The sequence below is a fragment of the Mobula hypostoma genome, chromosome 8 (genome assembly GCF_963921235.1).
Source record: "Mobula hypostoma chromosome 8, sMobHyp1.1, whole genome shotgun sequence".
Taxonomy (NCBI): Eukaryota; Metazoa; Chordata; class Chondrichthyes; order Myliobatiformes; family Myliobatidae; genus Mobula; species Mobula hypostoma.
The window spans coordinates 118077524-118149612 of NC_086104.1; the positions used below are offsets into that span (position 1 = coordinate 118077524).

At 44.0% G+C, this 72089-nt stretch overlaps 1 protein-coding gene across 1 annotated transcript; it reads right to left on the bottom strand.

Moving 5' to 3' along the window:
* Positions 1-21914: 21914 nt before the first annotated feature.
* LOC134350216 (Schwann cell myelin protein-like) lies at positions 21915-46496 on the bottom strand. The gene is made up of 6 exons (XM_063055216.1): positions 46274-46496; positions 44840-45208; positions 39511-39735; positions 37808-38095; positions 28727-28817; positions 21915-22959 (listed from the first exon to the last, which is right to left on the bottom strand). The coding sequence occupies exons 1-6, from the start codon at positions 46314-46316 to the stop codon at positions 22920-22922; spliced, it is 1056 nt and encodes a 351-aa protein (XP_062911286.1). The 5' UTR covers positions 46317-46496; the 3' UTR covers positions 21915-22919.
* Positions 46497-72089: the final 25593 nt, after the last annotated feature.

Here is a 72089-nt window from a genome sequence, read left to right on the forward strand (position 1 = left end):
AGCCAGCACCGATGCTTGGATCCGCAACTCTTTCAGAGAATTAAAAGCCTTCTCACACTTTGCATCGCAACTCTGTCGGGTTGAAATATTCCCCAGTCTCCCCATCTCCTTTTCCATTTATTCGTCCTCCCGAAAGAAGGGTAACCACGCAGATCTAGTTCAAGGAGTGACTTACTTTGGCGTACACTTCACGAATCTCAGATAATAACCACAGAACCCCAAGAACGAGCGCAGAGCGCCTACAGTCTGGGGCCTCCACCACGTGGTCACTGCTTCTAACTTCGCCGAGTGTCTAACTACTCCATCCCGCGAGATTATGTGCCCAACGTAGCTACGGGACGTCTGGCAGAAATGTCACTTGTCCAGGGAAAGTTTTAACCCTTCCTCCTTCAGTCGGATTAGCACCTTCAGTGATCTCGCTTCGTGTTCTTGCAACGTGGATACAAATACTAACAAGACATCCAAATACACCAACACTTCAAGCAAATTCATATCCCATACCGTTTTCTCCATGATCCTCTGGAAGGTGGCAGCGGCTCCTGATATGCCTTGGGGCATACTTTCAAACTGGAAAATTTCCAGAGGGCATATAAATGCCGTCTTCTCCTTGTCGGCCTCACTCAACTGCATCTGGTAATATCCACTACTCTGATCCAGCACACTAAACAACTTCGCTCCACTCAAACAGGCCAGCGCGTCTTCGACCCTCAGGACAGTATACTGGTCAGGGATGGTGCGCCGGTTCAGGGTCCTATAGTCCACACACATTCGTACCTTTCCTTTCCTCTACCAGGCCATTACTATTTGGAACGCATAAAGGCTTCAGGATTCGGAGATGATACCAGCTTCCTTTAACTTACGCAAATGCTGCCACACATCTTCCACATCTGCAGTGGCCAGCCGCCGTGACCTCTCTCGAAATGGGGTGTCTTCAGTCACTTGGATGCTGTGGTGAGTGGTCTTGGAACAACCCACATCAAACTCGCCAAGTGAAAACACATCTTCCAACTTCAACATCTTCTTCACCAGCCTTTGCTTCTAACCCGGAGGCACAGGAGACTCCCCAAAATTAGACCTTCCCCTGATTTCCAATGGTTTCTCCCCAGCGGGCCTTACGGGGGCGCTAGATATTACCGTCACCGGACACAAATGCGCCAGGGGCATCACTCTCTTAAAGGTGATTTCTCTCCTCGTAGTGTTCCTGACAATCACAGCCATCCTGCTCGCCTATACCACCGAGGGCCTCTGCACTTCGGGGCTCACTAGCAACGCAGCCGGAAATCGTGACTCCCCCTCGAGGTCTTCCGGGGCGTGCAGTAAAACAGCCTCGCCATCAGGCACTCGGGAAATCTGGGGGTTCTCATCACTCTCGCTACTATCCCGGGCATTGTTGCCTTAGGCTTCGGCTGGGTGCACCACATAGTCCCTCGTTTAAATTCAGAATCCGGCCCAGGGCGGCTCCGCACTTCCTCAAAAGCAGCTTGCAACACGGGGAGCACAGCCAGGGTCCCCAAAAAGTTCTTACCCGCTCTCTCCTTACAGGCCCCCATGAGCCTCAGCACCAAATGTGTGTTGGTCCCACCAGAATTGTAGCACTGCCCGTCTCAACCGGGTCCGGGCAAACCAGCATTAACGTCTCCTGAACTTCATACACTACCACAGCGGCTTCTTAAAACTCCAGTCGCACTGACAAGTACCCGTCATACGGATAGTCACCAGCACTGACACCTCAAAACTCCAGCGCACTGAATGGAGTCAAGGGCAAATGCCTTAAATACTGGTTGTAAAACATAGAACATAGAACATAGAATAATACAGCACAGTACAGGCCCTTCAGCCCACAATGTTGTGCCAACACTTAAAACCTGCCTCCCATATAACCCCCTCACCTTAAAGTTCTCCATATACCTGTCCAGTACTCTCTTAAATTTCTCGAGTGTATCTGCCTCCACCACTGACTCATGCAGTGCATTCCATGTACCAACAATTCTCTGAGTAAAAAACCTTCCTCTGATATCCCCCTTGAACTTACCACCCCTTACTTTAAAGCCATGTCTCCTTGTATTGAGCAGCAGTGCTCTGGAGAAGAGGCGCTGGCTGTCGACTTTATCTATTCCTCTTAATATATTTTATACCTTGTAAACGAACGGTATAGTAAAGTAACCTGCGACCCGATGTCGATTATGGCTTTAGCATAGATTCCCTCTATCCGTAGCGGCCCGCTGGTGCAGGGTCCTACTAATCCTTCTGGAATCCGGTATTTTGCTTTCGGTAGTTCATTGGTACATTGCTGGGAACGTGACCCACAGAGGCAGCAGGCCGTTTCCTCACTGGGTCTCCTCTAATTTTCCCGACAGCTCTCCCTGCTTGGATGGCCGGCCAATCGCCCTCCGAGGGGCGCCCTGTCGCTCACATTGCCGCCTGAAGTGTCTCTCTTCCCCACAATTATAGCACACTCCCTGCCGCTCACATTCTTTCCGGAAGTGTCCCTCTTTCGCACAGTTATAGCACACGCTACCGGCCATCCCTCTTCTCACGGACACCCCGCCACTGTCAGTCTTCTGTGTTGTCCGTTCCCTGAGGGATCCCTTCCTACCGACCCCTCAGTTCTTAGCTCGGCCACCACCTCCTTTATCAATTTCCGGGTAGAGCCACCAGGGGCTACAACTGAAGATTTCACCATACGGACACAGTCATCCCGCGACCTCAACGCGTTCTCATACCACCCCCCGCCCCCTCACGTCTCGGATCACCTGAACGAACGTCGGAGGACGGCGCGTTTCATAGGACTGCCGGAGAGTCCAAGCAATCCTGTCCTCAGCCTGGGCACCTCTAGTTACCTCATCCATCCTTAACTGTTCCACCTCCTCCGCCCGAATGATCAGCCAACTACCACCCCCCGGCGCCTCAGCCCATTTAGCCGTCCGTCTACCCGAAAAAGGTACGCAGAGAGCTTCTCAGCCTTCTCCTGACGCATGTTTTGAAATTCACCGAGGAGCCCAAGGAGCTCCTGGTCAAACCAAACGCACTTTCCAAGGCCTCCAGGTAGTCACCCACAGTGGTCGATGGCTGGTTAACCTTCACACCTCGCACTACCCCAGCCGCCCCTCCTGGCAAACTTTCAAATAATCTCTGTCGCTTTTTGTCATCCGAGCACGGTCACTCACTTAACAACTGCGACGTTTGCTCTATCCATGTCTCAGAATCCTCTTACCCTTCTGGAGTTGGTGTTATCGCAGAGATTTTTTTTTTCGTCTTCTGGCGGGGTCCTTCTGCCTTTCTCGCCAGGGACGTAATGGCAGATGCCAACTCCGAACTCTCGCCGTTCACTGGGGGACAGGAACTAACCAAATATTACAAATCTGACCACTCTTTCGCGATATGATTTCCTCTTTGCCAATCACTTTAACCATACTCAAACCTCGAAGTAACATTTCATCCGTGTGCACCCCCTCAACACTTTTTAACTCTTTTGATGGTGAGGTTGGTAGAAATAAATAAAACGAAAGCCCATTCAGCAAATTTATCAGGTCTGTGCACAAATAATTCGTTGAAGCTCACGAAGTCAGATATCCTTTCCACCTATCGATCTCCTCCGAACTCCGTCGACCCTCGGCTGGGACCACTCCCGGTGGACTACCAGAGAGCTCGACCGCTTCTGACCTCTTCTCTCTTCCTCCCCGAAAAAAAGTCCACAAACTCTCTCCCAGTCCCACCACACAGGACAGCATAACATGTCATCATTGGTTAGCTCCCTGCTATCTGTAACTTTAACCCAAACATCGCAGCCACAGAGAAACATTAACTCATCATGTAACATTATAGAGAAACCATTTCATATTACACTACAGAGAAGCTATTTTATTATAGCACTACAGAGAAGCCATTTCATTAGCCTTAGCAGTTAACATTACTGAGAACCCTACATCAACATAAGAAAATGTGCAATACAGCTAGTAGAATATAAAACAAAGCAGCAGACATTATATGGATGAAAATGAATCATATCAGGAATATAAGCAAGCAAAGCAAATGTATTACAGTGTGATAATATGAATATTGTCAACAGCAATTTCTTAAAAATCTCTGAAAAAAATGCCAAATAGAGGTGAGAATCAGAATCAGAATCGCGTTCAATATCACCGACATATGTGTTGTTTCTGCAGCAGCAGTGAATTGTAATACATAATAATAAAAACGGTCTGCTCAGAAATCTGAGAGTAGAACGAAATCGTCCCTTATTCTTTGCGTGTGAGCCTTCAGGCTCCCGTACTTCCATCCTGCTGCTAATAATGAGAAGAGAGCGTCTCCTGGGCGATGTGGGTCCCTCAGGATGAATGCTGTATTTTTAAATCATCACTCTTTGAAAATGTCTTGGATGCACCGAGGCTAGTGTCCATGACGGAACCGAATGTTCACAATTTTCTGCAGCTTCTTTCGCTCCTGTGCGGCGTCTGACCTCGCCACCACCCCACCCCCCCACACCCCCCGCACCGTACCACACATTGATACGACCAGTTACAATACTGTCCAAAGTACATCTGTAGAAATTCTGTTGACATACAAAATCTCATCAAACTCCAAATGACATATAGCCGCTGTAGTGCCTTCTCTATAACTCCACTGACATATAGGGCCCAAGAGAGATCTTAGAGATGTTGACATCAAGGAACTTAAAATTGCTACCCTTTCCACTTCTGATCGATCCATTAGGACTGCTGAATGTTCCCCCGTCTTACCCTTAATGATGGCTACAATCTTCGGTCTTACTGACGTTGAGTGCAAAGTAGTAAAGCATAACAAAGGCTCTATCCATAGTAACACATTGTTTTGGTATTATTTCTTGATCAGAAAACGATATGGAAAAGGGTAGGATTCACTCTTAGGGATACTCAGCAATATTTATGTAAATAATCAAAAAGCTAAAATACTGAACTCCATTAGAATAATCTGAATTTCTTAGCAAATGAAAAATGAGTGTGTGTGGCGAAAAGGTACATCAGGTATTACTGGATTGAGCTGAGAAGAAAATAATTATAGTAATAAAGGAAACAAACTTCATCAAGAGTTACATAGTAATATCTATGAAAATTTTCAAAATGTCCCAATGACAGACAGCAATAGAATAGTTCGATAGTTCACAGCAATTAGCCAATGAGCCTGCTTCACTAGGCACATATCTCAGGTTTTACCAGCTTGACCTGAGGAAAAACATAAATAATCATCATCATCATCATCATCATCATCATCATCATCATCATCCTCATCATATGGAACAGGCAGCAGCACCGGAAACAGTGTACGGGACGAGATGACAGCACCAGCCTCTAGCAGCGAGAGGCAGAATTTGGCGAAAACACAAGACGGTGAGCCGCTCAGCTGCATAGGTTCTGAGGACAAACGAGGAGCCAGGGCTTGGATTCGGGCTCTTCAGTGCGGTCTGCGATCTGGGGCATCGGGTGCATGAGAACAGATCCGGTGTAACATCAGCCGCGGCCACTCCGTTCTGAAACAGATCCAGACAGATTTTTATGCAGATTGGACGGTGCTCTGCTCTTCGACTGTTCTCCATGTTTGAAGCGGCTGAAAGTGAAACCTGGATGTAGGTATAAAATGAATACCGTTTCACTTTAGAAATGGAGAGGTGTCTCTGGAATACAGTGATACGGTAGCTGCCTGGAGATCGACAGGGCGTGACTGGAGCTAGCGCAAGTCATGACAGTAAGCGAACCACGAGTGGTGCCCAGTTGACTAGGCGAGCAGACACCAGGAAAGCCGAAAAATACTCAAAGAAGCCCATCAACACGACAGGATACAACCGCTGCAAATGTTTCTCAGCAGAGCAGTCCACTTACAACTAAGAACTTTCAAGCAGGTAAGAGAAGAAAGACACGCACGAAATAGTCATTTGAGATATACGCATTAACTTGAGACTAATATGACAACATATAGGCAGACACTTGAGCAACAGTTTGGAGCACAATGTCGCTCCATGCAAATGAAAAGAACTATCAATTTGGAGTGACAGTAAAATTAAAATAACTTAATCTCTGCAAAACACGAAATTGCACAAGAGCACGAAGGAAACCAACCTTAAGGCAACGACAATAATATGTAAGAAAATAATGAAGATGCAACCCACAGTAGCAATGATGAAAATAAAGTTATTTCAGCTGCTTTACAATCAGATATAAACAGCAACAACGCATTTCCAGAGCCTCTGCAGAACGCTGATGACGAAGCCGAGCTTACAGGCTAATTTATCCTGATATTTTAAAACAACTCTGAAAGAATGTACGGGCATTAACAGAACAACTTTACATACCAAAACAAAATACGTCCCCAAACTTCGCAAACATTGTTAATACTCTCGATAATATTATATTACCACAATATTTAGGAAAACTCGTAACACTTGACAAACTAGAAACAATACTATACTGTGAGCATTAACAGCAGTGTAATAGCTCCACATAGAGGCAGTTATCAGAAATTCAAAACTGAGTACCAAAATTAGAACACAGAAGTGGCAAAAGTGTTTGAAGAAGTTAAATAAAATGAAACTTTAAAAGCAGAAGTAGCCAGCCTAATGGAATATATAAAGGATAACCGGAGCTAGAATATTCAGAGGAAGGCTAATGAAATGCTAAGGAAATATAAAGTCCATACAATATTGCAATTTCCTAACAAAAGCAGGGCAGAGTTTATAGACACACTTAAGCAAAAGCTTGGTGCATACAAAGCCAGGCTAAGTAGATACATGCAATGCAGCAGCTGAAGAAAGCAGAATTATCAGTTCAGAAACAATGAAAAACGTTTATATAGGGCATTGAGACTAAATCTGAAGCACCGAGATGTCACCAGGCCCAGCACAGAATATCAACAAACCCAGAGAAAATAAACTTTTATTTTAATATCTGTTTAAACAAGGTCAAGCGCTATCAAGTAGCAAGCAGATTAGGGAAGCAAAGTAACGTACACACACGATTGAAGCAAGTTACAGTGGATATGCTGAAAGTAGTTATAAAAATACCTACAACTGAAAAGGTACCGGAAGTAATCGGTTTCACATTTTTGGTATAAATACTTCTTTGCCTTCATCCTTACGGATTAATGGATATCAACATTGTGTCCTAAAAATCATGAATAAGTGTCTTAATTTTTGAAGGAAGGTAAAACATAATGTTATCTGAAGGGGAAATCTGAAAAGATCAATCAAAGTCTTTCCCTAATACTTGCTTGCAAATTATAAATACAATTACAACATCATGTATTCCGCAATCAAGCACCACTCACTTAGATAACCGCAATATACTTACAGAAGAGCAGAAAGGATGCTATATTGATTGACAGTATGTAATTAATAACTGATGATAGATACCGCAATTCTGAATCTAAAGATATTAGAAATCTTCCCTACCCTCCGATAAACTTCTAAGAGTATACATTCATCAACGACAACAAGAATCAACACTTCACGCAAACATATGCAGTACCGATAAGAGTAAACACAACGAAACATAAATGAGACCACAACCAAGGATAATGAAGACAATATCACTATTGAAGAAAAGGTTAATCAATGGAAGAATATACCCTCCATGGAAGCGTCAAACTCCTGGCTCAGAGGTGGAAACCTCTTGTCAATAACAGAAAGGTTCCTTGTCGCAATACAGGAGCAGGTGGTGAACAGAACAAAAATCAAAATACATAATAAAAGAACAACAATTTCAAGATGATAAATGTAGAATAACGCTGAGAAAAAAAAACAGTAACAATCGATCACATTAGAGTATCCTGTAACAATGTAACACAAATTGATGTGTTACACAGGCTGAATCAAGTGGCAAAAAGTATTCATCGGAATGTTACATTAACATACAAGATCATAAATGAGATCACACCTTACTATAAATACAAACCTAATCCAGTTCATTGAGTCCGATTATCACAAATTATATTGTGACAGATCAGTTATTAAAAATAGCACAATCAATAATAACAGTCGGGATATACGAATAAAGGATAAACATGCAAAAACAACTTAATTTATAGATGTATCTATTATAAACACACACGACGTAGAGAAATCAATAAGGGAAAAACTCTAGAAATGTGAAGAAGAAGAAGAAAGAGAAGAAGAAGAAGAAGAAGAAGAAGAAGAAGAAGAAGAAGAAGAAGAAGAAGAAGAAGAAGAAGAAGAAGAAGAAGAAGAAGAAGAAGAAGAAGAAGAAGAAGAAGAAGAAGAAGAAGAAGAAGAAGAAGAAGAAGAAGAAGAAGAAGAAGAAGAAGAAGAAGAAGAAGAAGAAGAAGAAGAAGAAGAAGAAGAAGAAGAAGAAGAAGAAATTGAAATACTTTGGAAAACGAACAAGGTATACATTGTCCGGATAGTAATATATACAGCTGGCCGTCATTCTAAAGACGCTTTAGATTATGAGAACACTCAGTCCTCTATTATTGTTATTTTAAAATGCATACATGCATTAAGAAATGATAAAATGTTAATCCGGCGTGATATCACAGAAAACAAGATAGACCAAAGACTAACACTGACAAAACCACATAATTATACCATATAGCTACAGCAGTGCAAACCAATACCATAATTTGATGCAGAACAGTCCAGAGGCACAGTAAAAAAAAAGTCTCAAAGTCCAGCACCGTAAACTTGCCGATACCTTGGAAGCAGCCGACCACAACCTACCCTGAGTCCATCCGTTCGAAAACTCCGAGCTTTCGAGCAGTCTCTCCCATGCAGCCTCCCGAGGTCCTTAGACCTTTCCCCGGCCGCTGAAACCGCAAAGACGAGGATTCCGAGGCCTAAAGCTCCAGAGATTCCGGTTACCACACAGTAGCAGCGGTAGCAAAGCAGACATTTCAGAAGTTTTCCAGATGGCCGCTATGCACTCACGTCTGTCTCCATCAAATCAGGAATGCTGCACGGTCCCCTACTTGCCAGATAACAGATATTCATCACTGGAGAGGCCGAGCGCTCTGTCGATCTTGCCGCCATCTTCTTTTGTATTACTGGTTACTTGTTACATATCCCGTGAGTATGCTATTGAAATTATGTAATTGTCTTGCGATAGTGGGGTGATGTGATGTCACGTGGTGGCATGTTTCAATTAGTATAAAATGGGAAATCGCAGTTGTTGCGCAGTTCGTTTTAGAAATTACCGCCGCCATCGGAGAAGAAGAAATAGTGAGAGTGAAGAATCCCCAGCTCCGAACAAACCCTAAAAGGATTTGAGGTTAACCAGCGGCATTCGCCACATTACGGGTGTGACTACATATGGAATCGACCCTACGTGGCACGCAAGTTTTATTAAGCCTGACACGTTTGCGTTGTGCGATGATCACGTATTCTCCGTCATAACTTCGGACAACCATTTCGGCTCGGAGCTGCGTCAGCAGTGATGTCTTTACTTCGGAGACTGTTTGAAAGCTAGTTTGGGAAGTCTCTTATCGCGAATATTTGCAGGATTCATCCGGACTTATTAAATTACCACCTTAAGACTTAAGTGCTTTGACAAGATCTGTTAAGAATTGTCTTTAAGTTCGACTGTTTGATCACAATAGACGCATAACGCTGTTACTCTCCGTTTAAGATAATCGTTCGGTTACTGTTCCATGTTTTTGATTTAAATCTAAGTAAAGGAAGTTAAAGGGGTTCCTCCACTTTATGGGGCAGATGTTGATAGATACTTCCAGCATATTTAGAAGGTTTTTCTGAGTGCACCGTGAAAGACAGAGCGTTGGCTTGTCCTGTTACAATGTATATTTAAAGGTAAAGCACAACAAGTTTATACGGCTTTAACCAGTGAACAGGCAGCGGATTATGAAACTGTGCAGCAGGATATACTTAAAGCTTATGAACTGATTCCGGAAGCTTATATACAGAGATTTAGAAGTCTGACAAAACATGTAAACCAGACTTATGTGGAATTTGCCTATGACAAATCTGTGTGTTTTGAGCGCTGGTGTACCTCTGAAAATGTGAATGAGGATTATGACACTTTAAAAGAGCTGATTTTGATTGAGGAATTTAAAAGGTGCGTCGTTGATGGCATAAATGACTATTTCAATGAAAAGCACCCTGCCACGTTGCCAGAATCTTCTAAATTATCAGATGAGCATGCTTTAATCCATCAGAGTAAGTTTACTCCGAGTACAACTTTCCAAAAAGGTAGTGTGGATAGTCATGGTAAACCAGAAATGAAATCGCAAGCTCGTGAAAACGGTAAGAATGAAGGGAAACAAGTGAAGAAAAGCAGTTTGGTCTTTTTGTTATCATTGCAAGAAACTAATCATGTTGTGGCTAACTGTTTCTGTCTGAAGAGGCTGGAAAAGGAGGCAAGTACAGATGCCTGCGTGCAACATTCTGAAACTCCCATAAAGCCATAGGGTTCGGGTCATCCAAAGGAAGCTTCGTCAAGGTCTCACCAGGTTAAGAAAGGAACGATCCTTTTATATCAAAGGGATTTGTTTTGGTGAATGCAAGGGCCACTCAAGTACCAATAAAGATTCTTCGGGATGCTGGTGCTTCTCAGTCACTAATGTTAGAAAGTGTTCTAGAGTTTAATGATGAGACTAACACCAGTGAGTTAAATATTATACGAGGTATTGAGGTCAACGTCATGTCTGTACCTCTGCGCAAACTAGTTTTAAAGTCAGGGTTAGTTTCAGGAACTGCTAAAGTAGGACTACGACCCCGTTTAACTGTGGTCGGTGTTTCATTATTGTTAGGAAATGCCCTAGTAGGAGGTAACGTTGTTCCTGCAGTGCAGATGACAACTAAGTCAATCGTTGATGATCCAAAGATGGATTCTCACGACAATTCAAATCAGGATTCAGATTTTCATGATTTGCCAGTAACTTTTCTACCTTCATTATTTGATCAGGAACCTTGTAATATTTCTGACCTTAAAGACTCGTCCTTGTCTAGTTAGGAGATAATACTGGAGCAAAGCAGAGACCCCGAGATTGCCACCTTAAGAGAACAAGCTCTCTCAGATAATGAGATTTCAAAGGTGCCTCTAGTGTTTTATTTCAAGAGTGGAGTATTAATGAGGAGGTGGAGACCACCTAAGATTCCTGCAAGCGAGGATTATGCAGCTTTTCACCAGGCAGTGGTTCCTAACGTTTACTGGAATGAAATTTTTAATTTGGCCCATAATATACGCTCGGGTGGATATTTTGGTGTGAAGAAAACTGTGAGCAAGGATTTAAACATTTTTTCTTTTATCGGCATGGGTTGAGGAAAGATGTGACGACATTTCGCCGAACTTGTCACACTTGTCAGCTTGTGGGGAAACCTAATAAAGTCACCCCAGTGGCCACATTACAACCTATTCCTGCATTTGGTGAGCCGTTTTCAAAAGTTATTGCAGATAGTTTTGGCCCATTGCCAAAAACTAAAGCTGGCCACCAGTATTTCCTGACCATCATGTGTACCGCATCTAGGCTTCCAGAAGCGATACCTCTTAGGAATATAAAGGCCAAAACTGTAACAAAGGCTCTCATAAAGTTGCTTAATTTATTTGGGTTACCTAAAGAAATCCAGTCTGATCAAGGAAGTTTTTTTTTGTCTGGATTGATCCAACAGATAGTTTATAAACTGGGAGACAAGCAGGTTACATCGTCTGCATATTATCCCGAATAACAAGGGGCCTTAGAAAGGTTCGGTTCTACTCTTAAAACCATGATTAGGACGTTTTGAGTTGAAAATGGGGAAGATTGGGATGAGGGAGTTCAATTGCTTTTGTTTGCAGTACAGGAGTCAGTGCAGGAGTCACTGGGCTTTAGTCCCATTGAACATGTGTTTGAGCACAGTATCCGAGAACCTTTGGCATTGTTAAAAGAACAGTGGGTTAATAAGGACGTACATACTAAGTTATTGGATTATGTCTTAATGTTTACAGAGAGATTGCAAAAAGCTTGCAGCTTAGCAGGTGAAAAGTTAAAATCTGCTCAGGATAGAATGAAAACCTGGTATGACAAGGAAACTAGAACAAAGTTATTTAAGCCGGGAGATAAGATGCTGGTTCCTTTCCCTGTGTAAACGAACTCTTTACAATCAAGATTTCATGGTCCTTACGAGATCATATCTGAAGTTAATTAATGTGGACTATGTGGTAACAACACCAGGTCGACGATGGCCAACGCAATTTTGTCATGTAAACATGATAAATGTTTATTGTGGGAAACAGCCCGCAGCTCTGACTGGTGTTGTCAGTGACAATAAGTCTGACCTTGCAGGAAGCATGGTAGCTGATCCATCTGAGGATTATTTTAATCAAATGAAGCAGTTAATGTTGGAAAATATGGATTTATTCCCAGACGTTCCTAAAAGAGCCACAGTAGCCTCACAAGATGTAGATGCTGGAAATGCCAAACCTATAAAGCAACATCCATATCGAATGAATACGAAAAAAATGTGCACTTGCCGAACAAAAAAATAAGTATATGTTAGACAACAATATTATTAGACCCTCTAGTTCAGATTGGAGTTTACCTTGTGCCATGGTGCCTAAACAAGGTGGTAGTAGTCTGTTTTGTGCGGATTACAGGGTGGTGAATGCTGTAACAAAAACTGATGCATATCCAATCCCTAGGGTAGACGATTGTGTAGACAAAGTTGGAAAAGGGGAATTTCTTACAAAGATTGATTTGTTGAAAGGGTATTGGTGTGTTCCATTAACGAACACAGGTAGAGAAATTTCTGCATTGGTGACGCCATCTGGGCTATATGAGTAAAATGTCCTGCCATTTGGAATGAAGAATGCTCTAAGAACCTTCCGGAGAATGATTAATTCTGTAATTCGAGGGTTAAAACTTACAGATGCCAATATTGATTATTTAGTCACAGGGAATGACACTTGGGAGGCACATGCTTCTGCCGTGGAAAAACTGTTTGACAGAAGTTCAAAAGCTAACTTAAATGTTAACTTAGCTAAAACTGATTTTGGGCATGCCACTGTGACCTACCTTGGTTACGTTGTGAGTCATGGCAGATTGGTTCCTGTTCAGGTAATTTCGGAGGTTCCCACTCCAACTGGTACAAATGCTCTCAGAGGTTTCCTGGGAATGGTAGGGTATTCTCGTAAGTTATATAAGAACTTTGCCGAGATTGCTGTTCCATTAACTAAAGTCCTGAAGAAAGGTGAGAAGCTTGTTTGGACAGAACCTTGTCAGGATACATTTGATAAATTGAAAGCTAACTTATGTTGTCAACCTGTGCTCAAATAACCTGATTTTGAGAAGGCATTTTCCTTAGCTGTAGATGCCAGTGATGAAGCTGCAGGAACAGTGTTACTACAAAGCGATAATGATGATGATATCGACTACCCCGTGGCCTATTTTTTTTCCAAGAAATTGAATGGGTATCGAAAAAAAAAATTCAACCATAGCATCTTTTATTTTGGCTCTACAAAATCTTGATGTGTATGTTGGCACAACTCAGAAAACACTCGTGGTTTAAATCGATCATAATCCATTGGTAATTCTGAGTAAAATGAAAAACAAAAGCAGAAGGTTATTGAACTGGAGTTTACTTTTCCAAGAATATAATCTATTAATAACCCATATTAAAGGCAAAAATAACGTAATTGACGACTTTTTGTCTTTATATTGAACTTGCAATGCAATTCAGATATTTGGTTACACTCCTGCCATATGTTATATTAGCACTGTATGATTATTGGTTGTGTATGGTGCATTTTGTAAAATTTTAAACGTTTGCAGGTTTTGTTAATTGTAGTTAAAATTTTAACCTGATAGTTCAATATTCTCTTTTCTTGGAGGGAGGTGTTACATATCCAGTGAGTATGCCACTGATATCATGTAATTGTCTTATGCTATTGGAATGACGTAATTGTCTTCTGATAGTGGGGTGATGTGAGGTCACGGGGCGGAATGTTTCAAATAATATAAAAGGGGAAATAGCAGATGTTGTGTAGTTCGTTTTGGAAATTACCGCCACCATCGGAGAAGAATAAAGAGTGAAAGTGAAGAATTCCCAGCTCCAAACGAACCCTAAAAGGATTTGGGGTTAACCGGCGGCATTCAGTGCATTACGGGTGTGACTGACATTTGGAATCGTTTGTACGTGGCACGCATGGTTTGTTAAGCGGGATACGGTTTGGGCCGTGCGATGATCAGCTTGTTGAAATGTCAGTCACTTTGAGAAATCGTATTTTACGTCATAACTTAGGACAAGGCATTTCGGCTGGGAGCTGCGTCAGCGGTGACGTCTTTACTTCGGGGACTTTTCGAGAGCTAGTTTGGAAAGTCTCTCCTCTAGAATATTTGAAGGAATCATCCAGTCTTATTAAATTACCACCTTAAGACTAAAGTGCTTTCATAAGATCTGTTAAGAATTGTCTTTAATTTCGACTGTTTGATCACAATCGACGCATAACGCTGTTACTATCCGTTTAAGATAATCATTCGTTTACTGTTCCATGTTTTTGAGTAGAGCTTAATAAATGTCGGTGTTTATTTTATAAATACTCGACTCAAGTTCATCTTCATTGTTGCTGGTTATAACACACTACACAAAAGCATTACACAGTTAGGTCAACACAGCGCTAAATGTATGTGAATCTTCAGAAAGCACCAATACTAAACAGCACCAGAATAGTCCAAAATTTCCTTGCAATTGTTAAATGAGGATGGTTGCTAAGCTATGTTCCCAGATTTTACCAGCTTCGACTGAGAAAAAAAATAAAGAAAAATGACAATAATCACCATAATCATAATCACCATAATATCCGGAAAAAATGTAAGAACTGGAATGACAAATATCAGAAAACATTGCATACGCTAGGCGGTGCTTGAATTAACACTGTTTGGTACGGCCGGAAAAAAAAAGAGGGAAAACTTACATTAAAGATCTGCGCAAATGAGATAAAATTGCAAAGAATATATTACCAGCCAAAACAGGGTTCAACATTTCACACAAACATATGCAATTCCGACAAGGGGTACACGTCACTAAATATAAATGAGAGTACAATTCAGACAAATTGGGACATTATCACTATTGAAGGACAGGTTAACAAATTGAAGAACATAACCTTCTATGGAAGATATCCTCACGAACTGAGCAAACCAGCTGTCGACAAGGAATATCTGGTTCAGAGTTAGAGACCTCTTCCCAGAAAACAGAAGCAGGACATATAGGGCAATCCAGAAAACTGACCGGATATAATAATACAGGATAAACAAACAAGAACACCTTACTTATTAGATGTAGACATTCCACGCCCGCATACCTTACATAAATCAGCAAGTGAAAAACAGCAGAAATGTGCTGAATTAAAAGAAGAAACTAAATGTCTTTGGAACATGAACAGGGTATACATTGTCCCAAGAGTAATATATACAAATGGCAACATCCCATGGGCACTACGCAATAGCATTAAACAATTAAGGTGACACAGCCATATCGATGTAAATATTCAGAAAGCCGCAATACGGTGGTGTTATCGATAGACAACAACAATATGCGTGTAGATTACCTGTGCATATATACCAGGATTGTGTCACGAGACAATGAAATGGCATTTGCTGTGGACCTGTTGCTGCGTTAGGGAAATCGAACCGGATCTAAGTAGGAGTTGTTATATTCTCCATCTGAAAGTCCACATACATCTTCATCCCTATCAATGCAGCTGCTACGGGAAGATAATTTTGAGATAGGTCACCATGTTCTTCTTGAGTACAGGTAAAATTGAAGCCTGGTTGAAGCAAGTGGGTCCACTTACTGCTAAAGATACAGGCTAAAGTTCTCAATAAACAGTGAAGCCAATTGATCCGCACGCATCTTTAGTACTTTACTTGATACATATACAGGGCAATCTGATATTCGGGGTTCACCCTCCTGAAGGATGTTTGCATCTCGCCCCCACCGAAATTATGAGATCACCGAAGATCGGCCCATCTTTTGAGAGGAAAATAGATAACAGTGTAATGAAGGGAAAACTTCCAAAAATTACTTCCAGGCTCAAGAAATTCTAATAAACAGAGCTGTCTAGTAAAAAAAAATATACAAAGACAATAAACATTTCAGGTATACCATATTAATATATTCTTTCGGCATAATGTTTTGGTACAAAAGCGATCTGGAAAATTTATAAAGGAAAATAAAAACTGAAATAGCAGAATTTAGAAAACAATATTTACACACGAACGCACTTAGTTTATCGTTATCTATTGCAGAAGGAGGAACAGGAAAAAAAATGACATGACAAAATTACACGAAAATCTACACGATAGTCAGATTAAACTTCTATGGGTGTATTTTCATCAGCGAAAAACAAGGTTCAACCTTGTACGCGAGCATATGCATATGCACACCCAAACGTTAAAGACCTCACAGCCCAAAAAAACTGAAGAAATTATCACTATCGAAGGAATAGTTAACAAATGGAATTGCATGGCCCTCCATGGAAGACATCCGAATAATATGAGCAGGCGAGATGTCAACAAGTAAGCCTGCATCGCCTGGTTCTGAGTTAGAGTCCACTTCCCAAAAACAGTAGAATTCCTTGAGGCAACTGATGATCAGATAGTTAACACAAAGAACTATCAAAATACATAATAAAAGACTAACAAATTCAGGAGATAGATGTAAAAAAATAAAAATGGCAAAAAAACCCAGAAACAATCCAACGCATTACAGAATCCAGTTTGAGTCAATCCATTTATGTATATAGGCACAATAAAGCACAATATTGTTTTATATTACAAAACTCAAGGAAACCATAAATCCCAATAAATATGAATCTCATCATGTTTTAGAGTCATTGTCCCACAAATTATATTCTGACCAATCGATATAATTGGTGGAACAATGCATAACAATCGGCCCGATAGAATAATACAGGACAAACAAGTAAGAAGAACTTACTTAAAACATAGGGCCGTTTCACAGAAGCATAATTAACAAAATCAAAATGTCAAACACACCAGAAATATTCTGAATTAACAAAGGAAACTTAAAAACTATGAGATGTGAACGGGGTTTGTTTACATTGTCCCAAAAGTAATATCTACAACTGGTATCATCTCAAAGTCATTACACAGCAGCATTAAACAATTAGGCCTACACAGCAATTAATATGTAAATCACCCTATCTATTAACAAACCGAAAAAAAAAAGAAAACAACAAGCGTTATCAAAATAAACAAAACATTTACCAGGGGCTCTCGCTAAACCCAGTCTGGTTCTGTGCTCTTTTCATCCCGCTCTCTAATGGAGGAATCGGGCAAAAATAGAACACCAAATCAGAGACAACCAAAAAAATTACACGTTGCTACATGTTCTCTACTTGGACAAATTCAAATTGCATGCAAGTTCATTAGTGAAGCTAGACAATTAATTGTAATAGACGAAGTATTTCCTAATGTTTCAAACATGACCTTTGGACTAGATAAGTGCTGAAGATAAAGCATAAAGCAAGATGCACTGAAGCAAGTATTATGTAAAACAGTAAAACACGATACAATAGAACCGATGATGAAAATGAAAACATAGAAGTGCTTGGGATAACAAAGTTTAAAGCAAATTTAGAAGTAGAGGTTTTTTGGCGTTTTCAACCCTAAGATTCATGTTCTTGCTGGCGTACTCAATAAACAGAAAAGACCAATGAACTACCGCACCAACTCGTGCGTGCAATAAGTGTGCAAGAGACATGCTATGCACATAGGGAAAGAAAGAAATAATAATAATAATTAATAAATCAGCAAAAAAATGTATAGAGAACATTCGATGAAAAGACCTTGAAAGTGCGTCCATTGTTTATGGGAACATTTCACTGATGGTGCAACTGAGGTTCAGTGAACCTTTCTTTCAAGAACCTGGTCGTTGAGAAGCCCTAACTCTTCCGGAACCTGTTTGAATGTGCACAGAGGTTCATCTACCCTCCTTCAGCAGCCTGAAGAGCGCATGTGCTGGGCGGTTCGGTCGCTGCCGATAGGTGCAGATTTCCCCCGACAGTGTTTTATGTAGATATGCTCAATGTTGGAGGTTTTACCCGTGATATACAGGGACGTATCCATTACTTCTTGTAGGATTTTCCGTTTTGAAAATATTAGTATTTCCATGCGAGCTACGATGCAGCCAATTAATATACTCTACACTACATATATATAAAGTTGTCAACCTGCAAGGAAGTTTAGGCGCTGCTGCGCTGTCTCCGTAATATCACCTCCGTTCTCGGCCAAGGGCAGGTTCTCCGTAAGAATAGCAGCGAGGAATGTAAAGTTGATGACCCTAAGCACCTCTGAACTTCCGATGAGGGCTGTCTCGTGAACTTTTGGTTTCCTTTACCTGGTCCATAATCATTTCCTTCGCCTCCCTGACATTGAGAAATTCTTTTTTTTTTTATGGCCAACTTTCCAATCTTCTCCTGTATGCTGATTCATAACCACTTTTGATTCAGCCTACGACAGTGGTGTCTTCAGAAAAAATGAATATCCCAATGGAGCTGTGGTTAGCCACACAGTCATTACTGCAAAGCGAGTAGATCAGGGACCGAAGCAAACAGCCCGTGTTCCAACTGTGTGATGAAGGCTGTGGTTGAGTTGTTTCGGCCAGTCTGAACTAACTGGCGTCACCTGGTGAGGATATCAAGGATCCAATTGCGCAACGAGCTATTAAGGCCATAGTCTCGGAGCTTACTGATTAGATACGAGTGGATGATAATCCAGAATACTGAGCTCTATTCGATAAATAATATCCTGATGTATACATCTTTGTTTCCAGATGTCTCAGCGTTGAGCACCTGTTGTGTACTTGTTGCCTCGGTAAACAAATTGGAATGGAAATCTGTCAGAGTGTGATATGTTGAACCATCAACTTATAAAAACACTTCAATTCGCACTGCAACTGCCACTGGTCGAGCGGTTTCTAGTCAGGTCACCATGTTCTTCTTGGGAACTGGTACCAGCTTGAAGCAGGTGGGGACTTCACCCTGCAAACGCGTGAGGTTGCAATTCTCAGTGAACATTCCGGTCAGTTGATCAGCAAAGATCTTTAATACTTGTCCAGGTAACCACATGATCAGGATGCTTTTGTGGTAGCAACGGCGTAGAACGCTGTGTCTACTTGAAGAAAACGTCAGTACGTGAAAAAAATATGTCACATTGGAAGTTCAGCTATTGCAGAAATTTGGATTGTCTGAATTTGAGCTCGTAAGATATTTGTTCTCCGTTCCCGGACTGAATGACGTTGGAACATAAGAACTAAAGGACCACATGCTGTCCTTCCTGGGCGATCACCATCCTGGTTTTATTTTTCAAGAATTCTTTCTTCAATGAATGCCTGATCACGGAGGCACAGTCCTCGCTAATACATCCCAAAGGACCATAGGGAGCTTGCTAAGTAGGCCGATGCCACTCCATCAGGCAGAAGTGCATGGATCCTCTTCATTTCCTTGTCTCAATATTCATAATAAATTCCGGCAAACGCACTTTCGGGGCTCCAAAACAGACAACTCAGGGTGTATGTTTTTTTTTTCCCAAGCCCGCTTCGGCACCAACGCCCAGAATGCCCACCGCCATGCAGCGTTGACAGTGCTAGCTCAGTGGGACATCGGAGGTCTGTGAATAACGTGGTTCCAACTGCCAAGGCCATCTATGGATAACTACGGACACGGTTTCCGGGCGACGCTTCCTGGGTAACGCCAACACTCAAAATGATGTGCTGAGAATATTGCCCATTAATTATAAGGCAGAGAGCGACAGACATTAACTGCACCGACAAAGGTATTACCATGCGGACGTATTCATGCAGACACGTTTACTAGAGCTGTTGAGGGTGTGACCGATAGAGCAGAGAAAGAGACAGCAGATTTACAAGTAGATGATGGGTGCAACGTGAACTTAAGGAAGGTGAAACCAATGATTGGTAGAAAAGCAGACAGAGAAAAAAGTTAAATTGTGCCACGGAGGCAAAGTTCAAGAGGGCGAAGAATGAAGGACTGAAGGTGTTATATTTAAATGCGCGTAGCTTTCGTATTAACGTGGATGAACTCGCGGTGCAATTAGAGATTGGTCGCTATGACTTTTAGGGCATAACCTAGTCGTAGCTGAAAGAAGGCCGTTGTTGGGAGCTTATCATCAAAGTATATACTTCGTGTCTAAAGGAAAGGCAAGAAGGCATAGCTGGTGCTGTGGCTCTGTTGGTAACAGATGCAATTACACCTTTTAAAATGGTGACATAAATGTTGAATCTTTCTGGATGGAGTTAAGAAACTGCAAGGGTAAAAGAAACGATTATGAGAATTTTAAATAGGCTACGAAATAGTAGCCAAGATGTGTAATAAGGGTAATTTCACAGTTGTACTGGTGGACTTCAGTATTAAACGGGATTGGGTTGGTACGATGGCCGTGCGGCGACGTGGACAAAGAACAGTCGCAGAAAATAATTAGACCGGCCTCTCGACCCTGGATGGTATACGGACTCAGAGGATGAGTGAGTGGGGGTGTGGTGCATGCAGCATTTTGCTAACACCCCACTAACTGAGGAACAGATTACTAACGCTTCTCAGGCTGAGGCAGGTGAAATCTGTGGACAGGCAGGTTTGCTGCTCGACCACGAAAGGAGCCTGGGTTCTAAAGCAACTCGGAATGCAACTGAGCTCAGCCAAATTGCACAGGGACATGCGTTGCCGAAAGGCTCGAGTAGTTGACACGGGAAGGCCTTGCCCGGTAGATTAAAGGTGTCCCAAGGAGTGTCTGAAACTGAAGGCGGAGATTATGGGATTAGGAGGTCTCAAAGAGTCAGTAGACTCACAGATAGGCTGCCTTTGTAGCACTGGGGGAACAGAGGGCTGCGGCTATCGCCCTTGTGAGATATATCACTACCATTTACAAATCGACTGGAGGTTCTGATATAACGAAAATCGTTTGAAATCGGTGTTATTACTAACGGTCTGAAATATTATTTCCAAGGATATGAGTATTTGTAGTAGGGGGAGAGTGTAATGCCCTGGTTCGTATTTTTACTGTTATGCTGAATGCATTTCATTTTCGTAATTCTGTAAGAGCAGCTTGTTTGGGTTACTATCGAAGAAGGGATAATGTGTGCCGTCCAATTAGCGGGAGGTTTTCCTAGTGAGGGAGAATAAGGTTGGGCTTGGGCTGTTGTTCGACAGCAGATGAAAAGAGAAGACACTGAGGACAACCGGTGAGAAACCCTTCTTTTTCGAGATGGATTGCGAGCAACGTTCGCAAGGAGGTATGGGTATTCACGCTGACGAGGGCCCAGCTCGTGAATAACAGACACGTTCAAGATGAGCTCCAACTTGTGCACGTTTCACTGTTTAATCAGAATTCGCACTTTACTGTTTTGTTATTCTTTACTAACCTTTTCGATAAGTTAAGGTTAATAAATATAATTCCGTTAATCGTATGCAGTGCAGTATCTGTTATTTCATGGCACCAATTTGTAACAGGGTAGCAAGTAATACAACATCAAAGCAAGCTGGGGGTTAGGATCGGGAGTACCCAATCTTACGAGTTTGGCGTAAGACTTACGCAGCCAATGAAACCAGGATGTCTTATAAAGAGTGTATATAGTATTTTATGTATTTGCGTTTCAGTGCGGTTTGTATCTGCAGCAAACAGAATGTTAAGAAACTGTCCCATCTTCCCGTCCATGGTGACTACTGAAGGAACGCTCGTTGTTGATATCTGGGACTGAGATCGGTAGAAATTTAGACATGAGACATTTCGGACAATGCCTCTGCTAACACTGAGGCGGTCAAACCGTGGGTCAATCAACTACAGCCAAGAGACTGTTTTCTACATGCGTTTTGTGACAAAACCCGAACTTCCCGTTCATACCAGGAAGTAAAATATAGTTCAAAATTGTTAAGAACAAATTTATTGGAGCGTTTATTCTTCATTAAATTATTTTCAAAGCATTTACAACACGCTTTCTGATACTATATTGCCCAGTGTTCGGAATGCACCAAACGATGGCGGCTGCAGCACGGGATTTGTTCTCCAAATTCACAAGTAGGTTATTAAGAAATAAGTCGAGCGAACCTGACGAGCGGTAACAGGACACTAACGCTCCAATATTTCGATCCGTTTCCTATTAAAGGTCAGTAATGCAGACGCTGAAACGAAGAAATTGCTGAATTAATTGATAGATAGATAGACGATTTAACCTATTCATCCTGTTTCCTCCCATATTGCAAAGACACATATGCTGGTATGTTAATTGTCACATGGGTGTTATTGTCTGTGAAGACCCTATTAGCGAGTTGCATTTCTAAATTAAGACCAGTAATAAATGTACTTGAAGATCATAATTGATATGTGGAAAGTGCTGCCAAGCCAAATTGTGGAATAGGGTGCAATTTCTACGATAAATCTCTATTTACACTGATATACTAGTCCAGGGATGGGCTGCTGTTGCAGGAAATGCAGCTGGTGAAAACGAAAAAAAAAAGATGAGATTTTAATCCTGTATCTGAGTCGGCGCAATGGACTTATCAACTGCGATTTTAATTTTCTCAGGTTATCGGGGTCCTAAATTCTGCTTAACGTTTATGCTTTCATGAATCAAAGTGAAGGCACTGATCCAACTTTTCTTTCGCTATCAGTAATTTATCTCAGTTGTGAAATGCATTTTTATAAGGTTTCTTTGATAATTATGCCTAATCATACGTTTGTGCAACATATGTTCCGACAACTTTGCCGTCCACGGGCAATACATTTTCCTAGAGATACTTTAATATTTTCAAGGGTGTTTTGGTCAGTCGGGTGCGGTTCGCGGTTGAAATTCGTGAACGAGTGTGTATGAACGTCGACATCATATTTATATGGGTACTCTGGAACATCAGCTTTGAAACTAAATCAAATAAGTGTTCCTGGTAATCAGACGAACTCTGCAAATTTTCCGTCTACTGGACATCAGCAATGGTATTTCTTCTCCTCTTCTTCCTAATAACAACAATAAGTATTATTATTATCACGGGTAGTTAACATGAAAAATGTCAAAAATACATAATACAAGACCAACAAATGTTAATACGCAGGAAAAATCAAACACATTACAGAATCCAGCAGCCGTTTAAATCTATCCGATTATTCACACAAGCACATTCAAGTGAGAAATTTGCCAAAATGTTGCTTTAATGTATAAACTCATACAAAAAACTGCATCTACTATAAACACAAGTCTGGACCGGTTTTAGAGTCAGGTTTCCACAAAATAGATTACGGCCGATCCGTTATTACATAGGACTATCTATGATAACCGTTCCGATTTCAAAATACAGTGTAAACAAGCCGGAACACCTTACTGAATAGATAACGCTATTCAAAACACAAATACCACGGATAAATGCAGAACTGACAACATCAGAAATATGACAGGAAATTGAAAGATCATAGAACATGAACAGGGTATGCATTGTTCCAACCTTAATATCTACAACTGGTTTCATCCTAAATTCACTACATAATATCATTAAACAATTGGGGATAAACAGCAATATCACTGTGTTCTCCAGAATATCAGTGTGTTCTCCAGCTAGAATACTAAACACCACTAGCATAGTCCGAACTATTCCAAAATGCAAAAAATGACAAGAGAAACCAGAAACTACCTACACATTACATTTTACTGCAGAAGTGAAACTCACTCGGTTTACTTATACAGCCACGATCAAGTGGCAGATGTCATTTATCTGAACGGTGCTTTAAAATACAAATTGACAAAAGACACCAAGCTTGGTATAGTTTTGGAGGCAGAACCTTGCACATCATTTCACGATCCATCCACTGCTGCAGATAGAACAATCAATAATAACGGTCTGGATATAATGTTCCAGGTAGACATTCCAAACACATATAACGCATGAAAATCAAGTTGTTGAAAAACTCGAGAAATGTGCAGAACTAAAAGAGAAAATTGAAAGATTATGGAACATGCATAGGGTGTTATAAGAGGGCGCTGGGTGCGGACCCAAATGCAAAGCACAGACTCTGAAGTACTAGGAACAGGACTAGAGAGCTGGGACACGAACACTGACTTGGGCTAGGACATTGGCTAGGCAAGCGGAAACAGGACAAGGATCTGGGAATTAGGAACTTGGGCTTAGACTCCGAGCCGGAGATTGGACAAGGACCCAGAATCGGACCACGGAACTAGGCGAGGACATGATGTGGCTACAGGACTGGACATGGCTTGGGTTCTTCATGGCCGGGTTCTTAGAGGCTTGGGTTCTTCGAGGCTTGGGAATGGACTTCGAGCCAGAGACTGGGCTAGGACCCAGAACCTGGGTCTTGACTCGGTCTTGGACTCCAGAACTAACCGAAGGCATGACGTGGCTAGTGGACTGGACGAGGATTGGATTAGATGAGGTACTCGGACGTGGCTTGCTCCAGACAAGGAACTTGGATGTGGCTTGGACTGGATGAGGTACTTGGACGTGGCTTGGACTTCACGAGGTACTTGGACGTGGCTTTGACTAGATGACGTACTTCTGGGTTGGTCGAAGCACAAGGACAGGACGAGACCCCGAAGCCTTGTTCTTGGGAGACAGGAACCCAGAACACAGAGCCTGTGTCTTGGGAAACAGGAACGCAGAACACAGATACTTGGTCTTGAGAGACAGGAACATGGAACACAGAGCTGGAACCCCTCCTTGGGCACAGCACTTGGGGTGGGTCTCTATACAGAATTCTGAACACGACAAAACGGTTCTCAACACGAGGTAGCGGCAATGGCCGGACCTACCTAGCGAAGTCATGGAGACAGAGACCATACCAACTCAACGATAGACAGTTCCTTATCTTAACACAACAAGGCTCCTGTCTCTCTGCGGTGGTAGAACTTGGCAAGGTTGCAGACAAAGCTCCAGACACAGGTTGCAGGCAAAGGCTCCAGACACAGATTGCAGGCGAAGACTCCAGACACAGGCTGCAGGCAAAAGCTGTAGAAGGAAGGGGGAAGGAAGGGAACAGTCCAACCGTAGGGTAATAGCAAAGACGGTCTGACTTACCTCACGGAGGCGAAGACGGGATACTGACGAGACCAAACAGCAACCACACTCGAATCCAGGGCCACTTATATTCCCAGCCCCAAGACCAAAATTTGGTGCCTATAATTAAGCCCAACTGCAACAATTGACAGCCGGAAGAGTCCGGAGTCCACGGACCAGACCGTGAATTGGAAGGCGGTCTTCACGGACCGGACCATGACATAGAGTTTGCATGAACCCAATAGTAATGTCTACAATTGCTATCTTCCGAAATCTCTGTACAAGAGCATTAAAGAATTAGGCCTACAAAAGAGCATTAAACAATATTCATGTATATCTCCAGAAAGCCACAATATTAGACACCAATAGAATATTCCGATAGTTCCTAGCAATTAAGAAATGCGTGTGCTTGGCTATGCCGGTAGTTCAGATTTTTCCAGCTTCAGCTGCGAAAAATAAAAAAAAATAATAAAAAATAATGTAGGCCTCCAATAACGGCTCATAAGACTCCGTGGGTTTTTGATAGGTGACTCCAGTACGACGTTATGTCACATATTGTTCTCTCAAAATGGAAGAAGTTGCATTGAACTCCCATTCTTCTTAACCTCCGTAGTTATACGCCAGAATAATTAATTCTGTCCAATTCATTCAAAGCAGCAAACAGTTTATTTCGGTCCTGCCTGTGTGGGTGACTATGGAATACAGCTCTTCCTAAACATGAGACGCCTTTCCTTTCGACATATTTAACTGGAGGACGGTTTTGACTTCAACATGTCTCTGGACAGTGCGCAGGGCAGCCAGAAGGAGATTTAAAATGTAATATAGTTATATATTTAGTCACACTTGTCTCTTCATTCCCGTTTTATCGCATTACTTGCTGAGCGTTGATCAACAACTTATCAAAATATTTTAATGATTTAATTCTATACGTTTTATCGTAAATTCATTTCCCATGGGTAGTACGAACATGGAATTGATGCATTTGTAAATTGTCATGACTGTCTTGAATCGGTGCAAGTTTATGCTGCACTGTGCAAAATATTCTTCCTTTTCAGCGAAGAACATACCATGTGTTTGTAAGATTGTATCGAAGTAATGGCTGTGTTTTGTTGCCGTTCTACGCGTTATTTACAGTGAGGGAATGCAGAAAAAGATTGAAGTCTAAGGCGAGAGATTACATTGATCCCACTCCATCACAAGCACAATTCACAATGATGTAGATAAACCTGAACTTAATCATGGGTGACAAGGGGCCGAAAGGGGACACGAAATGACGTTTGGCGAGAATGAATAAGAAGAATCTCATGGCAAGTTATATACACATTAAAAGCAGGAAGAAATGTCCACAGACGGTATTGCCAGTTGTGGCAAATATATTTTATGCCTGAGGCCAGAGGAAGCGGGCAAGGTACAAATTGAATATGACACGTAGGTATTAACCAACGAAAAGGACATCGAGATCTTGAGACAGGAATGGGTGTTCTGATATTTTAGCATATATTGACAAGAAAAAAATAAATAGTAAAGCCGTCAGATCTCTCAAGTAACATTAAATTGGATGTGGCAGACCCTGAACGTTCTACCCCGAATTAATCCGGAAAACGACGATACAGCTGGTTGACTGCCGGCAAGCAGTACTTTTCCAGTGGTGTGCGTTGAGACAAATTATTTTTTTATTATTTTTGTTAATGTTATGGATAGTTTTGGTGCAAAGTTTGCAGATCATATAAAGAAAGGTGGACTGTCCGGTAGTATTGAGAAAGCAGAGAGGCTGCAGAAGGGCTAAGAGAGAGTTGGAGAAAGAGCAAAGAAATGGCAGATAGAATACCGTGTCGGGAAGTGTATGGCCATGCAATTTGGTAGATGAAATGAAAGGGTTCATTATTTTCTAAATGGAGAGCAAATTCAAAAACTAAACTGTGTCACAAAGAGATTGAAAATCCGTGTGTAGGATTCCCTAATTGTTAATTTGCAGTTTGAGCCTATGGTGAAGAAGGCACATGCGATATTACCATGCATTTCAAGACGACTTGACTATAAAAGCAAGGATATAATGTTAAGAATATACAAAACACTGGAGTTATGTTAACAGTTGTGAGTCCCTTATGTTAGAAACAATGTGCTGAAGCTGGAAAGTGTTCAAAGGAAGATCAAAAAATGTTTCGAGGATTGATCAGCTTGACGTATGAAGAGCGTTTCATAGTCCTGCGTCTGTATTCTCTGGAATTCAGAAGACTGAGTGGTGACTTTAACAACTAAGAAAGGCCTTTATGGAGTGCATGTGGAAAGGTTGTTTCCTATAGTAGGAGAGTCTAGGACAAGAGGACGCAGCCGCAGAACAGAACGACTTTTTCGAACGGAGATGAGGATGATTTTTTTTTTAATCCAGAGAGTATTGAATCTTTGGTATTCTTTGCCACATACTTCTTGGAAGGTCAGGTCTGTGTGGATTTTAAGGCAGCGTTTAGTAGATTCTTGTTTGGCCTGGGCATGAAGGGATATGCGGAGAAGGCAAGTTATTGGGGCTGAGCTGTAAACGGTATCAGCCATGATGAAATGGCGCAGCAGTCTCCATGGGCCAAATAGGCTAAATCTGTTACTATGTCGTCTGCACTTATCTACACAATCTATGCCCACTTGATTTTTATACCTCTGTTAGTCAGTCTCTTGCGCTCCGGTAGCAAAAGCCCCAGCTAATCCAGATTCTACTAGCAAATAAACTTCCAATTTCAAGAACTATCCTGTTGGAACTTTCTCAGCATTTCCTAATGCTACAAGTTATTACTTATAGTGCAGCAGTGCTGACAGCTATAAGGCAAACATGCTTTAATCGATCAGGGCATGGAGTATAAGTATCTGGAAATTGTTTTGCGGTGGATTGTACGGAATTTTAATGAGGCTGCATTGTGGTTGTTTTTTGCAGTTCTGTTCATGAAGTTTTTAGAGTCTTTGAAGAGGATACAGAAGAGATTCCGCAAGATCATTCGAGGATATTAATTCTGACAACAGGTTGAAGGAAAAGGTTGCTTTCTCTGGTTTCTAGGAAGCTGTGAGGAGGCAGAGTAGAATTTTAGAAAATGAGTGATGTAGGTAAAGACCACCGACAGATTATATTTTCTTCGTTGAAATGTCAAATGTCAAATGTCTGCATTCAGGAGGAAAAAGAGAAAGCTTAAAGATTTTTTTGTTTGTCTAGACACTGCTGTATGCCAGCAATGGTCCCTGAAGCAGATACAATAGCAACGTATAGATAGCATCTAGATAGGCAAATGTACAGGCGGGAATGGAGGGATGTAAACTATGCACATTCAGAAGAAATTAAGATCGCTTTATAATTTTGTCTATATAAGACTTGCCCCTGTACTGTACAGTTCGATGCCATAGTATTCTACCGTATTAACCTGAACGTCATGATTTCATACCATGCCTCTCATTATATTTTTGACCTGAACATCACTTAACATTGAAGAAAGGTTCGGGGAAGGGGTTAGTGTCTAATTATTTTTTTTTTCCCCGTCAAGAGTATAAAAGCAGCAAACCCCGATAAGGCAGCCATCCCGTCTTCACTTCAGTCTCCCCTGAAATAACTTGGCAGAAAAGCCCTTGTCTACTATCTCATCCGGAAAGCTCCTGACCGACATTTGCCAAAACAATTGATATTATTTTGAGTTAACCCTTCTCATTAATTTATTACTGTATCATTGTCACGATCACGCACGTACCTGTAGGCAAATATTTTAGTCAGGATTACAATAATAACCAATGCACCAGTTCCTGTTGAGACGACAATGAGCCTCGTCCATGATCCGGAAGCTGGTTAAAACAAAACAAAACAAAACAAAACAAAATCGTTCAGTAGCATGCCTGTTTTCGGAAGTACTTAGGCACACCGTGAAATATCCCTGTCGCTCTAGTTGTCTGGGTCTTACTACTGCGAATGTGGTGTTATGATCGGGCCCTGTAATAGGCGGTATAAAATATTCTTCAGAAAGCATGAAATGACAAAACACATCGATATTTAGTATTCCTGCCTAATGATGCCTGACGTGAAAACAAAATATTCTACTGATTTGAACTTACCTTTCAATTGTTCGATGGTTCAATGGTTCATCGGTCTCGAATATATTTTTTCGATTTTTATTTCAGAAATTAGCAAAAATACAAGAATCGCGGAATACTGTCGGGCAATTGGTCCCACTGAGTCAATGCTGGCTCCATTATCAGTAATACACTCACGCCCTTTAAGTGTTCAATATTTTAAACAGAAGTTTCTGACAGAAAAGCCTGTTTACTTCTCTGTCTTGCAGCAACGACCTCAACGCCGGAAGCACATTCCTGAAACCCAACACTCCCTTACAAATATAGCCCCTACCCCGCCTTGAATGTATGTCTCCGAGCGTCTGACATTAGCATCCTGAGGAACCACGATTTTTGTAGTTCTCTACCTTAACTAAGCCTCCAAAAATGTTTTAAGTCTTTGCCATGTCGTGCATCAGCCTACATCGCTCCGGAACAGGCAATCCGAATTTCCCAAATTCTCCTTTTTGCTTAAGCTCTCTAATTCTAGAAATATCCCTTGTGATGTTCGGCTGCATGCTACCCAAAGTCTTGGCATTCTTCTTATAATGTGGCGACGAAACCTAAATGCAATACTCTATATGCTTTCCAATTGGGGTTGTATAACATTTCGGAATAATTCCCGACCCGTCATTACAGTTCATTGTCTGAATAAAAGACACATACCACACGGCTTCTTTGTCACCACATCAATCAGTGTAGTCACTTTCATGAAGTTATGGGCGTACCACAAGATCCTTCTACTCATTAGCCATATTGTTGCTATTTCGACAAACGGTCCTTTTACATTTGATGTGTGCAATACTTCATATTTGACCGGGAAAAATACCAGGTGTCATTCTGCACATATGCTGTCAATGGATTTAAGACTCCGCTATATTGTCTGACAACCGTATGTGTTGTTGATAACACCGTCCCAGTAATGTTCCTTGCCGAAATTGACTCGGCGCACCCAGCCAGAAAATCGATTATTGTTCATTAGCATTCGTCTTCTATGGACAAGCCAATTCTCCTTCTTACTTGTATATCCTTGACCTATACTACTAGCAGTTGGTCTTGAAGCATCTTGGACATTAAATAATAAGTTGCGAAAGAACAGCTGTTCTTAATTAACTCTCCCTTGTTCGTTCGGACGACTCGCGTAATTTGTTCTTCTTGGTCTTGAAATCTCACGCAAGGTCCAAGCATATATTTTTTTTTTCTATAGAGATCTAAAATATCGAGGAATTATGCTCAATGTTTTAGAACGTTCCTCAAAATGAAATGTCAGTTACCTGGTCTGGCACGTTACACAACACCAAGTCTGGTACTGCCCCTTCTTTTGTTAATTTAACCACATGTTGTTTTACGATACCCTCTTGAAGACCCGTAACAAATTCTGCATGGTCTAAACGTTTTTTGGACGATGCATGTTCCTGCCTAGATCAGCGCAGTTGAAATCATCCACTTTAACAACTCTATTGTTTTTTACGATTCTCCCTAATCTTCCTGCATATACGTTCCTTAATATCCCGGCAGGTATTGGAATTTCTGTAGTATAATGATGTCAGATTGATTATCTCATTCGCATTCATGAGCACTACTCATGGAGACTCTGTGCCTGCGCCCTTACGTTTCTCCCGTCTGATTGCAGCTGTTGCACCGCATCAGATCGATTCTGAGAATGTATGCAGGCGGCCGTTTGATAGCGCCGTGAATCGATTGGGCATCCTCCGCAAGAGATGCACTCTCCTTTGGCGCAACTAGTAATAATACTACTTAGCTGTCCTTCTTGCTCTGTGCCATCGTAACAGCTGTGGCATTCACCCTGTTTTATGGAGATGGTGCAGATACCCCACCCCTCTATTTTTGGCCTTCTCTATCCTTTCCAAACTTCGAAAGCCTTTAATATCCAGCAATCGTACATGCTACTCTTTAATCTCAACTCAAAGAATTTCTGTTACGGCCACACATCATTATATCCTATGGAGGCGCACCGGGAGCGGACTAAAATACCAGACACAGACACTGAAGTACAGGGAACAGGACTAGGTTTGTCAAGAAAGCAAAGGAAGTGGGGAAGAAATGACGCTGGACATTGACACAACCTCTGGACGAGATTAGGATACAGGGCCTGGGCGAAGACTTGACTAGGAAAGTAGGACCTGGATGAGGTACTAGGAACTTGGAACATGGAGAAGGACTCCAAGCCAGAGACTGGACAGGGACTCGGAAACGAGGTCTTGACTCGGGCTGGAATCCGGATCTAGGAGAGGACAAGACGGGGCTACAGGACGTGGCGTGGCTACAGGACTGGACGGTGCTGCAGGGCTGGACGTGAAACTCCTGCACACGGACAGGAGGAGAACCCGAGGCCTTCACTTGTACTTGAGAAAACAGGAACACAGGGACTTGATCTTGGCAGAACTGGAACGCAGGGACTTGGTCTTGGCAGAACTGGAACACATAACCTTGGTCTTGAGAGAACAGGAGCACAGAATCTTGGCAGAACAGGAACACAGAGTCGTCTGAGAACAGGAACAAAGAGACTTGGGAGAACAGAAACATGGAATACAGATCTGGGTTCCCCACCTCAGGAACAGGACTTGGGGTCGGAGCTCTACACAGAGCCAGGACCCCTCCTAGGGAGCAGTACATAGGGCCGGGACTCATACACAGAACACTGAGAGACAGATCTCCACTTCCAGGTCGGAAAAGGAACGGCAGAGGAAGGAGCAAGTGCTGGGATTGGCTGAGAAGGAGCGGCTGATTTAAAAAGCCGGTCGTGAGCAGCAAACAAAGCAGACATTCCAGGTCAGAGGAGGCGCGGCAGGTGAAGCTAATTACTCAAATTATCGGCTAATATAAGCAAGGCTCACTCTAGGGAAGCGGCCTGTCAGGGAGCGCCTTGTCGAGGTAAGTGCCTTGCGAGAACAGTGCGAGTCTTTGACTCAGGAGTCTTCGGCGAGGAGGCTGAGAGAGGAGACTAAGCCACAATTGGACAGGGTGAGAAGTGGTGAAGAGATGACCGCTAGGCTGATTCTTTTGTGCTGCGTGTATGATGTGGGAGGTCAGGGACACTGATGGTGCTTCTGGCTCCTACACCTATGGAAAATGTGTCCAGATTCAACTTCTGAAGGACCGTGTTGCACCACTAGAGAGGCAACTGGATGACGTCAGGTTCATCCGGGAGAACGAAAGTATTTTGTACCTACAGTGAGGTCGTTACACCCAGGGTACCGGAAGAGAGAAGGGGGACGACGATGAGCAAGGAAAGGGTGCTTGAAGTGCAGGAGACCCCGGGAGATGTGCCTCTCGTAAACAGTTTCTCCCTCTTGGAAGCTGTCGGGACGGAAGACAGTGCCTGTCTCAGAGGCGGACGGGTCTGCGAGTCAACAATTGGCGCTGAGGCAAAGCCGAGGAGACAGACGCCAGGCAGAGCCGTGGTGGTAGGGGACTCCATAGTCAGAGGTACAGAAAAAGGTTTCGGTGGCAACAGGCGAGATTTAAGGATGGTGTGTTGCCTCCCTGATGCCGGGATCCAGGATGTCACCGACCGATTGCAGGGAATCTTCAAGAGTGAAGGTGAACATCCGGAAGTAATGGTGTATGTCGGCACAAATGACGTGGGGAAGAAGAGGAAAGACATTCTAAAGCGTGACTTCAGAGAACTCGGAAGAAGGCTGAAAAGCAGGACCTCCATAGTGGTTATCTCCGGATTGCTTCCAGTTCCCCGTGCTGGAGTGGTCAAGAGCAGGGAGATAATGGATCTGAATGTGTGGCTGAGGAACTGATGCAGGAAGCAAGGGTTTACATTCTTGGACCACTGGGGTAAGGATGAATTGTACAAAAGTGACGGGTTTCACCTTAATATGCGGGGCACCAACATTCTAGCAGGCAGGTTTGCCTCTGCAACACGGGTGTGTTTAAACTAAGTACTGGGGGTGGGGGGGGGTGGGAGACGAACTGGGAACATAAGTATGGAGATAAATAGAAAATGAGAATAAGAAAAGTTAAGAAAGACAGCAAAATCAACAGAGCAGAAAGCTCAAGAAGCGATTGTTCAGTATGGCCAAGTGAAATAGGAATTGATACGGGAAGTGAGGGGAGTAATGAATTAATAGTATTGTATATGACTGCACGTAGTATAAGCAATAAAGTGAATGAGCTGGAGGCACAGTTAGAAATTGGTAAGTATGATGTTGTGGGAATAACAGAGACATGGCTTCAAGTGGACACGGCCTGGGAAACGAATATTCAAGGGTATACGTCCTATCGAAAGGACAGACTGATGGGCAGAGGGCGTGGGGTGGCTCTGTTGGTGAGGAATGATATTCAGTCCCTTGCCAGGGGGGACATAGAATCAGGAGACGTAGTGTCAGGATGGATAGAACTGAGAAATTCTAAGGGTAGAAAGACCCTAATGGGAGTTATCGATAGGCCCCCAAACAGTAGTCTGGATGCAGTGTGTAAGTGGAATCAAGAGTTAAAATTGGCATGTCGCAAAAGTAATGCTACAGTTGTTATGGGGGACTTCAACATGCAGGTAGACAGGAGGAATCAGGTTGGTGCTGGACCCCAAGAAGAGGAGTTTGTGGAGTCCCTCCTAGACGGATTCTTAGAACAGCTTGTACTGGAGCCTACCAGAGAGAACGCAATTCTAGATTTAGTGTTGTGCAATGAACCGGATTTGATCATGGACCTCGAGGTAAAGGAGCCATTAGGAGGTAGTGACCATAATCTGATAAATCTTGATCTACAATTTGACAGGAAGAAGGGAAACTCTGAAATGTGGGTATTACAGTTGAACAAAGGGATACATAGTGCTATGACGGAGCAGCTGACCAGAGTTCAATGGAAGAATACCCTATCAGGGATGACATGTGAACAACAATGGCAAGTGCTTCTGGGAATAATGCGGATAGTGCAGGATCAGGTTATTCCAGAGAGGAAGAAAGATCCGAAGGGGAGTATGGGGAGGCCCTGGCTGACAAGGGAAGTAACGGACAGTATAAAAATAAAAGAGAAGAAGTGACTGATGTACAAGAAGTATAAGAGAGAAGCGGGTGAATTTATTATGGGGAACAAGAAAATGGCGGACGAGTTGAACAGGTACTTCGGATCTGTCTTCACCAGGGAGGGCACAAACAATCTCCCAGATGTAATAGTGGCCAAAGGACTTAGGGCATTGCAAGAATTGAAGGACATTTATATTAGGCAGGAAATTGTGTTGGATAGGCTGTTCAGTCTGAAGCTTGATAATTCCCCGGGACCTGATGATCTGCATCCCAGGGTACTTAAGGAGGTGGCTTTAGAAATCGTGGAGGCATTGCTAATCATTTTCCAATGATCTATGGATTCTGGGTCAGTTCCTGTGGATTGGAGGGTGGCCAATGTTGTCCCTCTCTTTAAGAAGGGAGGAAGAGAGAAAACAGGGAATTATAGACCGGTTAGCCTGACGTCGGTGGTAGGAAAGATGCCGGAGTCAAGTATAAAAGATGAAATTACGACACATCTCGATAGCAGTAAAAGGGTTGGTCCGAGTCAGCATGGATTTACGAAGGAGAAATCGTGCTTGACTAATCTTCTGGATTTTTTCGAGGATGTAACTGTGCAAATGAACAAGGGAGAGCCAGTGGATGTAGTGTCCCTGGACTTTCATAAAGCCTTTGATAAAGTTCCACATAGGAGATTAATGGGAAAAATTAGGGCACATGGTATTGGGGCAGAGTAGTGACTTGGATTCAAAATTGGCTGACTGACAGAAAACAAAGAGTAGCGATTAACGGGTCCCTTTCGGAATGGCAGGCGGTGACCAGTGGGGTACCGCAGGGTTCAGTGCTGGGATCGCAGCTGTTTACAATATATATTAATTATTTAGATGAGGGAATTACAAGTAACATTAGCAAATTTGCAGATGACGCAAAGCTGTGTGGCAGTTTAAAATGTGAGGAGTATGCTATGAGAATGTAGGATGACTTGGACAGGCTGGGTGAGTGGGCAGATGCATGGCAGATGCAGTTTAATGTGGATGCATGTGAGGTTATCCACTTTGGTAGTAAGAACGGGAAGGCAGATTGTTATCTAAATGGAGTCAAGTTAGGAAAAGGGGAAGCACAACGAGACCTAGGTGTTCTTGTACATCAGTCACTGAAAGGAAGCATGCAAGTACAGCAGGCAGTGAAGAAAACTAATGGCATGCTGGCCTTCAATACAAGGGGAATTGAATATAAGAGCAAAGAGGTCCTTCTGCAGCTGTACAGGGCCCTTGTGAGACCACAACTGGAGTACTGTGTGCAGTTGTCGTCTCCAAATTTGAGGAAGGATGTTCTTGCTATTGAGGGAGTGCAGCGTAGTTTCACAAAATTAATTCCCGGCATGGCGGGACTGTCATATGTCGAAAGATTGGAGGACTAGGTTTGTATACTCTGGAATTTAGAAGGCTGAGAGGGGATCTTATTGACATATGTAAGATTATTAAGGGATTGGACACGCTGGAGGCAGTAAGCATTTTCCCGCTGATGGGTGAGTCCAGGACAGGGACCAGTTTAAGAATAAGGGATAGGCCATTTAGAACGGAGTTGAGGAAACACTTTTTCACCCAGAGAGTGGTGGATAAATGGAATGCTCTGCCCCAGAAGGCTGTGGATGCCAAGTCTCTGGATGCTTTCAAGAAAGAGATGGATAGAGCTCTTAAAAATAGCGGAATCAAAGGTTATGGGGATAAGGCAGGAACTGGATACTGATTGTGGATGATCAGCCATGATCACAGTGAATAGCGGTGCTGGCTCGAGGGGCCGAATTGCCTACTCCTGCACCTATTGTCTATTGTCTATTGTCAAGGCAGCGGCAAAAGGCCGGACCTACCCAGCGGAGGCGAGGGCACAAAGAGACGGTTCCCAAAGCAAGGTAGCGGCAAACAGCCGGGCCTACCTAGCGAAGGCGTGGACACTGAGACAGTTTTGTAATTCAAGGTAGCGGCAGACGGCCGGACCCACCTAGCGAAGGCATGGACACAAAGCGACAGTTTCAAACAACGAAAGACTGTTCTTTATCTGGACACAACAAGTTTTCGGTCTTGCTCCGGTGGTAGAACCTCACAACGATACAGGCGAGGACGCAGGCAAGGATGCAGGCAAGGCTTTAGGCAAAGGCTGCAAGCAAATCCTTCATGCAGAGGCTTCAGGCAAGGCTTCGGGCAAGGTTTCGGAAGGAAGGGGAAGGAAAGAGAACAGTCCAGTAAATGAAGCTGAACCCAAGAACTATTTATGCAATCAGCCCAAAATGAGAATCAGGTGCCCCGATTAGAGCACCTAACAGAAAAAGGGAAAACCAGAAAACCTGCATAAGGAACTATGGAACGGACCGTGAACAGAAATGCGGACTTCATGGACCGGACCATGACACATTGTTCCATGTATTAACCCATGCTGTAATTTGATCAGCCGTACGCAAATAATTCTAAAATCACTATGTTATGAAAATATCAACCCGTTCCCACAACCCTCTCCCTCACCGCACCCACTGTTTCTATTACCATAATACTCCTGCTTGTTTCTACTGGTCTTAAAACCGGCCTTGCTGTCAATCACTCCAACTTCTAGCTAGCTTTTTTTACAGACCACCCCTGCCTGAGAGGATGTCCCAATGACCGAAGGATTTGTAACCATAATTCCTGCACTAGTTCCTTGGCCAGACGTTCAGCTGTTATGACTTTCCATTCTAGCCAGGACTCGCACGTGGCACAAGGAGTAATCCAGACATCACCTCATAGATGTCCCGCTTTTGAGTTTCTTTTTTAGCTTCCTCTACACACTGAGTGAAACCGCATATTGCTTCTACCTATGACATTGCAGTACTGTACACCGAACCTCTGAATGCCCAGCTTCCACTTTGAAAATATTTTGCAGCCGCTCGACGACATCCTCGATTGGCGTCAGACAATCCTGCTGTCTTCTTCAAGGACAAATAATCTCCTATCTGTTACGCTAACGATGGAGTGTCTTCCTAATATCATCGTTCCCTGTGGAGTTACAATGACTTCTTTCCCCGCTCTTACACTGGGTATTCCAGCACTAGCTGCTACGTTTAACCTTTTCTGGAAGGAATGAACGTTTTGAAAATTAACTTCCTGAAGATATCATAGTGTTTACTGGACCTGTTCGATAACTTATACCAGGCAATATCAGCAGGCAGCTAACGGATGGCGTAACAACTTTGAATACTGTAAGTCAGTTTGATTACAGATCCCTAAAGCTCTGACTGGACATATCGCAGGTGAAGATTCGGTAAATATATCTGACTTATTTTTCTGAATGTGAGCAGAAGATAAAACAAAAAAGATCGAGATTCAGGCAGAGAGGGGGAGGCAGGGGGAGGTAGAGAGAGCGAGAGGGAGTGAATAAGTGTGAGTGAGAGAGAAGAGAGCTTCTCAGACAGATGGGCAGACGGAGACAGTCAGACAGACAGACACACACACACACACACACACACACACACACACACACACACACACACACACACAGACGCACACGCACACACACGAAAAGGAAAGGGAAAATATAGAAATATTGGAGGATGAAGACAAATAGAGATAGACAAACAGAGATTATACCATCAAGGATCCAGACTCAGACGAGAATTTAACAGTATGAAAACCATATTTATTTTTGGTCTTCCAGCTAAAGATAAACGGAATTTACTATCAATTATATCTGCGTAGGACAATAATTGTATCTCGCCCATACCTGGTGATTCGAGTTCGAATGTCCCGGTACTGATACCGTGCACATTCACCGCGACACAGGAGATGAGTTGTCTGGAGCCAGCCTGGTGACTCATTGTCAGTGAGGACTCCTTGAGGAAATTATCCAACATCCTGTGGGTGACAACGAAATAATTGCTGTGTACTGCGAAGGCCTTCCCATTGACTCTCCAGGTGATGTTTGCAAGGGGCTTGGCTTTGACTTTGCAGGTACAGTTGACCGAATTCTCAAAGCTCATGCAGGTCGGGTCGGACACCATCACGGGCTGATCTAAATAATTAAATCAGTTGCATTTCAGATATTTGATGCAATGTAGCTTGTGAAATATAGCGGAACTGATATTTTAACCTCAATTCCTTGTTTTATCGTCACTCTTTCTTCGGAATATGAGATATCTCCTCCACCCGTTTGTGGTCTCATTCCGAAATTCCTTCACCCATCCCACATCAAACAACACCAACTTCTCCCATAGCCGCTGCTCGGCCCGCTGAGCTCCTCTTCAGAGAGCAATTTAGAACCGGGTCAACGGGGTTAAATGTCGTAAAACGCTGTATTTCTCTTTAAAAAATGGTACTGAAAGGAAGTGATTATTGCAATAGCTCCATTGCGTTAGGAGAGGAGTTATTATTTCACTGAACTTGAAGAGTGATGGGAAGCCGTTGGAGAAATTGACCCGAGACCAATGTTGGTACAGCCGTGGGACTGTGTCTGGGCAATCTGGCTGAAGAGCCCGCATGGCCCAGACTGTCTGTTATTTCCCTGCACATTATTTTCCAACCAGAGGGGGGTCTATGATCCGGCTGGTTGGCCACGCAACGATAAAGGTGTGCCTCACAGCTCAACCCGAAAAAAAATAAAACAACTGGAGCTTTAAACACATAATCTTTAATATGGCTAACATGAGTTGTAAAATTTATAGACACGGATCTACCACCATCTAGGTTGCATTAATTCAGCTGTATTCGGCCCAGTGAGTCCGTGCTGACTATCACCTACCCTTTCTCATTAATCCAATATTAATTCTGCCTTTTTATTCAAGGTCCCTTCTACCTCATATCATCCTGACCAACCAAATTGCCTACCTGACCTAGTCCCATTTATAAAAGTTTGGTCCATATTTCTTCTAATGCTTCCCATCTGGGTACATGTCCAAAATCGTTTTAAGCTTTGTACCTGCATCTACCACTTACCATCAAAACTCATATCCCTGACATTTGTTTCTGTGTCCGGTCAAGACGAATAACATTCTCCCCATAATATAGGGACCACAACTACAAAAGTATTTCAAGTCAATCAACTTGCTATTCTGTGGAATCGTAAAATAAGGAATAGACACGCAGGTCAGCGCAGACAAGAGAAAACAAAGCCAAAATCTTCCCTAGGAGGGTTGTCCTTGCAAATGTCCGCAACGATTCTATCACTGAACCTGTTCAGCGGAGTGATCGTAAAGTGCCTGGCTACTGAAGCAATCAAGGTTTGTCTGGCTGGTGTAGGAATTCATGTTTTCTGATACATTCGGGACTAGGAAGGAGGAGAAGGAATGGTTCATCGACCGTCTCACAAACAGAATGTCCATTCTATTGGAATACACTGCAGAAAAAACTCACATTGCACATCCAGCGTAAAATATGTCCCAGTACCCTCTTTGATAGTGTTGCGTATAATTTTACAGCCAATACGTGTACCGTCATGATAAAACGATGGGGTGAATGAGAAGTTGGAAGAAATTCTCCTGGATCCCTGAGCATCCTTCAGGTTTTCGTTGGAAACTTGAATAATTTGCCGCAAATTTTCACCCGGCAACCACATTAGATTTAGCTGGGCCGATGGACAACTGTGATCTACTGTGCAGGTCAGGTAGCTCGCTATCCCAGCGACAAGATTCTGGGGCACAGATATCCGTGGTTTATCTGAAACGAAGGGAATTAATTGATTCAAAAACATACTATGATTTCAATTATCACAAACAGCGTAGGATTTGTAACTCTTTCGTTGGTAAAATAGACACTAGTACATCAAATATTCCTGATTTGACTTCTGTGTTGACTGGGGGAGTCTGTGTGCGTGTGTGCGTTTGCAAGAGAGGGAGAGAGAGACGCACACAGACAGAGACAGAAACAGATAGAGAAGGAGATGGAGGGAGAGAGGCAGATGGGTACAGGGAAAGAGAGAGAGAGAGATAGATTGATAGATAGAGAGAGAGAGAGAGAGAGAGAGAGAGAGAGAGAGAGAACAAGAGATAGGTGGGTAGGTGGGAAAATATGAGGTGAAAAGCAGGCACCGCCTATGTTCTGCCCGTGGCACATTTATTAGAAAACGATTACATTGCTTTAGGACGAAACATGGCTAGAAGCCGGATGATATATCCTGGGAAACCAGCCTGCTTCATGTGGGAAACTCAGGATGCATACTAAGGCGATATACAGATTAACATAGAAAAATAGAAAACCTAAAGCACAATACAGGCCCTTCGGACCACAAAGCTGTGCCGAACATGTCCCTACCTTAGAACTACCTAGGCATTACCCATAGCTCTCTATTTCTCTAAACTCCATGTAGCCATCCAGGAATTTCTTAAAATACCCTATAATTTCCTCCTCTAACACGCCGCCGACGGCCCGTTCCACGCACTCACCACTCTGCGTAAAAAAAACTTACTCCTGACATCTCCTGTGTACCTACATCCGAGCACCTTAAAACTATGCCCTCTCGTGCCAGCCATTTCAGCCCTGGAAAAAAGCCATTTGACTATCCACACGATTAATCCCTCTCATTATCATCTCTATCAGTTCACCTCTCATCCTCCGTCGCTCCAAGAAGAAAAGGCTGAGTTCACTCAATCTATTCTCATAAGGCATGCTCCCCAATCCAGATAAAATCCTTATAAATCCCCTCGGCACTGTTTCTATGATTTCCACGTCCTTCTTGTAGTTCGGAGACCAGAACTGAGCACAGAGCTCCAAGTGGGGTCTAACCAGTGTCCTATATAGCTGCAACATTACCTCCCGGCTCTTAAATTCAATCCCACGTTTGATGAAGGCCAATGCACCGTATGCCTTCTTAACCACAGAGTCAATCCGCGTAGCAGTTTTAAGTGTCCTATTGACTCGAACCCCAAGATCCTCTGATCCGCCACACTGCCAAGAGTCTTACCATTCATGCTATATTCTGTCATCATATTTGACCTATCAAATTGAGCCACCTCACACTTGTATGGTTTGAACTCCATCTACCACTTCTTAGCCCAGTTTTTCATCCTAGTAATGTCCCGCTGTAACCTCTGACAGCCCTCCACACTATCCACAACACCCCCAGCCTTTGTTTCATTAGCATACTCATAAAAATCACAAAGAATAGGGGTCCCTGAACTGATCACTGAGGCACACTACTGGTCATCGGCTTCGATGTAGAATATGACCCGTCTACAACCACTCTTTGCCTTCTGTGGAGAAGACAGTTCTGGATCCGCACGCAATGTCCCCTTGGACCTCATGTCTCCTTACTTCCTCAATAAGTCTTGGATGGGGTACCTTATCAAATGCTTAGCTAAAATCCATATGCACTACAACTACGACTCTACGTTCATCAATTTGTTTAGACACATCCTCAAAAAATTCAGTCAGGCTCGTTATGCACGACCTGCCTTTGACAAAGCCATGCTGACTTTTCCTAATCATATTATGCCTCTCCAAATGTTCATAACTTCTGTCTCTCAGGACCTTCTCCATCAACTTATTAACCACTGAAGTAAGACTCACTGGCCTATATTTTAATGGGCTATCTGTACTCCCTTTCTTGAATGAGGGAAAACATCTGCAACCATCCAATCGTTTGGTACTGCTCCCGTCTTCATTGATGATGCGAAGATAATGCAAGAGGCTTAGCAATCTCCTCCGTCCCTTCCCACAGTAGCCTTGAGTACATCTCGTCCTGTCCCTGTGACTTCTCCTACTTGATACTTTCCAAAAGCTCCAACACATCCCCTTACTTAATATCTACATGCTCAAGCTTTTCAGACCGCTGCAAGTTACCCCTACAATCGACAAGATCCTTTTCCGTAGTGAATACTGAAGCAAAGTATTCATTAAGTACCTCTGCTATTTCCTCCTGTTCCATACACACTTTTCCACTGTCACACTTGATTGTTCCTATTGTTTCAGGTCTTATCCTCTTGTTCTTCCCATTCTTGTAGAATGCCTTGGGGTTTTCCTTAATCCTGTCCGCCAAGGCCTTCTCATGGTTCCTTCTGGCTCTCCTAATTTCAGTCTTAAGCTCCTTCCTGGTAATCATATAATCTTCTCGATTGCTATCATTGCCTAGTTTTTTGAACCTTTCCTAAGCTCTTCTTTTCTTCTTGACTAGATTTACAACAGCCTTTGTACACCACGATTCCTGTACCCTACCGTCCTTTCCATGTCTCATTGGAACGTGCATTCGCAGAACCCCACGCAAATATCCCCTGAACATTTGCCACATTTCTTCCGTCCGATTCCCTGAGAACATCTGTTTCCAATTTATGCTTCCAAATTCCTGCCTGATGGCCTCATATCTCCTCTTACTCCAATTATACGTTTACCTAACTTGCCTGTTCCTATAACTCTCCAATGCTATGGAAAAGGAAATAAATTTGTGATCACTATCTGCAAAATTCTCAACCACTGAGAGACCTGACACCTGACCAGGTTCATTTCTCAGTACCAGATCAAGTACAGCCTGTTCTCTTGTAAGCGTATCTACATATTGTGTCAAGAAATCTTCCTGAAGACACCTAACAAACTCCACCCCATCTAAACCCCTCGCTCGAGGGAGATGCCAAGCAATATTTGGGAAATTAAAATCTCCCACCTCAACAACCCTGTTATTATAACTCCTTTCAAGAATCTGTCTCCCTATCTGCTCCTCGATGTCCCTGTTACTATTGAGTGGTCTAGGAAAACACTCAGTAGGGGTATAGACCCCTTACTCTTCCTAACTTCCACCCGGGTTGAGACTCCGTAGACAACCCCACCCTGAATTATTTTCCGCAGCCGTGACACTATCACTGAACAACAGTGCACGCCCCCACCTCTTTTGCCTTCCTCCCTATCTTTTCTGAAACATCTAAAGCCTGGGATTTGAAGTAGCCATTCCTGCCCGTGCACCATCCAAGTCTCTGTAATAGCCAGAAGATCATAGCTCCAAGTGTTGATCCACGCTCCAAGCTCAACCGCTTTATTCATAATACTCCTTACATTCAAATGGACGCATCTCAAACCTCATCTCAAACGCAATGCTTTCTTCTTTGCCGTTTAGCACAGTGATACTAGGAGATTCTGGAATTCCACATTGGCGCTATTATGCAGATAAAGTACAAGAGTGCCATTTAATATCAGAAAATGTATAAAATGTACAACTTGAAATTCTTGTTCTTCGCTGACATCCAAGAAAACAGAAGAGTGCCCCAAAGAATGAGTGTCAGTAAAAATGTTAGAACCCCATGACCCCCAACTTCCCCCACCCATTTCGGCAACAACGCATCAGTACCCTCCACCTACCAAGCAATGCCTCCAAGGAAGACCATGATCTGAAGCACAGAAAAAACTAATCGTTCACCCAAACCATTTGACATACCTCCTCTCTCTCTCTCGCGCTCTCTCTCTATCTGTCTGTCTGTCTGTCTGTCTGTCTGTCTGTCTGTCTGTCTCTCTCTCTCTCTCTCTCTCTCTCTCTCTCTCTCTCTCTCACCGCCCCACTAATAACGAGACAAAGATGGGTCAATCAAAGAGAGAGGAGGCATAAATAAAACAACCCCATCAACTTTGAACAGGAAACGACGACAGCATAGGAAACTTAACATCTGAGGGCGTATCCGGATTTACTTTTAGGCAGCCATCATTCATACTGTCGAGAACACCTCAGTAACTGACCGGTGTTCCGCTGTCCCTTCCCTCTCCAAGTCGAGGTTATAGCGAGTGGCAGACTCTGCGGAGAATGTCATTGGTTGTCGGCTACCGACATTAAAAGACCTGATCATCGCCAGAGCAAAGAAAAGAACTGGAATATCACTGCTGGCTCCATCCACTCTTGCCGGGCGAACAAAGCTTGACTGGAAAACATCTATCGTAAATTATGATCGTCCAAAATGCAGTGTTCAGTTTGCAGTAATAGCCCGTGTTTCAAATATTGGTTCTACCTATTGATAGAAGACATTAGGGAGACCATATCTGCGTATTGCATGCAGTTCTCGTTGCCCTGTGTGGTTAGGATGCTGTCCAACTGGAGATGATACAAAACGGTTTTCCAAGGACGGTACCGGGTCAAGAGGAGAAAAATAAATTGAATAATCTGAGACTTTTCTCCTCCTGAAGCGGATGGGATCGAGGGATGAACTTACAGAGATTTGTGAATTCATAAATGCGCAGACAGGGTGAATGATCAATCTAGTTTTCTTCCAGCCCACCAAGCACCCCTCAACCGCCATTCTAAAATATACTAAACGAGAGAGCACATGACAGAGGTAAGGGCGGTTTTTGAAAAGGGGAACTGGGGTGCAATATTTTCGTAGAAAGGGTGGTGGTTATATGGAGAAATTAACGACAACAAATGGTAGAGATGCGTGCTATCACAAATGTTAAAAGGCATTCGGGTGGTTTAAAGGAATGTCAGCAATGCACGGAGAAATACGACAAGCAGAGATCCCCTTTTAGGCCGGATGGGCAGCGAAAGACAGAGCTATATAAATTTACGAATCTGTGAAGCATGTCTGTTGACTGAAATTGGACTTTTGTTTTGAAGACCGGGTCGAGCAGACTTTCGCCAGAGTGGGATAATGTAACCACATTCTGCTGCACAGATCGGCTCAAATATTACAGATACTAGGACTTGGATTGAAACATCAAGTCCTAGTAGCTCTACTATTCTCGTTGATGGGGGATTAATACGACACTTTATTTATTTCCAATTCAGATGTACTTTCAACGACCAAGTATATTTTAACATTGACAACAAAAAAGTAAAGATAAACAGGACACTTACATGTAACGGAAATAGTGACACATCCTTCCCATTTCCCTTTGTTTTTCATACGTAGAGTTTCCAAGGTCACCCGAAAGCAGTAAACACCATCGTCAAACATCCGGACGTCTTTCATGCCCAACGAACACCTTTTCTGGGACAGATTACCGGTGAATTCTGCTCGCCCTTTATAGGCATTGGATATTTTTCCCATATCGGAGATAACAGTGACACCTGGCTTCAGGGGATCAGCTCCACCTTTTAACCAAACACCGCGTAGTTTTTGGTCTTCCTGTTGATAATCAAATGTGCACGGGATTTCCATACAGCTACGATACAATGCCCACTGTGTCCGAGGAACATTCACGGTAACGGAGGAAGTCTGGATAACTGAATCAAATAAAGAAGTTAAGTATCTACCGAACTGGGTGAAATAATTTTAGGTGCGATTGGTGTGAGGTTTTGCACATTGGTGAATAAAACCAGGGCAGAAATTACACATTAAATAACACGGCTCTCTGGAGTGTTGCGCAAAAGAAGGACTGGGGTGCATGTAGTTAATTCCCTTGAATTGGCAGCACACGTAGATTGTTTGTGAAGGAGATATTTGGCACCCTTACCTTAATCGGTCCGAGCAATGAGTACAGGATTTGGAACGTTTTGTTACTGTTGTACAAGACTTTGCTGAGACCAAAATTGGACTATTGTGAGCTGTTCCGGCTGCCTTGCGATATGAAGAATGTCATCAAGCTGGAAATGGTACAGAGAGGATTTACGAGGTGGCTTCTGGCACTGAGCACTTCGTGGTATCAGAAGGTATGGAAGGCAGGGAGCCTTATCGTGGAAGGTTGCTGGCTGAGGGTTCAACTTGTGGAAGTTTACAAAGTCATGAAGGTTATTAGTAAAGCAAATAATTAGTCAAGTAAAGCCTATTGTCATTTAACTACGTATATACATGTGTGCCGCCAGACGACGTTCTGTAGGCCCGGGTATACCGCACAATAACTTAGAAAGTAAGAATTCAATCTACAAAGGAATTATACACAGATAAACAAAGTAAAGTGCATAACCTAAACATTGTAGGGCACAGTACAGATAATCTGGTGACACTTCGAATGCGATGCGGTCGGGACTAATGGCCTGAGGGAAGAAGCTGTTTCCCAGCTTGTCTGGACAGATACTGGAGAGATACAAGAATCAGAAAGCTTCAGAGTGAGAACGTTCAAATTCTGGTAGATGTGACTTGCTCGGTTTGACAGCGTTGGACAGTATCGATGAGTGAGCTGAAGAGCTTGTTTGCGCGTTCCATTTCTTACCGACTCTATCCGTGAGATAAAACTATGCGTTCAACTGTTTTGAATAATCTTCCGACTGCATAATTACTTGGTTAATACCATGCATAACTGCTACGAAACTGCACCAGCGATATAAAACGTAATATTAAAAATAATTTACCTGTGGCATGAAATAAAACGGAAAACAACAGGGAACATGTCATTTTGAAACGATTTCAATTCAAAAAATAAATGTTTAAAAGGAAGATTCTATTACTTCGGCGACCGTTCTGTTCTGCATTCAACTATGTCTTTATCGCTTGTTAAGTAATGTGTCGAGAATTCTCTGTAATTCAGGAAGTCACGCAGCTCGAAGCTCTCCGTGATCAGACTCGTGAGCACTGTCGGGAAGTGCACTTGTCACAGAATGCATCAGGCCAGAGAACTGTCACAGCTAAGAGAAGCTGCTGGGCACACTGTGGGCAGAATTGCAGATCGTTATCGCAAATATTATTGGACTTCGAATAGCGTAAGACCACTTCCTGGAAACTGTGATGTTTACTGATGGTGAACGGTGCCGTTGCTGGTCGCGTGGGCGATTTCTCAGAAACTGATTCTTTCACCTTCCAGGCGCTGTCGCTTCGAAATGTCAAGGGACCAAGGACTGTGTCAGTAAACATGGTGACCGGAGTCACTAATTTCCTACAAAATGACCACAATAACGTGTCCACAGTCGCATTTTCACAGGCGCCACTGGACAGAACACCACTCTGTTCAACATCTAGGGGTAACGCTCTGCAGCGGGTTTTGTGAGCAGAATGGAGCACAAAACGCACCAGAACAGTGGTCCGGTCTCCGTCAAAACCCGGGTGTAGTTCTTTACGGCGAAATCCGTCCCAGGTCATCAGTCTTTACAGAATAAACAGAATGTTCCCATCCCAGCCATGTTGGCATCAATCAATCAATCATGCGATTTATCAGTGAATGCAGGTTACAAATGGGAAATCGGCCTTGTGGCTTCTTTTGCTTCCGGGTTTAGTTTTGCGAATTTAACTTGTCGGAGCACGTCTGAATGAATGTGGGGCGTTGTTCCTTGAAACTTGTGTGAACGATTGACATCTCAGGCCTGTTTGCGATAACTTAATGAACTACAGACTCTAGGGGCAATTACAGATATTTTTCACCTTTGAATAACACGTCAGTTCAATCCTGATTGAATGAAAACATTGGATATTGCCGGTTATCTTTTTTTTCTGTCGATTTTGTTCATTGGTTTCATGCATTACATAGCGAAACTAACCACATGAGGAACTCAATGAGACAGGCAGCAATTATGGGGGGAAATGGCAATTGATGTTTCGGGTCGAGATCCTTCAAGTGGACGTCGATTTCTTTGGAGATATTGCATACACACTCCAACCTCAGCAGTATTTTCATAAGCAATATCTTATCTTTGCTGTCCCGTTTTTTCAACCCAGTATTGAAATTCCAGCCACCCACTCACGCGCCTGCACTTCCAACCATACTCACATATATCCCTTTATCCATTCTAATGGAGGTCCCGGACTGGTTTTCCACCTTTTTTTTCTGATTTTATTGTACGAGCTAACCTCTAAATGTGGACGGGACCAGTATTTAGCTTTGATATGTGTTGAAGCTTCGTGTTGTCTATGCCGAGAGCAGAAATGTATTCAATTCACGTTCATTCGATCTGACCAAGTACAACCCCCTTACCATCGTTTTAGGTTTAATGGAGACTGCCGTATTATGGCCGCTTAGTGATCCAGTCTTCAGTGCCTTCTTATTTATTTAAGCATTGTTAAAATTGCTTAGCATGTACACAGTAACAACAAATTTAAGTGCTGCAATGTCATTCTGGCTGCTGCTTAATCGCGTGAACAAGCTGATATGTTATAACAACAGAACATTAAACATAGAACCAAAGAAAACCTGCAGCACAATACAGGCCCTTCGGCCCACAATGCTGTGCAACATATTCTGGAAGCAATGGGCAAATGTGAGAAGAGAGCCGGGCAATAATTGGGTTCCTAATTGCATTGTCAGAATTGTTTCCAGCATACAATCCGCCGACTCGGGTAAAGACGGACTTCCATCGGCGTCTCAGGTGCTGGGGATATGCGTGGCGCTGTAGGAGACCTACCTAAATCTGGAGAGAGAGCAAAAAAGGAGCAGATTCTGGAAAGACTGCTACATTTGTGCAGCACAAGCGCGGTAAGTGTCCGCGTTAGCGGCCTAAACTCAGCTGCAAATAAAAGGAGGATAGGCTCGAGCGGAGCGGCCACAGTTTGAGTGTGCCAGTGATAGAGCGTGAAGGCTTTATCTCAACAGGCTTCTGCGTTTACTGGTGGAGGACAGTTAAGAACAGGTGCGCCTTTTCTTTTTGATATTATACAATAGTCAGGATGGAATGCTCCTATTGTCAGATGTGGAAATTCAGAAAACTTAACTGTTTCTTTGATAACTGCATCAGTAGGGAGTGCATCCAAATTCAGCCTCTGTTTAACTAGGTCAATTGTCTGGAACTAGAATTGGATGTAATCAGGATCATTCAAGAGAATGTCGATATTAGGAATGAGAATTTTGAAGAGGTGGTCACACCCAGAGTACAGGCTTGGGATAGCAGAAAGGTGACCACCACTGTCGGCATGCGGATGACGAAGTCAATGCAGGGTTCCCCTGTTACCATTCATCTCTGAAGCAAACAAACTTCCTTGGAGAGGATTATGCAGGATGACCAATCAGATCACAGCATTAATAGCCTGTATGTTTGCACTGTTACCGGCTCTAAGGCAGCACTTGGCAGGTTATAGTCAGGTAATGTGGAAGTTATAGGGGAATCGATATATAGGTAGAAAAGAGGTGATACGGTGGCCGCAAGAGGGACGCCTTTTGAGTTTAAACCAGTTTTGGGCGGGGTCAGTAAGGGAAGGATCGGGCCAGAAGACCAGAAGTCAGAGTAAGGCAAAAGCGTATTAACAGTATGATGCAGTCAACGTTTCAGGCCGAGACCCTTCGTCAGGACTAACTGAAGAAAGAGTGAGTAAGGGATTTGAAAGCTGGAGGGGGAGGGGGAGATCCAAAATGATACGAGAAGACAGGAGGGGGAGGGATGGAGCCGAGAGCTGGACAGGCGATAGGCAGAAGGGGATACGAGAGGATCATGGGACAGGAGGTCCGGGAAGAAAGACGGGGGGGGGGTGACCCAGAGGATGGGCAAGAGGTATATTCAGAGGGACAGAGGGAGAAAAAGGAGAGTGAGAGAAAGAATGTGTGCATAAAAAAGAGTAACAGAGGGGTACGAGAGTAACAGATGGGGTACGAGGGGGAGGTGGGGCCTAGCGGAAGTTAGAGAAGTCAATGTTCATGCCATCAGGTTGGAGGTTACCCATACGGAATATAAGGTGTTGTTCCTCCAACCTGAGTGTGGCTTCATCTTTACAGTAGAGGAGGCCGTGGATAGACATGTCAGAATGGGAATGGGATGTGGAATTAAAATGTGTGGCCACTGGGAGATCCTGCTTTCTCTGGCGGACAGAGCGTAGATGTTCAGCAAAGCGGTCTCCCAGTCTGCGTCGGGTCTCACCAATATATAAAAGGCCACATCGGGAGCACCGGACGCAGTATATCACCCCAGTCGACTCACAGGTGAAGTGATGCCTCAGCTGGAAGGACTGTTTGGGGCCCTGAATGGTGGTAAGGGAGGAAGTGTAAGGGCATGTGTAGCACTTGTTCCGCTTACACGGATAAGTGCCAGGAGGGAGATCAGTGGGGAGGGATGGGGGGGACGAATGGACAAGGGAGTTGTGTAGGGAGCGATCCCTGCGGAATGCAGAGAGAGTGGGGGAAGGAAAGATATGCTTAGTGGTGGGATCCCGTTGGAGGTGGCGGAAGTTACGGAGAATAATATGTTGGACCCGGAGGCTGGTGGGGTGGTAGGTGAGAACCGGGGAACCCTATTCCTAGTGGGGTGGTGGGAGGATGGAGTGAGAGCAGATGTACGTGAAATGGGGGAGATGCGTTTAAGAGCAGAGTTGATAGTGGAGGAAGGGAAGCCCCTTTCTTTAAAAAATGAAGACATCTCCCTCGTCCTAGAATGAAAAGCCTCATCCTGAGAGCAGATGCGGCGAGAGACGGAGGAATTGCGAGAAGGGGATGGCGTTTTTGCAAGAGACAGGGTGAGAAGAGGAATAGTCCAGATAGCTGTGAGAGTCAGTAGGCTTATAGTAGACATCAGTGGATAAGCTGTCTCCAGAAACAGAGACAGAAAGATCTAGAAAGGGGAGGGATGTGTCGGAAATGGACCAGGTAAACTTGAGGGCAGGGTGAAAGTTGGAGGCAAAGTTAATAAAGTCAACGAGTTCTGCATGCGTGCAGGAAGCAGCGCCAATGCAGTCGTCGATGTAGCGAAGGAAAAGTGGGGGACAGGTACCAGAATAGGCACGGAACATAGATTGTTCCACAAACCCAACAAAAAGGCAGGCAGAGCAAGGACCCATACGGGTGCCCATAGCTACACCTTTAGTTTGAAGGAAATGGGAGGAGCAAAAGGAGAAATTATTAAGAGTAAGGACTAATTCTGCTAGACGGAGCAGAGTGGTGGTAGAGGGGAACTGATTAGGTCTGGAATCCAAAAAGAAGCGTAGAGCTTTGAGACCTTCCTGATGGGGGATGGAAGTATATAGGGACTGGACATCCATGGTGAAAATAAAGCGGTGGGGGCCAGGGAACTTAAAATCATCGAAAAGTTTAAGAGCGTGAGAAGTGTCACGAACATAGGTCGGAAGGGATTGAACAAGGGGTGATAAAACAGTGTCGAGGTATCCCTTCCGACCTATGTTCGTGACACTTCTCACGCTCTTAAACTTTTCGATGATTTTAAGTTCCCTGGCCCCCACCGCTTTATTTTCACCATGGATGTCCAGTCCCTATATACTTCCATCCCCCATCAGGAAGGTCTCAAAGCTCTACGCTTCTTTTTGGATTCCAGACCTAATCAGTTCCCCTCTACCACCACTCTGCTCCGTCTAGCAGAATTAGTCCCTACTCCTAATAATTTCTCCTTTTGCTCCTCCCATTTCCTCCAAACTAAAGGTGTAGCTATGGGCACCCGTATGGGTCCTAGCTATGCCTGCCTTTTTGTTGGGTTTGTGGAACAATCTATGTTCCGTGCCTATTCTGGTATCTGTCCCCCAGTTTTCCTTCGCTACATCGACGACTGCATCGGCGCTGCTTCCTGCACGCATGCAGAACTCGTTGACTTTATTAACTTTGCCTCCAACTTTCACCCTGCCCTCAAGTTTACCTGGTCCATTTCCGACACCTCCCTCCCCTTTCTAGATCTTTCTGTCTCTGTCTCTGGAGACAGCTTATCAACTGATGTCTACTATAAGCCTACTGACTCTCACAGCTATCTGGACTATTCCTCTTCTCACCCTGTCTCTTGCAAAAACGCCATCCCCTTCTCGCAATTCCTCCGTCTCCGCCGCATCTGCTCTCAGGATGAGGCTTTTCATTCTAGGACGAGGGAGATGTCTTCATTTTTTAAAGAAAGGGGTTTCCCTTCCTCCACTATCAACTCTGCTTTTAAACGCATCTTCCCCATTTCACGTACATCTGCTCTCACTCCATCCTCCCACCACCCCACTAGGAATAGGGTTCCCCTAGTTCTCACCTACCACCCCACCAGCCTCCGGGTCCAACATATTATTCTCCGTAACTTCCGCCACCTCCAACGGGATCCCACCACTAAGCATATCTTTCCCTCCCCCCCCTTCTCTGCATTCCGCAGGGATCGCTCCCTACACAACTCCCTTGTCCATTCGTCCCGTCCCCCCCATCCCTCCCCACTGATCTCCCTCCTGGCACTTATCCGTGTAAGCGGAACAAGTGCTACACATGCCCTTACACTTCCTCCCTTACCACCATTCAGGGCCCCAAACAGTCCTTCCAGCTGAGGCATCACTTCACCTGTGAGTCGACTGGGGTGATATACTGCGTCCGGTGCTCCCGATGTGGCCTTTTATATATTGGTGAGACCCGACGCAGACTGGGAGACCGCTTTGCTGAACATCTACGCTCTGTCCGCCAGAGAAAGCAGGATCTCCCAGTGGCCACACATTTTAATTCCACATCCCATTCTCATTCTGACATGTCTATCCACGGCCTCCTCTACTGTAAAGATGAAGCCACACTCAGGTTGGAGGAACAACACCTTATATTCCGTATGGGTAGCCTCCAACCTGATGGCATGAAAATTGACTTCTCTAACTTCCGCTAGGCCCCACCTCCCCCTCGTACCCCATCTGTTACTCTTTTTTATGCACACATTCTTTCTCTCACTCTCCTTTTTCTCCCTCTGTCCCTCTGAATATACCTCTTGCCCATCCTCTGGGTCACCCCCCCCCCGTCTCTCTTCCCGGACCTCCTGTCCCATGATCCTCTCGTATCCCCTTCTGCCTATCACCTGTCCAGCTCTCGGCTCCATCCCTCCCCCTCCTGTCTTCTCCTATCATTTTGCATCTCCCCCTCCCCCTCCAGCTTTCAAATCCCTTACTCACCCTTCCTTCAGTTAGTCCTGACGAAGGGTCTCGGCCTGAAACGTCGACTGCGTCTCTTCCTATAGATGCTGCCTGGCCTGCTGCGTTCACCAGCAACTTTGATGTGTGTTGCTTGAATTTCCAGCATCTGCAGAATTCCTGTTGTTAACAGTATGATGGTTGGGATTGTTTGAAATGTGTACAAACCAGGAGTAGCATGAGTAAGGGTGAAACACTCGGACATTTTTCAGCACATGGAACTACGATGTTGTAGCCATTACTGAAACCTGGGTGAGAGAGGGGCCGGAATGGATGATTACTGCAATCGATTTTCCGAAAAGATAAAGGAGGGGATGAAAGAGCGGGGTGCTGCTGTACTACTAATCAGGGACAATCACACAGCTGCACTCAATCAGGTAAAATGCAAGGGTCAGACGCTGAGGAACGGATATGTAATCAAATTTAAGGAAATGTGTTAAAATGATAGGGTAATTGGCCTGGCGGATTATAAATTCCTGAATATAGACTCGGAACGTCTTAGAACAAAGGATTTAAATGGGTCAAAATTCGTTAAGTATATCCAGGAGCGTTTCTTAAATCAGTATGTGAACGGTCCAACTAGAGAAGGAGCCGCACTCGACCTTGTGTTGGGTGGTCAGAATGAACAGGTGACTGATCACTTAGTGGATGGACAGTTAGGGAGAAGTGACCTCAACTGCTTAGCTTTCATGATAGCTGCAGAAAAGGAGAGGCATGGTCCCTGTGGGAGAGCTTCAAACTGGAATAGACCAACTTACGAAGACATTAGGCAGGAACTAAGAAATGTTAACTGAAACATCTTTTCTCTGGCAAGTCAACAGCATACACACGAAAGGTGTTCAAAGATCAATTGCACAGAGTACAGGAAAGCCATATTCCTCTGAGAAGGCAAGACAAAGACAGAAAAGGTAAGAGAACCTTGGATGTCCAGATAGGCGATGAACTTAGACACGAAGAAAAATAAAAAGTATAACATAACTTCGGAAGTGAGAATCAAACGAAGCAAGTGAAGGGTAGAAATAAGCCAGAACATTACTGAAGAAGAGAATTAAGAAAGTATGAACGAGCAATGAAAAATGCTCAGGAAGTATGATTAAGGTGAATCTCAAGGCATTCTATAACAACTTCAAGAACAAGAGGGTGGCATCACTCAAGGATAACGGGGAGATCATGGGGATCGATGCGCAGAATGTGCGTGAGGTACTTAGTGAATACTTTTCTTCAGTATTTACCAAGGAAACAAGATAATGTGTACAAGATAATGAGAGGCATTAATCGTGTGGGAAGTCAGGGGCTCTTACCCTGGTCTGCAATGGCTAGCTGGAGAGGGCATATTTTAAGGTGCTTGGAAGTAAGAGGAGATGTCAGGGGTATTTTTCTTTTACACAGAGAGAAGAGAGTGCATGGAATGGGCTGCCAGTGGTGGTAGTTTAGGCAAAATAGATAGGATCTTCTAAGAGTCTCCTTGATGGCTACGTGAAACTCAGAAATTTAGAGGGCTATGGTAAAGCCTAGGTAGTTCTGAGGCAGGGACATGTTAGGCACAGCTTTATGGGCCGAAGGGCCTTCATGTGCTGTAAGTTTTCTATGTTTTTATGCTTCTATGAAACAGTTATGGAAGACCAGGAGATGGGTGCTGAGTGTACAAATACGTTAGGGATTTTGGAGATCAAGGAAGAGGGACTGTTTACCCTCCTAATTTGTAAGAATGTGGATACGTCCACAAGGCCTGATGTGTTTTACCCGAGGTTTTTGAAGGAGATATGAGACAAAGTTGGTGGGCCTTGACCAATATCCCCATAATCTCTCTAGCCACAGGCAAGGTCCCGGAGGACTGACGAGTGGCTAATGTTGTACTTATATTTAGAAAGGGAACAAGGGATAATCCTGGGAACTATAGCCTACTGAGTCTCACGTTAAGTGGTAATAACATTATTGGAGAAAATTCTTTATACTTTATAGTTTATACTTCATTGTCGCCAAACAGTTGGTACTAGAACGTACAATTATCATAGCGATATTTGATTCTGCGCTTCACACTCCAGGGATCACAAATATTAAATATTAAAATTATTAAAAATAGTTAAAATTAGTAAATATTAAAAAATTATATTATAAAACATAAATCGAAAATAGAAAATTAGGAAGCAAGGTAGTGCAAAATAAAACCCAGAGGCTGGTCCAGATATTCGGAGGTTACGGTCCAGATCCGTGTCAGGATCCGTCCAGCAGTCTTATCACAGTTTGAAAGAAATGTTCCCAAATCTGGCCGTACGAGTCTTCAAGCTCCTGAACCTTCTCCCGGAGGGAAGAGGGACGAAAAATCTGTTGGCTGGGCGGGTCGTGTCCATGATTATGCTGGCAGCACTGCTCCGACAGCGTGCGGTGTAAAGCGAGTCCAAGGACGGAAGATTGGTTTGTGTGATTTGCTGCGCCGTGTTCCGATCTTCTGCCGCTTCTTTCGGTCTTGGACAGGACAACTTGCATACCAGGTTGTGATGCACCCTGGTAGAATGCTTTCTATGGTGCATCTTTAAAAAAATAGTGAGGGATTTAGGGGACAGGCCAAATTTCTTTAGTTTTCTCAGGAAGTAAAGGCGCTGGTCGACCTTCTTGGCAGTGAACTCTGCTCGGTTGGACCAAGTCAGGTCATTTGTGATATTGACCCCGAGGAACTTAAAGCTTTTGACCTGTTCCACTTGCGCACCACCGATGTAAATTGAGTCGTGCGGTCCGCTACTCCCTCTGAAGTCAACAACCAATGCCTTCGTCTTGCTGACGTTGAGGGATAGGTTATTGTCTTCGCACCATGCCACCATTTAATTTCCTCTCTGTACTCAAACTCATCATTACCCGAGACACGCCCTACAATTGTTGTGTCATCAGCAAACTTATATATTGAATTTGATGGAAACTTGACTACACAATCATGGGTGGACAGTGAGTACAGCAGGAGGCTGAGTACACATCCTTGTGGGGCACCGGTGCTCAGAGTGATTGCAGACGAGAGCTTGACCGACCCCTATTTTTACAGACTGGGTCCTGTCTGTGAGGAAGTTGAAGATCCAGCTGCAGATCTTAGTGCTAAGGCCCAAGTTCCAGAGCTTAGGAATCAGTTTACTTGGAATGATGGCATTAAAGGCAGAGCTGAATAGGAGCCTTACGTATGCGTCTTTATTCTCCAGGTGTTTTAAGGAGGAATGTAGTGCCAGATTGGATCTGTCATTGACCTGTTGCTCCGGTAGGCGCATTGCAAAGCCTCGAGGTTGACCGGTAGGCTGTGGTTGATGTGTGCCATAACCAATCTCCCGAAGCACTTCATAGCAATTGATGTTAGAGCCACAGGTCGATAGTCGTTCAGGCATGCCACCTTGCTTTTCTTTGGCACTGGGATTATCGTTGCCTTCTTAAAACACTAGGGGATCGTGGACTGAAACAAGGAGAAGTTGAAGATGTCAGCAAACAGTCCAGTTAGCTCGCTTGCACAGGTCCGGAGAACCTCTCCCGGGACGCCATCTGGGCCCGTCGCCTTCCTTGGATTTTTTTTCAGGAAGGCCCTTCTAACATCCTCCTCGGTGACGATGAATCTCGATGCCACCAGGTCCGGTTCATCCGGAGGTAGATGGACGCTCCTCTTCTGTTCGAATCTTGCTTAGAATATGTTAAGTTAAGTTAATTGTGTATAAAAGATTTAGGAAACCATTGGCCTAACTACGAAGAGCCTTATGGCTTTATGCGTAGCAGGACGTACCTTGAAGAGAGATGATCGCGGCTGAACGGACTTAATCGAGCTGGAGGTCTTTACATACTGGTGATCCGCAGGGTTCTCTGCTGGGACCTCTGCTGGGTGCAACGATTATAAATCACCTGGTTGAAAATGTACATTTGCGGATGATGCCAAGATTAGTGAAATTTGGGATCGTGTAGAAGACTGGCAAAGAATATAGATTAGTTGCAGGTATGGGATGAGTAATGGTAGATGCAGTTTAACCTATAGAATAGTGAAGTGTTGCACCTTGGGGTAACAAATGAAAGGAGAGAGTACACTGTTAACGGCAAGATCCGTAACAGTTTTGATGAGCAGAGAGATCTTGCTGTCCACGTTGTAACTCCTTGAAAGTGGCTACAGCGATCTTTAAGGTGGTTTAGAAGGCTTATGGAACGCCTTTGTTTATTAGTCAAGGAACTGAGTTCAAAAGTCAAGAAGTTATTTTGCAAATTTTTAAAACTCTATTTGGACCACATCTGGAATACTGCATACATTTCTTATCACCCCTCTATAGGGAGGATGTTGACGCTTTGGAGATTATGCGAAGAGGTTTCCCAGGATGCTGCCTAGTTTAGAGGATATGTACTATCACGAGATACTAGATAAACGTGGGTTGCTACCTCTAGATTTCCGAAAGCTAAGGGGAGATCTGATAGAGGTTTACAAGTTTATGAAAGTCATAGGTAGACAGGACAGGACAGTATCTGTTTCCATGGTTGAAATATCTAATACCTTCGGGCACACCATAGGTTGGAGGCGGTAGGTTCAAGGGGGATGTGAAGGGTGAGTTGTTTTAGTCAGAAAGACGTGGGTGCCTGGAACAAAAGCAAATACATTAGAGGTTTAAAGAGACATTTGGCTGGGCACATATTTGTAAGAATTATGGAGGGATGTTGACAATGTATGGGTAGGAGGGATTCGTGTTCATGTGTTTTACGTTTTATTTTAGCCAATTCAGCACTGCACTGTGTGCCGAAGGGTCTGCTCCTGTATTGTACTTCTTAGTGTTCTATGTTCAATGTAAGGTAGGGTATGGAGTGGAATGGAGTGATGAGAGAAGAGGGAAGAAAATGAGCTGTGTCATGGGTGGAGACACAGAGGTCAGTTCATGTATCAACACATGGAATTATGATGTTGTGGCCATTAGTGAAATGGTTGATGGAGGGTTAAGATCGGTAAATGGATCTTCCGGAGTTTCGTTATTTTAATCATCACAAAGCGATAGAGATTGAAGGAGGACAGGTGGCGGTACCAGTCAGGAGAAATACCATGGTAGTGCTCTGTCAGGACAGAAGGGGAACACACCTAGTGAGACCATATTGGCGGGACTGAGGAATAGGAAATTTACTTAGATATTAGCCAGGCTATATTACAGGCCACCCAAAGGCCCGAGCGATTTAGAGGAACAAATTTATCGAGACAACTTAGACTTTTGAAAGAAACAAGATGTTGTTTTAGTACGTGATCTTAAGTTTCCACATTTTGACTGGGACTCCCTTAATGCAAAAGAAAGAAATGAGGCAGCGTTTGTCAAATGTATTCACGAAAGTTTCCTTAATCAGGAGGAAGAAGGCCCAACGAGAGAGCCTGCGATACTTGATATTCTATCGGGGAATAAGACAGGACAGGTGACAGAAGATTGTGTAGGAGAGCACTTTGCTTCCAGTGATCATAAAGACATTAGTTTCAAGTTAAATATGCAAAAAGTTAGTACTGGTCCGCGAGTTGAGATTCTAAATTCTAGAAAGCTCAGTTTAATGGTATCAGAAAGGATCTGGCAGGTGTGGTTTGAGATGGTCTGCTTCCAGCAAAGCTGTATTGGGTAAATGGGAGGTCATCAAACGTGAAATTTCGACTGTACAAGGCATGTATGGGCTTATTAGTGTCATAGTCCTGTCCGTGAAATCCGTGGTCCGGTTCACGGTCTGGTCCATGGCTCTTTGAACCGGGGTTTCTGGTTTTCCCCAGTTTATGTTGTTGGCTTATGTTTCTCGTTTCGGGGCTGAGACATAAGTACCTCTGCTAACCTGGGATTCCCTGCTGGACTGTCCTGTTCCCCTCCTAATCTTTCACCCCTCGCCTGACTCTCTGCTTGATCACCTGGCCTGGATACCCCGCCTGTATCACTGACGTCTTACCACCGGAGCAAGACCGGAGCCTTGTTAGGTCAAGATAAGGAACTGTCTTTCGCTGAGGGGAATTGTCTCTCTGTGTCCATGCCTTCTCCAGGTAAGGCCCGGCCGTTTGCCGCTACCTAGTATTGGGATCTGTCTCTGTGTCCACGCCTTCGCTAGTTGGGTGCGGCCGTTTGCCGCCATCTTGAGTCGTGATCCGTCTCTTCATGTTCAGTGTTCTGTGTGTGAGTCCCGGACCCACGTCCTGTTCCCAAGGAGGGATCCCGGCTCTGTGGTAGGTGTGAGTCCTGGCGCCATGTTCTGTTCCTAAGGAGGGGTCCCGGCTCGGTGTTCCGTGCTCCTGTCTCTTCTAGTCCAAGGCTCAGTACTCCTGAAGGCCCTCGTCCAGTCCGTGCCTAGTCCAGTCCTATCCGAGTCCTGTCCATATGCCTTTACCTGTCCTTGTGTCTCGCCCTACCCAGGAGTTACACACCCAAGCCTTGTCCAGTCCTGCAGCCTCGTCTTGTTCTACCCTAGTTCTGGAGTCCGAGCACGAGTCAAGTCCCAGGTTCTGGGTCCTTGTCCAGTCTCTAGCTCGACCAGAGCGGAATGTCCATGAAGAAGAGGAGGGTTGAAGACGGGAGAAGGGGTCACCCCGCTCTGGTCTTCTGCCTGCTCTGGCTCTCTTTATCGCTAACTGCCGACGGGACATCAACCGTCTGGACTTCACCGCACCTTGCTCCTTCGGAACGCTCTGCTCTCCACTCCCGCCGCACTAATCCTAACCTTATTATTGAACCCGCCGATAAGGGGGGTGCTGTTGTAGTCTGGCGTACTGACCTCTACCTTGCCTAGGCACAGAGACAACTCGTGGATACCTCCTCTTATTTACCTTTCGATGGTGACCCCACTAAGGAGCACCAGGCCATTGCCTCCCACACCATCACATACTTTATCCGCTCAGGGGATCTCCCATCCACTGCTACAACCGTATAGTTACCACTCCCCGCACTTCCTGATTCTACCTCCTACCCAAGATCCACAAATCTGCCTGTCCTGGCCGACCTATTGTCTGAGCTTGCTCCTGCCCACCGAACTCGTTTCGGCATACCTCGACACGGTTTTATACCCCATTGTTCAATCCCTTCCTACCTATGTTCGTGACACTTCTCACGCTCTTAAACTTTTCGATGATTTTAAGTTCCCTGGCCCCGACCGCTTTATTTTCACCATGGATGTTCAATCCCTATATACATCCATCCCCCATCAGGAAGGTCTCAAAGCTCTCCGCTTCTTTTTGGATTCCAGACCCAATCAGTTCCCCTCTACGACCACTCTGCTCCGTCTAGCGGAATTAGTCTTTACTCTTAATAATGTCTCCTTTGGTTCCTCCCACTTCCTCCAAACTAAAGGTATAGCTATGGGCACCCGTATGGGTCCTAGTTATGCCTGCCTTTTTGTTGGCTTTGTGGAACAATCTATGTTCCGTGCCTATTCTGGTATCTGTCCCCCACTTTTCCTTCGCTACATCGACAACTGCATTGGCGCTGCTTCCTGCACGCATGCTGAGCTCGTTGACTTTATTAACTTTGCCTCCAACTTTCACCCTTCCCTCAAGTTTACGTGGTCTATTTCCGACACGGCGATCACCTTTCTAAATCTTTCTGTCTCTGTCTCTGGAGACAGCTTATCCACTGATGTCTACTATAAGCCTACTGACTCTCACAGCTATCTGGACTATTCCCCTTCTCACCCGGTCTCTTGCAAAAATGCCATCCCCTTCTCGCAAATCCTCCGTCTCCGCCGCAACTGCTCTCAGGATGAGGCTTTTCACTACAGGACGAGGGAGATGTCCTACTTTTATAAATAAAGGGGCTTCCCTTCCTCCACTATCATCTCTGCTCTAAAACGCCTCTCCCCCATTTCATGCACATCTGCTCTCACTCCATCCTCCCGCCACCCCATTATGAATAGGGTTCCCCTGGTCCTCACCTACCACCCCACCAGCCACCGGGTCCAACATATTATTCTTCATGACTTCCGCCACCTCCAACGGGATCTCACCACTAAGCACATCTTTCCCTCCCCCCCCCTCTGCTTTCCGCAGGGATCGCTCCCTACGCGATTCCCTTGTACATTCGTTCCCCACCCCCCCCCCCCATCCCTCCCCAGTGATCTCCCTACTGGCACTTATCCTTGTAAGCGGAACAAGTGCTACACATGCCCTTACACTTCCTCCCTTACCACCATTCAGGGCCCCCGACAGTCCTTCCAGGTGAGGCGACACTTCACCTGTGAGTCGGCTGGGGTGATATACTGCGTCCGGTGCTCCCGATGTGGCCTTCTATATATTGGCGAGACCCGACGCAGACTGGGAGACCGCTTTGCTGAACACCTACGCTCTGTCGGCCAGAGAAAGCAGGATCTCCCAGTGACCACACATTTCAATTCCACATCCCATTCCCATTCTGACATATCTACCCACGGCCTCCTCTACTGTAAAGATGAAGACACACTCAGGTTGGAGGAACAACACCTTATATTCCGTCTGGGTAGCCTCCAACCTGATGCCCTGACCATTGACTTCTCTAACTTCGGCTAATGCCCCACCTCCCCCTCGTACCTCATCCGTTATTTATTTTTATACACACAGTCTTTCTCTCACTCTCCTTTTTCTCCCTACGTCCCTCTTACTATACCTCTTGCCCATCCTCTGCCCCCGCCCCCCCCCCACCCGTCTTTCTTCCCGGACCTCCTGTCCCATGTTCCTCTCATACCCCGCTTGCCAATCACCTGTCCAGCTCTTAGCTCCATCCCTCCCCATTCTGTCTTCTCCTATCATTTTGGATCTCCCCCTCCCCCTCCCACTTTCAAATCCCTTACTAACTATTCCTTCAGTTAGTACTGACGAAGGGTCTCGGCCCGAATCGTCGACTGTACCTCTTCCTACAGATGCTGCCTGGCCTGCTGCGTTCACCAGCAACTTTGATGTCTGTTGCTAGAATTTCCAGCATCTGCAGAATTTCTGTTGTTTGGGTTTAACTGATGAAGTTTTGTGGATTATTCCTTTACTTGTGTGAAATTTGGAACTGGATTTAAACATCAATATATATCTTTGTTTGTGTATTACCTTACATGGTGTTATTGCTTTGCTCTTTGTTATATAATGCATTATCGGTCGCTCTTTTCTGGTAACTCTAACTGTTTGCGTGCCTAAAAGTATTCTAAATTCTCTTGTTGGTGATTTAGTTTTTCTTCATGACAAGAAGTGTGTTGAAGTAATATTGATTGGTGTTAAATATCATTATCATATTTCTTCATGCTTTTGTATTAATATTTGTTAAATCTTTATTTCTAGTAGTTTATGTAGCGATATATGCTGGTGTTCCTTTTCAGCTGTGTTCACTAAGACATAAAAAAAACTGCTGTGTGATCCCTAGGGATTTACTCTGGATCAAAGGGCGGAGAAGCAGATATTAGACATGGCAGATTTGAAATATGGAAGAAAATATCAAATTCAAATGGATCAAGGACATTGGGGGCAGACAGGTCAATTGTCTTTGATCCTGCCATGTACTTGGAGATGGAGTCTGCCATTTTTTGTAGAACTGTTTTATGTATTCCATTATGTTTGTTCGTTGCATGGTTTGATCGTTTTTTTTAAAGAAGACACAATGATGCCTCCGCTAATTTGCTGAACTAGGGATCATTTCAAAGAAGAATTTATTTGTGAGGTATTCTTTGGTTGGATGTAACATGCAGGTTTGGCAATTTAGGTCAGTGCCTGGTCTGCATGATTCAGACTGATTGAGAATAAGGTCCCAGATATTACGTTGTATTGAAAGTACAGGCAGTAGCATAGGCGTTGACGTGACTCTGTTGGTAAGAGATGGAATTACATCTTTAGAAAGAGGTGCATAGAAGGAATTTTGAATCTGTGTAGGTGAGGTTAGGCAAGGGTAAAAGAAACCATCATGGGAAACATAAATGGGCCTCCAAACAGTAGGCAATATGTAAGGCTGAGATTGCAAAGGGTGCCAGAAAAGCCAGGTATTAAAGATAATGGCACAATTATAATCGGGGACATCAATATGCAAGGGGATTGGGAAAGTCAGGTTGGTGTCAGATTGCAACAGAGGGAATTCGTTAAATCCCTACGAGATGTTTTTTTTGGTGCAGCTTGTGCTTCAGCCTACTCGAGAAAAGGCTAACATTGATTGGCTGCTTTGTAGTAACACAGATCTTATCAAGGAGCTTAACGTAAAAAGACCCTGAGGATGTAAGTGATCGTAATATGATTGAATGCATACCACAGTTTGTGAGAGAAAAACATAACTTATATGTAAATGTATGGCAGTGGAATAAAAAAAAAACTACAGAGGTCTGAGAAAGGAGCTTGTCCAGATGCATTCTTCAATTATGTGAACAAAAAAAGGATGACATGAGTGAAGGTAGGACAGATTAGAGATAAAGGTGGGAGGATGTGCCTGGAGGCTGTGGAAGTGAGTGAGGTCCTCAATGAATACTTCTCTTCGGTATTCACCAATGAGAGGGAACTTGATGATGGTGAGGACAGTATGAGTGAGGTTGATGTTCTGGAGCATGCCGATATTAAGGGTGAGCAGGTGTTGGAGTTGTTAAAATACATTAGGACAGATAAGTCCCCGGGGCCTGATGGAATATTCCCCAGGCTGCTCCACGAGGCGAGAGAAGAAATTGCTGAGCCCTTGGCTAGGAGCTTTATGTCCTCGTTGTCCACGGGAATTGTACTGGAGGATTGGAGGGAGGCGAATGTTGTTCCCTTGTTCAAAAAAGGTAGTAGGGATAGTCCGGGTAATAATAGACCAGTGAGCCTTACGTCTGTGGTGGGAAAGCTGTTGGAAAAGATTCTTCGAGATAGAATCTATAGGCATTTATAGAATCATGGTCTGATCAGGGACAGTCAGCATGGCTTTGTGAAGGGCAGATCGTGTCTAACAAGCCTGATAGAGTTATTTGAGGAGGTGACCAGGCATATAGATGAGGGTAGTGCAGTGTATGTGATCTATATGGATTTTAGTAAGGCATTTGACAAGGTTCCACAGTGTAGGCTTATTCAGAAAGTTAGAAGGAATGGGATCCAGGGAAGTCTGGCCAGGTAGATTCGGATTTGGCTTGCCTGCAGAAGGCAGATTGTGGTGGTGGAGGGAGTACATTCAGATTGGATGATTGTGACTACAGGTGTCCCACACGGATCTGTTCTGGGACCTCTACTTTTCGTGATTTTTATTAACTACCTGGATGTCGGGGTAGAAGGGTGGGTTGGCAAGTTTGCAGACGACACAAAGGTTGGTGGTGTTGTAGATAGTGTAGAGGATTGTCAAAGATTGCAGAGAGACATTGATAGGATGCAGACGTGGGCTGAGAAGTAACAGATGGAGTTCAACCCGGAGAAGTGTGAGGTGGTACACTTTGGAATGTCAAACTCCAAGGCAGAGTACAAAGTAAATGGCAGGATACTTGTTAGTGTGGAGGAGCAGAGGGATCTCGGGGTACATGTCCACAGATCCCTGAAAGTTGCCTCACAGGTGGATAGGGTAGTTAAGAAAGCTTATGGGGTGTTAGCTATCATAAGTCGAGGGATAGAGTTTAAGAGTCGCGATGTAATGATGCAGCTCCATAAAACTCTGGTAAGGCCACACTTGGAGTATTGTGTCCAGGCCTGGTCACCTCACTTTAGAAAGGATGTGGAAGCATTGGAAAGGGTACAGACGAGATTTACCAGGATGCTGCCTGGTTTAGAAAGTATGCATTATTATCAGAGATTAAGGGAGCTAGGGCTTTACTCTTTGGAGAGAAGAAGGATGAGAGGAGACATGATAGAGGTGTACAAAGTAATAAGAGCAACAGATAGAGTGGATAGCCAGCGCCTCTCCCCAGGGCACAACTGCTCGATACAAGAGGACATGGCTTTAAGGTAAGGGGTGGGAAGTTCAAGGGGGATATTAGAGGAAGGTTTTTTTACTCAGAGATTGGTTGGTACGTGGAATGCACTGCCTGAGTCAGTGGTGGAGGCAGATACAGTAGTGAAGTTTAAGAGACTACTAGACAGGTATATGGAGGAATCTAAGGTGGGGGCTTATATGGAAGGCAGGGTTTGAGGGTCGGCACAACATTGTGGGCCGAAGGGCCTGTACTGTGCTGTACTATTCTATGTTCTATGTTCTATGTTCTATGATTGGAGGAGGATACTGACGGGGATAACCACAGAGCCGAGATGACTGATGTTTCTGGGAATAGTTCACAAAGCGAGGGACAGATATGTCCTACAGAGGAAGAGGTTTTCAAGTGGCAGTAGTTGGCAACTGTGCCTGGCAAAGGATGTGAAGGACTGCATAAAAGCTACGGAAGGGCACATCGAGTAGTAAAAGTGAATAGGAATTTGGATGTTAAGAAACTTTTAAAATCAATCAAAAGGCAACTAAAAAGCTATAAGAATGAAAAAAAGATGAAATATTAGTTCAGACTATCGAATAACATAAATCAGAATACAAAAAACAAATCAGTTTCTTAAGGAGTAAATGAAGGTCAGATTGATATTGAACCACTGGAACATGATGCTGGTCAGGTAGGAATGTTGGACAAGAACAGGCAGTTCGCCGTATGGGGTACTTTGCATCTGTCTTCACTGTGGAAGAGACCAGCATTGTGCCAGAGATATGTGACTGTCAAGGGGCTGGAGAGTATGTCATTGCTTTTACAAAGGAAAATGTGCGAAGCAAACTCAAAGATCTTAAGGTGGATATGTCACCTGGGCCACATGGACTACAGACCAGAGTCTTGAGAGCGTTTGCTGAAGAGATAACGGATGCACTGGTCATGGTTTTTCAAGAATTTCGTGATTCTGGCATGGTCCCTGAGGACTGGAGCATTGAAAATGTCAGCGCACTCTTCAGGAAGGAAGGAGGGCAAAAGAAGAAATTTATAGGTCATTTAGCCTAACCTCAGTGGTTTTGAAAGTGTTGGGAGTGTAGTATTGAGGATAAAGTTTCGAGGTACTTGGAGACTAATGATAAAGTAAGTCAAAGTCAGCATGGTTTCTGTCATGGGAAAGCTTGCCTGACAAATCTATTTGAGTTCTTTGTGGATGTAGCAAGCAGGATGGACAAAGGAGAGGCAGTGGATGTCATTTATCTGAATTTTCAAAAGGTATTTGATAAAGTGGTTAACAAGATAAATTCCGATGACGTTACAGGAAAGATACTGGCATAGATAAGGGGATGGCATGGCTGACAGGTAGCAGCCAGCATGAAGGAAAAAAAGGGACCTTTTCTGGTTGGCTTCTGGTGACTAGCTGTGCTCCTCAAGGGTCAGTATTGAAACCGCTGTTTTTAACCATTATTTGTAAATGATTTGGATAACGGAATTGATGGTTTTGTTGGCAGAATTTGCAGATTATACCAATATGGGTGGAGTGATATGTGGCGCTAAAGGTAGCAATGCGAATGCAGCAGGGCTTATACAAATTCGAATGTCGGCATTTATTTAAATGCCAATTGTTGTACAGAATATAAAAGCAAAGAGATAATGCTGAGCCTTTATAAGACACTAGTTAAGCTACATTTGTAGTATTGTCAACAAAGTTGGGCCCCATATCACAGAAAGGATGTGTTTCATTGGTGAGTCCAGAGGACCTTTGCGAAAATGATACCAATAATGAAGAGATTAACATATGAGATGTGTTTGGCAATATTGGTCCTTTACTCACTGGATTTTATAAGAATCTGGGGGAATCTGATTGAATCCTGCAGAATGGTGAAAGGACCAGAGAAGGTGGATGTAGAGAGGATGTTTCCTCTGGTGGATGTATCCAGAACTAGAGGGCACACCCTCAGTATTGATGGGCGATCCTTTAGAACAGAGGTAAGAACCATGAAGTGCGCGTAGAGCATACCTTCCCAATGGCTCTGGGGACAACGGGTGGGAGAGCAAGCCTTCTCCACGTGGTATTTTATACAAAGGATATTTGAAACTTGACAACAGGTAGGCAAAAAATGGCAGAAGAACCCGCATTTTCTAATCTAACCAACCACGGCGGAAACAGAATTCCACCGGAAGAAATAGCCACGCCACCACAGGGCAGCCTCAACCCTCAAAAGTTATGATGCCATGATGATCCATCCTTTAGTCCCGTGTGACACTCACGAACACCCTAGTAAGCTACACAAAAAAAGTAAGGGACAATACCTGGCACTGTAAATCCAATAGTCAACCCCAGTATACTGAAGCAGTCTACTAGCCTCCCTGCGCTCCAAACGGCCACCTTTTTTTGTGACCAGGTAGTCTAAGGACATTGAACATCAGTTCCTAGAACAGTCTTGCCGTACAATGTTCATAAAACCTATCACTCAAATCCTTCCTTCTTTTATAATAGCCTGATTGTACTGACAAGCATAGGCAAAATGCTCATCCTGGGCACTGGAGTCATATAAATACGACAGCACACATCAACAGCACCACAGAGAGGGGACAACGGGTGGACCTAGAAAATGTATATCCGGAAAGTCCCATTTTGCGTCCACCAAGTGTGCACCATTTAGCATAGACACACACATACCTGGATACTCTTCCTACTCACACTTTACATGCACCTTGTCATCTTGTACCTGTGCTCATCATACCACCTACACCAATGCTGTCAGATGGGGAAATAAATTTAAGAGTCAAGACTTTCCAATTATACACATGATACATAGGGAAATGCCAGCCCTTAATCCATTTATTCCACCAGGGCTATGAGACTCAGGTTTCTGAAAGCGGTTACCATACTCTGGGTTGATGTTGGCTGGAATAGACTACTCCCTTCAATCTCCACCCAGAACAGAGTTCCTAACCCAGAGCTCCCGGATAATATCCCCCCCAACAGAATTAATTCTCACATTAAAGGGATCGATATTAATGGCATCCCTTCTACGATATAGAAAGGATTCCTCGTACAAATTCGGTAATCTGAACATTTGGTACAGTGTTCAAGTTCAAACAGCATTCCCAGGAATGTTGCACAGGATCTCCCACCACTAGTCAGCATCCACCTACATGCCATTCTGCAATAGAGGGGTATACAAATGCACTTGCTTCTGATTAGCTGCTGGGTATTTGGACGCAAAAATAAACACTTCTGGAATCCCCCCCACCTCAAAATATGGGGATCGTATACTCAAAATAAAGTGCTCTTCATTTCTGCCCCTCCACCTCAAATTTCATGTGTCCTCAGTCAAATACGAGTTTTCCCTGAAACCAATTGCGTTGGAAACAAGTTACAGAACAAACGAAACAAAGTCACAGATTAAGACACAATAAACGTGTAACAGATTATTTTTAAGGCACAGGAAACAAATTAACATGCAGAAAGCACAAGAAGCATACCGAGGCTAGACTCCACTTCGTATAGAACTGCAAGTGCTGGGTGTGACTCCAAAATAAAACCGGTGATGAGGCTCTGACTGGGGACTTTCAGAGCGTTGGATAGGTTCTGGAACATGTCAGATTAGAAATAAAACATTAGTTTATTCTTGTGGAACATCCCATACTAATGAAGGAGGAATTCTTATGGATGAAAACATGGCAAAAAAGTGTTTTAGGACATTGGGTAATATCGGAAAGAGTGTTCCTTGTCAGATTCAGAGGACAACCATTTGAATTAGCAATCATACGGGTATATGCACCAACAACAGATGGAACAAATGAAGATATAGATAAATTCTATGAAGAGCTTGAACAAGCAAAGAACGGATGCAAATATCAAGATATTGTTATTGTCATGGGAGATCTAAATAATATGGTGCTGATGGAAATACCACAGGGAAATTTGGACGAGCTGAAAGAAATAAAAGAGCTGACAAAAGGGGTAGAATGGTGCAAGAAGAATAATCAGGTCATTATGAAGTGCAAGAAGAAAGAGACTGCGCAGGCGCGTGACGTCAACAGGACAGCGCGGAGAGTTTAAAAGGGAGACCACCCTATACAGTGGGCAGCGGACTGAATAGGAGCAGAGTGTAGGGCTTTGGCTTCAATGGGCTTCGGCGGTAAACAGGAAGAGCCGAGAGCGAAGCACCAACTCTTTTTTTTTCTCCCCCACCCCCCACCCTTTCCGCGAATCGGCCCGGACAGACAGGAACAGCAGGGCTCTCACAGCTAACGGTTTAAAAAGTTCGTCTGCTTGGCGAGGTAAGTGGGTGAATAGACTTTTTTTTTTTCCTGTTTCATTTCTGTACAATTAGATAGCATGCCTGTAGGGTTAGTGTTTTGTTCGAGGTGTCAGATGTGGGAGTCCTGGGCGACCTCCAGCCTCCCTGATGGCCACATCTGCGCCAGGTGCACCGTGATGCAGCTCCTCAGAGACCCTGTTAGGGATCTGGAGCTGCAGCCTGATGACCTACTGCTTATGAAGGAAAGTGAAGAGGTGATAGACAGGAGCTACAGGGAGGGAGTCATGCCTAGGCTACAGGGGTCAGAAAACGGGGTCACTGTCAAGAGAGGGAAGTGAAATGCCCGGATAGTGGAGAGCGCGCCTGTGGCTGTCCCCCTCCACAACAAATATCTTTTTCTGGATGATGTTGAGGAGGATGACCTGACAGGGGACGCCCACGGTGACCGGGTCTCTGGCACTGAGCCTGGCACTGTTGTGCAGGAGAGAAGGAGGGAGAAGAGAAATGCGGTAGTCGCAGGGGATTCCATAGTCAGGGTAACGGGCAGGAGATTCTGTGAGCCTGATAGAGATACCCGCATGGTGTGTTCCCTCCCAGGTGCCAGGGTACGGGATGTTTGGGATCGGGTCCTGAATATTCTGAAGGGAGAAGGTGAGCAGCCAGTTGTCTTGGTACATGTTCGTACCAATGACATAGATAGGACAAAGGAGGTGGTCTTGAAGAGAGATTTTCAGGAGTTACGAAGGAAGCTGAGAAGCGGGATATCCAGGGTGGTAATCTCGGGAATGCTACCTGTGCCACGTCCTAGCGATGGCAAGAATAGTAGGATTAGGCAGATGATTGCGTGGCTGAGAGACTGATGCGGAGGGGCAGGGCTTCAGATTCTTGGATATTTGGGATCGCTTCTGGGTGAAGTATGGCCTGTTCAAAAAGGACGGGTTACACCTAAACCCGAAGGGGACCAATATCCTGGCGGGAAAAAAATAATAGAGCTCTTAGGGAGGGTTTAAACTAATTTGGCAGGGGGATGGAAACCGGAATGACAGAGCTGGGGAAGGGGAAGACAGAAATAAATCTAAGATAGAGAGCAGTAAAGATGTCAGGAAAGACAGGGAGGTGATGGGGCAAATTTGTAGCCATTGGGATGAGTTGCAGTGCAATGAAGTTGCAGTGAAACCAAAGCGAGAAGTAACAAATACTGGTCTTAAGTTATTTTACTTAAATGCACGCAGAATAAGCAATAAGGTGGATGATCTTGTCGTACAGCTACAGATTGGCAGGTCTGATATTGCGGCCATCACTGAGACGTGGATAAAGGATGCATGTCTCTGGGTTCTGAACGTCCAAGGATACACGGTGCATCGGAAGGATAGGATGGTAGGCAGAGCGGGAGGCGTGGCTTTATTGGTAAGAAATGATATTAAATCATTAGAAAGCGGTGATATAGGATCGGAAGGTGCAGAATCTTTATGGGTTGAGCTAAGAAATTGCAAGGGTAAAAGGACCCTGATGTCAGTTATTTATAGGCCTCCAAACAGCTGCAGGGATGTGGACTACAAATTACAACAGGAAATAGAAAAAGGCTTGTCAGAAGGGCAGTGTTATGATAATTGTGGTGGATTTTAACATGCGAGTGGATTGGGAAAATCAGGTCGGCACTGGATCTCAAGAGAGAGAATTTGTAGAATGTCTGCGGGATGACTTTTTAGAACAGCTTGTTGTTGAGCCCACTAGGGATCGGCTGTACTGGATTGGGTATTGTGTAATGAACCGGAGGTGATTAGAGAGATTGAGATGAAGGAACCCTTAGGAGGCAGTGATCATAACATGATTGAGTTCTTCACTGTGATATTTGGAAAAGAGAAGCCGAAATCTGATGTGTCGTTATTTCAGTGGAGTAAAGGAAATTACACTGGCATGAGAGAGGAACTGGCCAAAGTTGACTGGAAAGGGACACTGGCGGGAAAGACGGCAGAGCAGCAGTGGCTGAAGTTTATGCGAGAAGTGAGGAAGGTGCAAGACAGGTATATCCCAGAAAAGAAGAAATTTTCGCACGGAAACAGGGTGCAACAGTGGTTGACAAAAGAAGTCAAGCCAAAGTTAAAGGAAAGTAAGAAGGTCATTAAGAGAGAAAATATTAGCTATGAAAGGAAGCTAGCAAATAATATCAAAGAGGATACTGAAAGCTTTTTCAAGTACATCAAGAGTAACATACAGGTGAGAGTAGATATAGGACCGAAAGAAAATGATGCTGGAGAAATTGTAATGGGAGATAAGGAGGTGGCAGAGGAACTGAACGAGTATTTTCCATCAGTCTTCACTGAGTAAGACATCGGCAATATACCGGACACTCAAGGGTGACAGGGGAGAGAAGTGTGAGCAGTCACAATTACGGCAGAGAAAGTACTCCAGGACGCTGAATAGTCTAAAGGTAGTTAAATCACCCGGACTAGATGGAATGCACCCGCGTGTTCTGAAGGAAGCAGCTGTGGAGATTGCGGAGGCATTAGCGATGATCTTTCAAAAGTCGATAGATTCTTCCGGAGGACTGGAAGATTGCAAATGTCACTCCGCTATTTAAGAAGGGGAAAAGGAAGCAAAAGGGTAATTATAGACCTGTTAGCTTGACATCGGTGGTTGGGAAGTTGTTGGAGTCGATTGTCAAGGATGAGGTTATAAAGTACCTGGAGGCATATGACAAGATAAGCAGAGCTCAGCATGGATCCCTTAAAGGAAAATCCTGCCTGACAAACCTATTACAATTTTTTGAGTAAATTACCAGTAGGCTAGGCAAGGGAGATGTACTGGATGTTGTAAATTTGGATTTTTAGAAGGCCTTTGATAAGGTGCCACACATGGGGCTACTTAAAGAGATAAAAGCAGATGGAATTATGGGAAAGTTACATACGTGGATGGAGCGTTGGCTCATTGGCAGGAAAGAGCGAGTGGGAATAAAAGAATCCTATTTTGGTTGGCTGCCGGTTACCAGTGATGTTCCACAGGGGTCCGTGTTGGAGCCGCTTCTTTTTACATTGTACATCAACGATTTGGATTATGGAATAGATGGCCTTGTAGCTAAGTTTGCTGACGTTACGAAGATAGGTGGAGGGGCCGGTAGTGCTGAGGAAACAGAGAGTCTGCAGAGAGACTTGGATGGATTGGAAGAATGGGCAAATAAGCGGCAAATGAGATACAATGTTGGAAAGTGTATGGTTATGCACTTTGGCAGAAGTAATAAACGGGCAGACTATTATTTAAATGAGGAAATAATTCAAAGTTCTGAGATGCAATGGGACTTGAGAGTCCTGTACAGGATACCCATAAGGTTAAC

Excerpts from the sequence above, each read along its gene's own strand:
- LOC134350216 (XM_063055216.1), bottom strand. The coding sequence starts at position 46,316 with ATGACATGTTCCCTGTTGTTTTCCGTTTTATTTCATGCCACAG. Across the intron at positions 38,096-39,510 it reads CCCATCGTTTTATCATGACG|ATCAGCCCGTGATGGTGTCC; the intron begins GTACACGTATTG and ends TTAATTATTTAG. Across the intron at positions 22,960-28,726 it reads ACTAAAATATTTGCCTACAG|GAAGAAGAGGAGAAGAAATA; the intron begins GTACGTGCGTGA and ends TGTTGTTATTAG.